A 72,089-nucleotide genomic window follows, 5' to 3' on the forward strand; every position below is an offset into this window, starting at 1 on the left:
TTCTAAACGTGAGCTTCTGGTAGAATGGGAACCCATAACCTGGCCTAATGTGCTACCTTCTGGGCATCATGAAATTGGACCTAATCCCGACATGGGCATTTATGATTATGACCCACTGTGCCTAGAAAGACAGAATGAGAGACACACTACTATTAGTAGGTACATGGACAGAGCTGTGCAAGAGTACTACAGGTAAAGCAAACCACATTTACAGGGCTTTCTACTCCTGTACGAGGGGATACATCTACAGCCACTCCTCCAAGTCCCTCTGAGCTGTCAGCCAACTCCTATCTATAACCTAGCTGTTATCCCAAAGCAGCCACTAACCACCCATCGAGTGTTCGTTATGCAAACCTAAGAACACCCAAGAACCTTCCCCAACCATCTCATCTTCATTCACGATGTAGGCTGTCCCTCAGGATGTTCCCATTTGCCACCTTTCCTCTTTGAGCTATGACCTAACTGAGTATGCTCAGGAGGGAGTGCATCAGTCTCCAACATGCCTTCCCTTTATTATTACATGAAGGCTTCCCAAATAAAGTGCCCACTGTTTCTTTGTTGGGGAGCATGTCCAGTGTGAGAACAATATATAACCTTTGTTCTCCTGTACATGGTAATAAAAATGCTTTACTCTTTTATGCCTCAGCTGTGGTCTTGCAGCTTGGCACTCACCAAGATGTGAAGCCACTGTCTTTGTCACAGGAATACCAACTTTCTGTATTTAGTCATTAGGCAGGAGCTCTATTGTCAGCAATCTAAGCAAAGCCCTGGCTAAGTTTATTTTCAAGTTCCAAACCACACCTACACAGATGCTTCTTAAACCAAGAAACCTGGATATTGGAAAAACAGGCTACAGACTGGCTCTGGGTATATGCACAGCTGTGCTAGGGATCTGTGTGTGGACACTGGATACCAGAAAACCCAGTTAAGATGTGATACTTGCACAGATGTGCAAGATGTTTTTGACCACTGGCTTAGGTCACTACCATGGGGGTATGTGCCCTTCTGACTGCCTGTATCACTTAAGGAGTATGCATCCATGGCTGTAGTCTTTCCTCTTGTTTTGGCATAGCAGCCCAATGGCTCAGTTCTCAGGGGGGAAGATGAGCAATAATACCTCTTTCTAAGACTCAGGACTATGGAAAGAAGGTGCAGACAGAGCTGGAAAGTGGGAAACTGGGTCCAGGCCTCATAACCTGTCTTTAGAGACCCTGGCTCAGAGGAGGCAAGGATGTAAGCATCAACACATGGAATGTCAAACCACCAGGAAGTGAGAGAGCTGTTACCATGTCCTCCAGGTAATGGGCATGCTCCTATACTCAAGTAGCCTCCTGGAGGGATGGTTCGTTCTCCCACCTCTGGCACTTGCTAGCTCTGACAAAACACAATCAGGACTGGTGAGTCAGAACAGCTACCCACGTCACCCACCACTCTGTAAGCTTAGTTAGTCATTCTTTGGGCTGTCGGTACCATCACAATTTGAAGACAATGTTTACATGAATTCATATACATATAGCAGCACACAGAGACTTGTAAACACTAAACCTCTTTACAGCAAGAGCTCAGTATGCCTTTACAGGATCTGAATGCTGTCCATTTACAAATCTTTAAAAGGCAATTTTGGTTTCCTTTAATAAAATCTAGCCACCATCGCCGGGCAGTGGTGGCTCACGCCTTTAATCCCAGCACTCGGGAGGCAGAGCCAGGTAGATCTCTGGAGTTTGAGGCTAGCCTGGGCTACCAAGTGAGTTCCAAGACAGGCACCAAAGCTACACAGAGAAACCCTGTCTCAAAAAACAAAAACAAAAACAAAACAAACAAAATCTAGCCACCATCATACCTTAAATGGCAGGGGCCATTATCCTGGGCTGGTCTCTAATCCCAGTTCCTATATAACAAACTACAATCTGCCTTGGTACAGAAACAAATCAAAACCAAAACCCTCAATTTGGAAGCGGGAATGTTCTAACTAGTAGCCAGATTTTAGTGTAGATGGGCTTCACTGAGTCACAGGCCACACTGTTCAGACCATGTCAACTTAGGCAAATGCCTCATGTAACCAACCAATCAAAAGTTATTTCTTCCCTATTTCCCTTCTCAGTACTCAAGGGCGCTGCCCTCTCTGTAGTCAAGATCGGAACACTTCCTATTTAGAACACACCCAGACTTGCAAATTTTTCTTTTTGACACTGAAAGAGCATCACAGGGACCCTGGACCCATCACCCCAGAACCACCTTCCCCCAGTCGCAGGTAGGGAGGACCTGCCTCTTTTCACTGGCCTATCTCACTGCTTCTTTTTTTTACTTGCCGGACTGTCTAAAACTTCAATCTTGCCTCTGCCACCTTCTGCATTCGGAAGCTTTATGGTGTCTATGGTGACTTCAGAGGGGATGCAGTCTTCATCTTCAGACTCTGAGCTGTCCTCAGAGCCGTCCTGTGAGCTCTCTTCTGAGCTGTCCTCTTCTTTTGAATCTGACCGGTTCATCTCAAATAAGGCCACATCCTGTAAGAAGTGTCAGGTTGAGAAATCTACTTCAGGGCAGTTCTGTAACATGTTGTAGTAAAGCAACAGCTAGTGCCGGGCGGTGGTGGCGCACACCCTAATCCCAGCACTCAGGAGGCAGAGGCAGGCTGATCTCTGTGAGTTCGAGGCCAGCCTGGTCTACAGAGCGAGATCCAGGCCAGGCACCAAAACTGCACAGAGAAACCCTGTCTCAAGAAACCAGAAAAGATAAAGGAGTACAGCTGGCCCCAGGGAAGGCTCGGCGGGTCGAGGTGCTTGTCCACAGGACCCCAGTTCAGTTCCCAGCACCCATGACCAACCAAGTGGCTCCTAACACCTCAACTCCAGCTTCAGGAAATCTAACGTTCTTCTGGTTCTGCTGGCCCCCACGGGCACCCACCCACATAGGTGCCGGACACACTGACGTGCACACAAAAAATAGTAATTCTTAAATAAAAGCAGCAGAGGAAGCTATCAATATCCATTATAAATTCTAGAGCGCAGATTGGGCTGTGTGCTTAATTATAAATGGCACGTCCATGTTCTCAGGTGCCAGAATACATCGTAAGAGAAGTTTGAAAGATTGATTTTACTTATGCCTTTAAAAATGCTTTCCCTGGGCAGGAGAGATGACTCAGCAGTTAAGTTTACTGGCTGCTCTTTCAGAGGACCTGGGTTCAATTCCTAGCAACCACACAGTGGCTCAAATCTGCCTGTAACTCCAGAGGATATGACACCCTCACACAGACATACATGCAGGTGAAACACCAACACACATGAAAGTAAAAAACAAAAGGAGGCTCCTCTTGCCTAGTACACAGCCAACAGCATTCTCTCAAAAATGGACTACAGCAGTGGTTCTCAACCTTCCTAATGCTGTGACCCTTTAACACAGTTCTTCATGCTGTAGTGACCCCCAGACAGGAAACTATTTTCACTGCTACTTCATAAATGGAATTTTGCTGTTACAATCATAATGTAGTATCTGTGTTTTCCAATAGGCAGGTCGAGACCCACAGGTTGAGAACCACTGGCCTGGAGTCAGGCACGACACTGGACACTTCAGACTTAAGTGACACATCTACAATCCCAACCTGTAACCCCAGCAGTGGGGATAAGCAGGACTGACAATGAGGCCAACCTGGGCCACAGGTAAGGGCTGCCCCCCAACCCACTCCCTCAAAAACACTCCACAACTCTTGCCTTAATGGGATTTACATTTCTGAGCAAGGGCCAGCAAATTATAACCAGCAGGCTAAATCCTGCCTGCTACCTAATTTTGTTCAGCTCTTCAACTAAGAATGGTTTCTATACTTTCAAAGTGACAAAAAGAGGGAAAAAGTATTGAATAGAAAATGAAATTGTAGCATGCCACGAGCTTCTGCCACCAGACGGAGCCTCACGCACAACTTCCCACCATGAAAAAAATGGTCCCCTTGAACTCTGAGCCAAATATATAGCCCTTCCCTTAAAAAAGGGTTAGTGGCCGTCACTGTACAAAGCCCTGCTTCTTTGTTAACGTCAACAGCTGTGCTCAGCACTGAACAGCAAGTAACACAGTAATGTGACTGTGCAAGTAACAGGGTAACATGACTGTGCAACTCCCAAGTACATTCCACCATCTTGCCTGTGTGAAGGTGTTCACAAACTTTAAAATAACATTTTATTTTAGAACAAAATTACGAAGTATCACTCTTTCCCGTTTTGGTGACAAGCACACTAACTCCATCCCATGAAACAGAAATAGGGCACAGTTACCATCTGTATGATGTTTCTGGATGTCCCATCAATATTCTCAATATTGAAGCAATCAGCTGGAGCAGCCGCCATTTCCTTTCATAGCTTTTCATTTGCCTGGGCCATCTGTGGGAGGAAGGCCTGAACCTGGTCTAACACTGTGGAGCACAAACACAGCATGCAGACGTGTTAGTAAATCCCAGACTCCACAACTCCCAGTCGAACACTTCAGAGCAGAGCAACAATAAATCCACCCACTTTTTTAATAATTTATTTTTATTTTATTTGCACTGGTGTTTTGCCTCCAGATACGTCTATGTGAGGGTGTCAGATCTTGGAGTTACAGACAGTTGTGAGCTGCCATGTGGGTGCTGGGAAATGAACCTTGGTCCTCTGGAAGAGCAGTCAGTGCTCTTAACCACTGAGCCATCTCTCCAGCCCAATCCATCAACTCTTAACATCCGTTTGCTTCTCAACTACCTTAGGTGGTGGGGGGGGGGGTAAGGGGAGATTGCTGGGGATTGAACCAGGGCCTTACTTTTGCTAGGCCAGGGGCTCTGCCAATCAGTTATACTCTCAGTCTCTATTTGAAACTCCCAAAGCAAAAAGATCACACAATTCAGCAATTATTACTCAAATGTTTTGTGTTTCTCTTCCATCCTGAAAAGTATAAAATTCTACAAGGCTGGCATTCAACAAGGTGACTGGGAAAAAAAAGGCAGAATGACCTAATGGTCTTTACAGTAAGGCTGTCAAGGTTACTAATGGGGTCCCACTTCTACTTTTTACTATTTCAGTTACCTGGAAGGTGTGTCACCTGCCCAACATCTACCCACCTTCACCTGCAAGTGTCAACACCAGCCATCTTCTTTTTGGAAACAGGCTTGCTATGTAGCCCAGGCTAATTCACAACTGGCTTCCAACTTCCCATCATCCTGCACAGACCGTGCCCTGCCCTTCCTTTTGAGCTTGGGTCATTACTGTCTCTCTTATCCTGAACAAGCCTATGTATTCTGTAGTCTTGCCCACCAGAATCTGCCTTGTGGCTTAAGCTAACAGGGTGTTCTAGCCAAGCCAGGAAGTGGTCAACTTGGGAGCGAAAGAGAAAAAAACCAAGTAAGTGATGAATGTGGGTCTGGAACGTCTCATAAAGCAGCCAACTCTCCACAGCTGTGGAATAGCCATCTTTAGATCACTCCAACACCAAGAAAGCAGAGCTGAGAGACAGGCCGCAGGTGAGGACTGCAGGCATCTGGATCCAGATGAACTTGCAGTTTCTGACTGGGTTCTGTCATCCCAAAAATGAGCCAAGTTTTCCTGGTTTTCTCTTTAGGCAATCTGAGCTTTCACTCAATTTGCAATTCAGAATTCTATTTAATGCATCCAATTTCACCACCATCCTGGCTAGTTTAGTCAACTCCACGCCAGCTAGTCATCTGAGAGGAGGGACCCTCAACTGAGAAAATGCCTCTGCAAGACCTGGCTGCAGGACATTTTCTCAGTGAGTGATCAGTGGGGGAGGGCCCAGCCCATGTGGATGGTGCCATCCTGGGTTCTGTAAGAAAGCAGGATGAGCAAGCCAGTAAACAACACCCCTCCGGGCCTCTGTATCAGCTCCTGCCTCCAGGTTCCTGCCCTGACTTCCCTCAGCAATGAACAGTAATACGGAAGTGTAAGCCAAATAAACCTTTCCTCCCCAAGTTGCTGTGGTCATGGTGTTCTACCACAGCAACAGAAACCCTAACTAGAACAGAAACTGGTACCACAATAGTGAGGTATTGCTGTGACAGACCACACCATGCATTTTTAGGATTGTGGAAAAACTTTGGAACTCTGGGCTGTTAAAACCATTAAGTATTCAAAGTTTGGCGACCTGTTCTGTGGGAGTCTGGAAGAACGCTGAGAGAGCAATGCAGATGATGGAGGACTGGCTTGAAAAGTTTCAGAGGTCAATTTAAAAGTCCTTTAACAGAGTCTCTGCCCCCAACACCATAGGGGTTATAGTGTGGCCACATGAAGTGGGTTCTAAGGGTTTGAATTCTGTTCGTGTTTTCTTAACAAGCACTCTTAGCCTGAGCAGTCTCCTAGAGTAAATAAAGGCCAGGTGTGGTGGCACACACCAGTGTAGGCAGAAACAGGAGTATCTGTGTGTTAGAGGCTAGCATGATCTATACAGAATGTCCTAGACCAGCCAGGGATAAGCACGGGGAGACTGTCCAGGAGCAGAGAAAAAAAGAGTAACTAAAGCTAGGCATGGCAGCAGTAACTGTAATCCTAGAATTGGGAGAGGTGGGAAAATCTGGAGTCAGGATCACTCTCAGATAAACAGTGAAGTTTGAGACCAACCTAGACTATGTGAGACCCTGCCTCTAAAACAAACAGATAAATACATAAATAGCTAGGCCTTTTAGTGAAAGCACATACATCACAGCTACTTGGTACAAGGCAAGATCTCAACTTTGTGGCCTGCCTGGGCTACAGGGGGAGTTTGGGGCCAGCCTAAGCAACTTAAGAGAGACTCTGTCTCAAAACAGAAAAATTCTCCTGGACAATGGCTGCACACTCCTTTAATCCCAACACTTGGGAGGCAGAGGCAGGCAGGTCTCTGTGAGTTTGAGACCAGCCTGGTCTACAGAAGTTCCAGATCAGCCAAAGCTACACAGAGAAACTTAGTCTTGAAAAACAAAAGAAATACAGAAATGGCTGGGAATACAGCTCAGCACGAGAATGCGTGCATAGCCTGGCAAAAGTTCTAAGTTCAAGTTGTAACACTAACACCAAAAAACAAGGCACATTACTGCATCGAGCACTGGGAAGGCAGAGACAGAAAGATCTTGACTGGACTTCTGAAAATAAAGGGGAAGGGCCTTTACACAGACACTGATGACTTTATGAAGGCTATTTCGACAGTCTCAACGAGGAGCACATTTATCAGCGTGCAATTCAGCAATATTATCGTGTGATTAATGAAGGGGGCTGGCTCTGTTAGTTTGTATTGTTAACAAGATTTACCATATAAAGCTGTGAGGGGTACAACTGATGCTTGCAATCCCACAACTCAAGAGGCTGAGGCAGCAGGGTCACAATGAGTTCAAGGCCAGCCTGAGCTACATAGTGAGTTCTAGTTTAGCCTTTAGAAGACATGAACTAACATGTGTTCACCCTAGACAGGGCTCTAACAACAGACTAAAGCAAAGATTCCCCCCAAAAAGCAACGTAGTGAGCCAGTGAGTTTACTGGGCTTACTCAGAGCAACAAGAGTGACAACTCATAAAAGCTGCCTCCCTGCAGCTCCCTGCAGGAGTCACAAGCAGCTAGGCTTCACTAACTATTACTGTGGATGTAATCCTTAGGGAAGGGGTCTTGGGATTCCTGCAAATTTACTTCCAGAAGCTTGTTTACTGTCTATATCCTTTTTTTTTCTTTTGTTTTTTTCAAGACAGGGTTTCTTTGAGTAGCCCTGGTTGGCCTAGAAGTCTATCTGTAGTCCAGGCTGCCCTCAAACTCAAGAGATCTGCCTGCCTCTATCCCCTAAGTGCTGAGGTTAAAGGCGTGCACCACCATTGCCCAGTTTCCTTTGTTATCTTAAAAGTCTCTTTACACTATTTAAGGAAATGTTTTAATTTAGGAGGGAATGCTTCAATTCTGAGGCCACTTCTATGCTACATAGACTTGTACAACAGTTAACCAATAGTGGTGTTCTCCATAACCAAACTTAATATTCCAAAACGTGAACAATAAATGCTTTTTTCAAACACGTGAAGTCTTGATAACTGCCCAAGCTGATCTCCAACATGTTGCAATTCTCCAGCCTCAGCCTTCCAACTGCAGATGTGGGACATCTCACTCAGCCAGCAACATTATTTTCGGTTTAAAGAAAAAAAAATGTATTCTGAAAAAAGTGCAGGCAGGGGATCAAGACGAAAAATCCTATTTCTTCAGACAATGACTTACACAATATTAGACTTGCTGTATTTGACTCTACAGTTTGATATAAGCCATGAAGACAGACTATTCCATCAAATAAAGGACTAATTAGCCGAAATTGGAGGAGCGCCCCCTAGAGTGGAAAGGTAGTACTTACAAGGGCTCCTCTGCATCCTAACTGTTTGAAGAGCAGAAGTCTTCTTGGAATGAGGCTTAGAGCTGATGAGCAATTGGTCCCAGATACCTGAAAACACACACACAATTTACATCATAAATACACTGCAACTCAGTGCTGGGATGACCCTCAGCCCTGCAGAACAGTGAGAGGGGGACATCAGCAACAGCTCCTGTGACTGTCTTCAGTCTGGACCATTCGATACCTTGAGGGAGAAGGAGCAAACACTCTTCTACAACATTTTGATTCTTCATGTACAACCATCTCCCCTCCTCTGTTCAGTCCGTCTCACTCATCTCCATCACTCATCTGTAACAAATGTACATCTGATTCCACCTTCTAGATTAATAATAGTAAGCCGGGGCGGTGGTGGCTCACGCCTTTAATCCCAGCACTCAGGGAGGCAGAGCCAGGCGGATCTCTGCAAGTCCGAAGCCAGCCTGGACTACAGAGTGAGTTCCAGGAAAGGTGCAAAGCTACACAGAGAAACCCTGGAGGGGGGGGGATATAATAAATAATAGTAGTAATACTAATAAGCTGGCACTGTGGAGCAGATCTTTAATTCTGGCACTCAGAAGACAGGCAGGTGGGTCTCTGAGCTCCAGGCCAGCCAGGGCCACATAGTAAATAAAATGTCTCACAGCAGCTGCTCTTGCAGAACACCAGGGTTTGATTCCCAGCACCCACATGGTGGCTCATATTCGTCTGTAACTCCAGTTCCAAAGGATCAGACACTGTGGGACTTCTTCAGGCACCAGGCATTAAATAAATAAAAAGTTTAAATAATAAAGTTAACAGAACGTGGACCTGCAATGATAGTCTCACAGAGTTTAAAGTCAGAAATGGCAAGAGGTGATGACACGTGCCTTTAATAGGCAGAGGCAGGCGATTTCTGAGCTCAACGACAGCCTGGTTTACAGAACAAGTTCCAGAACAGCTAGGACTACACGGAAAAATCCTGTCTCAAAAAAAAAGTCAGAAATTGGGCCAACAAAGAGGGCTCAACGGACTCAGGGGCTTGCCTCCCAAACCTGAAGACCTTAGTTCCACCCACTAACCACATGGACTGAGAGAACAGCTTCCCCTCTACATACCTGTGATCACAAAATAGAACCAAAAAGTTACAAGCTATGCAGAACTGGGCAAACTGAACCACACTGAGCACGTTTCTTCTTTTACAGAACATACTTGTCTGCGAGAAAGCGTCAATCTAAACAAAAACACCCCTGGAGAATTTTGTGCTTGCTCGCACCTGTCCCGCTTACCCAGAGAGCTTTGGAACAGGACACTGACAACTCAAGCCTTTGCCCACTCTTCTTTTCACACACAGAAAATCTCTTCACTTTCTAAATCAAAAAGCCTGTCACTCCCAATGCAGAGATGACCCAAGAGCCTCCGAACTCTCCTGAAAGCCTAGCGGTTTGATTAGTGTCAAGTTCGGAGGAAAGCCAGAGCTTGGAGTCAATATCCAGCTTTGCTGCTTTCCTGCCAGTGTCCAGTTATCTGTGTAACACCATGCCGGTTTCATCATAGAACGGGGTCATCAGGATACCTCCGCAGGCATCGGGGATGCGGTGAGGCCTGAGTTTGTAAATTCCTGACACTGCCACTACACAAGCTTTAGCAATCGGTATTGGAACTCCTTCAGATACACTGGATTCTTAAATCATGTCCACGATACTTAGTAAGCAGGCCCAAGAACTTTTATGCATTCTATTCATTGAAATTCTATGGGCAGTCTCACCTGTTTGAATCAAAATGTGGAAACAGAGGACCAGAGAAAGCAACTTTCACAAAAGCCCCACTGAGTAAGGATTTCAACCTACAAATTTTCTTTTTGTTTTCGAGACAGGGTGTCACTGTATTATATAACTCTGGCTGTCCTGGCCTCGAACTCAGGAGATCCGCCTGCCTCTTTCTCCCACGCTTTTCTCTTCTGTATCACACTATCTGAAATGCTGAGTGGATTGCCCGCACACAAGTCTCCTTCCACCAAGGTGACACTAAGGAAGTGAGTGCCTAAGGCAAAAATTATTAAAAATCGTATTCATCTGTTACCTACCATCCCGGGCGGGCCAGTCTCGGTCCTCCCTGTAGAGTTCCCTAAGAACTGCCCCGCCTCAGGCAGGCACAGTCATATCCTCGACCCCCGCGTCCAAGCTTCGCGGTATTCCCCACCACCACCAATGTGCTCGACCCTGCAGCATCCCCGGTCCCCCACAGCTTCCCGGGCTCCTCAGCTTCCCGCCCCGCCCCCCCACCGAAGCCACCTGAGCTCTGCAGCGTCCCCGGTACCCCAGCCAGGTTCCGGGCCCCCCCCCCCGCAGCGTCCCAGGCTCTGCGAGCCCCCGGTCCCCCCGCAGAGTCCTTGGCTCTGCTAGCTCCCAGTTCCCCCCCGCAACGTCGCCGGTGCCCCCCCGCAGCATCCTGGGCTCAGCCAGTCCCTGGTCCCCCCGCAGCGTCCTGGGCTCTGCTAGTCCCCGGTCCCCCCACAGCTTCCTAGGCCCGGCTAGTCCCCGGTCCACCCGCAGCGTCCTGGGCTCTGCTAGTCCCCGGTCTCCCCGCAGCGTCCTGGGCTCTGCCAGTCCCCGGTCCACCCGCAGCGTCCTGGGCTTGCTAGTCCCCGGTCCCCCCGCAGCGTCCCCGGTCTCCCCCGCAGCGTCCTGGGCTCTGCCAGTCCCCGGTCTCCCCGCAGCGTCCTGGGCTCTGCTAGTCCCCGGTCCCCCCCTCAGCATCCCGGGCTCTGCTAGCCCCCGGCTCCCCCGCAGCGTCCTGGGCTCTGCCAGTCCCCGGTCCCCCCGCAGCGTCCTGGGCTCTGCCAGTCCCCGGTCCCCCCGCAGCGTCCTGGGCTCTGCCAGTCCCCGGTCCCCCCGCAGCATCCTGGGCCCGGCTAGTCCCCGGTCCCCCCGCAGCGTCCTGGGCTCTGCCAGTCCCCGGTCCCCCCGCAGCGTCCTGGGCTCTGCCCGTCCCCGGTCCCCCCGCAGCGTCCTGGGCTCTGCCAGTCCCCAGTCCCCCCCCCGCAGCATCCTGGGCTCTGCTAGTCCCCGGTCCCCCCGCAGCGTCCTGGGCCCGGCTAGTCCCCGGTCCCCCCGCAGCGTCCTGGGCTCTGCCAGTCCCCGGTCCCCCCGCAGCGTCCTGGGCTCTGCTAGCCCCCGGCTCCCCCGCAGTGTCCTCGTCTCTGCTAGCCCCCGGCTCCCCCGCAGCGTCCTGGGCTCTGCTAGTCCCCGGTCCCCCCGCAGCGTCCCGGCCCCGCCAGCCCAGCCCTGTCTCCGCCGCCGCTCACCTCTCGAACCCTCGCTCCCCACGGTCAGCAGCTCCCTGGACACCGTGACCTGCGAGCAGTCTCCAGAAGACAACGAAGCTGTGGGGCTGGACACGCGTTCGCCGTGGAGCTCCATGCTTGCAAGACAGCACGAGAGACGTGAACCTGGATGGACGGAGGCGCCGGGGCGGGGGGGCGGGGCCAAGGCGGCAATTGGCGGAAACTCGGGGGTGGGCGGCGACAATGGGGGGGACAGGGCGGAAGCTCGTGCAGGAGGCGGGGCTGGAGCCTCGGGCAGGCGGGGCCGGAAGCGGGGGTGGGGGGAGCACACAGCGTGGGCGGAGCGCTGCGGAAGCACGCGTGGGGGCCTGTTCCTCCCCCGCCGGGGATCTCCCTTGTTATTGTTATTGTTGGAAAAGCGTCAACAGGGCTTGGTTTGGTAAAACAAATTCAAGCCGATGAACGCAGTGTGAGGCCTTTGTTATTTTATTTTTGTTGTTGTCTGCGGAGATTTCTGTGGTCTTGAGTTGTGGCAATCCTGCTTCAGTCCCTCAAATGGCCAGGATTATAGGTGGGAGCCACCATACCCAGCTGCTCTATGCTGTTCTTAAGAAAAAAAAAATTATTTTATCATACTGGCCCAGGTGGGCGTCAAACTAACCATTTTCCTGCTTCAGTGTGTACTTATATCTACCGGCACCCACCACCATGCTTGATTTAAATTATTTGTTAAATGAAGCTTCACAGAGTTACTCAGATTGGGCTGGTAGTCAAGGTTGGGCAGCCTCCTAAATAGTTTGCTTCACAGACCTGGACTACCAGACCCTGTTAAATTTACTATTGAATTGTAAACACAAAATTCAGCATTATGAGTACTGTTTACATTGCTATGCAACAAGCCTTCCAAACATTTTTCATCTAAAATCCTAAAAGATTGTCCCAGGTGGTAGTTAAATGGTAAAGTGTGTAAGGGGGGGGGAGGACCTGAGTTTGGTCTCCAGCACCAAAACAAACAATTTTTTTTTTTTTTGGTTTTTCGTGACAGAGTTTCTCTGTGTAGCTTTGCGCCTTTCCTGGAACTCGCTTTGGAGACCAGGCTGGCCTCGAACTCACAGAGATCCGCCTGGCTCTGCCTCCCGAGTGCTGGGATTAAAGGCGTGTGCCACCACTGCCCGGCCAAACAATTTTTTAAAAAGCTGAAACTAGACCCATTGAACAGCAAACCTGATTCCTCCTTTTTTCCTGACCCTGGTACCCAGGTTCTGCCTTCTCTTTCCATATAAACAGAATCATAAACCACTTGTTTTTGTGACTTTTATTTCACTGAAAATAAAACCTTCAAGGTTTACTGGAAAGGATTCTTTCTATTTTGATGTTGAATAATATGTCATTGAATTATGTACCACATATTCTTTGTGGGGAAAGGGATTTGTTTGGGAGGACAGGATCTCAATATATATATATATATATATATATATATATCCCAGACTATAATGTTGAACTCCAGGTTATCCTCAAACAATCCCAAAGTGTTGAGATTACAGACAGACGGGCTTTGTACCAGGGCTAGTTCAACAGCACATTTTTTTTTAATCTTAGATATTTGAGTTCCACCTCGTGCCTGCTGTGAACAAGGAGCTGCAGTGAATATGTAAAAGTTACTTCAATCGTAATAGCACACTCCTTTAATTCCAGCACTCAGAAGGCTGAGAGGCAGGTGAGTCTTTGTGAGTTCAAGGCCAGCCTGGTCCACATAGCAAGAGCTAAACCAACTGGAGCTGCAGGGTAAATCTGTGTCTCAAAAAACTGTGTGTTGGGGATGGGGGTTGGGCCCATGGCATGGGTGTAGAAGCCAGGACAACTTGAGAGAATCAGTTCTTTCCTTCCACTTTGTTGATCCTACAAATCAAAAAACTATAGACACCTTTACCTGCTGAGCTATCAACCAGCCCAAATAACACAATTAAAGTATGATCAAAGGGCTTGAATATGCCGAGCAGTGGTGGCACACACCTTTAATCTCAGCACTCAGGAGGCACAGCCAGGTGGATCTCTATGAGTTCGAGGCCAGCCTGGTCTACAGAGCAAGACCCAGGACGGGCACCAAAACTACATGGAGAAACCCTGTCTCGGGAGGAATAAAAAGGCTTGAATATATATTTCTTTTCTTCTCAAAAGTGGGAAAATTTTCGTTGTTCATTTCTTGCATCCTATTTTGGATGACATCTTTAGCCTGAAATTATTTGTCATAGTCCTTCCTCACGACAAAACTGCAACCAATCACTTGAACATTTGTCTTGGGCCACATCTGAGCTCCCACACACCATACACAGACACACACAAGTACAGGAATGCCCCCAAACTGGCTGAGGGACTAGAGACATGCCCTTGTCTCCTCTTTTTTTTTTTTTTTGGTTTTTCGAGACAGGGTTTCTCTGTGTAGCTTTGCGCCTTTCCTGGGACTCACTTGGTAGCCCAGGCTGGCCTCGAACTCACAGAGATCCGCCTGGCTCTGCCTCCCGAGTGCTGGGATTAAAGGCGTGCGCCACCACCGCCCGGCTCCTTGTCTCCTCTTTAAAGAGTTAATCCACTGGGGTAGGTGAGGACTTGGCTAGCAGACACCACTAGGAAGACTGGTTCATCTTAAGGTATTTTGCTTTTCCTGTCCAGAATTCCCACCCCCTAACATGTCTCCACTAGCTGAGCTGCCTTGTGGTGCCCCCAAGCCAGCCTGCCTTTCTGAGGCCTATTTCTTTTTTTTTTTTTTTCAGATGCTGACCAGAGGATTTGCAAAGCTTCCCTCCAGGGCATGTGGCTCCGTGCCACTGTGTGACTGACCTCCGTGAGGCCTTATCTCAGGCAACATGGGGTTTGTTCCTTCTCTTCTCCATTTTCCTTCTCCTTTCAAGCTTGGGAGTTCACCTGGAGTTTTCCTTTTAAACCTAATAAATTGTCCCCCAGCTTCTGTTGGTGTCCATTCTTAAATGATTTTACCAACAAAACTAAGAACCCTGAGGAAGGTCCCCGATTTCTCAGATATTCTGTAACAGCTCTGCTGGGATTCCCAAGGTTTCAGGAACATTCCTTTCCTGTCCTTTAATTCTTTAATTGGCAGAAAAGACTGTTCCTGTGACTCTGGACTGATCAAGACAACACAGCAGACGTGAGCTGGAGCGGGGCACATACAAGAGTTGAGCTGTGGGAGAGGACCGGCTGAAGGAGAGGACCAGCTGACACGCTTGTTTTCCCGGTTGGCAAACTGTGTACAGCTTGTACTGTTTCCTTTCCTCATCCTACAGCTGCAATCTCTTTTGATCTATTTCCTGTTGAGAATGTTTTGCAAGTTTACACATGATGATTACAAGCAGGTATAGGCCCTCCCAGTTACAGGCCCTATCCAGGACAGAGAGGTCTCCATTATCAGAAAATAAATACCTTCACGTGGTCATCATATCTGCTACTCCCTTTGAAATGGCCCAAACAGAACACTACACAGTGGATATGAACTTCAGATTTATTTAGCCAAGAACTTGGAAGGGATAAGGCCAGAGATGGCTTATGGAGACCTGCTGTGGGCAGTTACATCTTTGTACCTCTTTGCTTGCAGGAATTCAGCAGAGTACAGAGCACCTGCTAAGTCTCTATTCTTCCATTCTTCTTCTTCTTGTTTTGCTATAATTACTTTTATAGATAAATTGTAAAAGCAATGATTGTATACCTACTATGCAGATTCCAAATGGGTGCATTTTCCCTCTTTTTTCTTTTTGATGGGGGTGCACTAGGAATTCAACCCAGGAATTTTTTTTGAGACAGTGTCTCATTGTGTTGCCCTGGCTAGCCTTGAACTCACTATGTAGTGTTGAGTATATTTTATCACACTGAGAACCCCAACATTGTATTATTTACTAGAAAAACCTGTTTCTAGTTTTGGTGTGGCTCAGCTCTAGAATACACCTTTAATCCAAGAGCTTTCTGCTTGAATATTGTAAACAGGCTTAAATAAAGTCAACCCATAGGTCAAGAGGCAGAGCAAGCAACCAGTTTGCAGGAAAAAAAAAACCATAGAGAATAAGAGAGAGTCGGGAGGACACATAGACCCACAGGAAGCAGAAGGAAAGGACATTCAGTTTGAAGTGTTTTGTTAGAGACGGCGTAGGAGAAAGGCCTTTTTTTCTGGGACATCAGCAGAGGAGGGTCATCTGGGTACCCACTCTGCCTCTGAGCTAGCAGATATTCACTCCAGTGTCTGGTTCCCAAGTCTTTTTGGTAAAATCGAACAATTGAGATTTAGTTAAACCACAGTGTAGACCAAGCTGGCCTTGAACTCACAGATATATACTAGCCTCTGCCTCCTGAATATTGGGCTTTAAAGGCCTGCTCCACCACACTTGGATTTTTTTTAAGATTTTATCTTTATGTGTATTAATGTTTTGCCTGCATGTAAGTGCACTCCATGTGTGCATGATGTCCTGGAGGCCAAAAGAGGGAGCCATATCTCCTGGAACTGGGGTTTACTTACAGTTGTGAGTTGTCATGTGGATACTGGGAATTGAACCTGGGTCCTCTGCAAGAATAGCTAGTGCTCTTACCTAGTGAGTTATCTTTCCAGTCCCATCTCTTTCTCTTCTTTGTTTGTTTGTTTTGTTTTGTTTTGTTTGTTTGTTTGTTTTTCTGGAAACAGGGATTCCCTCTGTAGCTCTGGCTGTCCTAGAACTTACTCTGTAGACCAGGTTGGTCTTGAACACAGAGATTCCCCTGCCTCTGCCTCCCAAGTGTGTGCCACCATTGTCCAGCTTCTTTATTGCTTTTTAAAATAAAACTTTTAGTTTAAAGATAGAGATTCCAGGCTAGCCTTAATTCATTATCTAGCCTAGGCAAGCCTTGTAATCCTCATGAATCAGTCTCCTGAGTTGCTGGGACATGGGCCTGTGTCACCAGGTCTGGCTTTTTTTTCCCCTTTTCCTGAGATAGGGTTTCTCTATATAGCCTTGGCTGTCCTGCTGTCCTGGAACTCAGTCTGTAGACCAGGCTGGCCTCAAACTCACAGAGATCTGCCTGCCTCTGCCTCCTGAGTGCTGGGATTGAAGGTGTGTGCCACCACCACCCAGCTCTGGCTTCTTTATTAGGATTTTTTGTAAGGTTTTATTTTTAATTACATGTATATGTGGGTGTACTATGTGGATGTGTGCACATCACTGTAGTGTCCCCAGAGGCAAGAAGAGAGTGTTGAGTCCCCTAGAGCTGGAGTTACAGGTGGTTGTGGGCGTTACACCATGTGGGTGCCAGGAAATGAACTCAGGTGCTCTGGAAAAGCAATATGCCTTGTGTCTTTAACTGCTGAGCCCCCTCTTCAGTCCCCATATTTCACATATTTTTGAAGATAAGCCAGAGGAGCTGGGCCTGGTGGCACAGGTTTGCAATGCCAGCTACCGAGAAGCAGGGTGATTACAGAAAGTCTGTGTCCTAGCAAAAACTCAACCAAGGCAGCTTAAAGCATGTAGTATGCAGTTAAATGCTTTTTTTAAAAACTAAATATCTTCATTTATATTATATGAATGTTTTGTCTGCAAGTATGTCTGTTTGTCATGTGTCCCTCAGAACAGGGCATCAGATTCTCTGGAACTGGAGTTAAGCAGCCGTGAGCCACTGTGTGAGTACTGGGAGTTGAACCTGTGTCCTCTGCGAGAGCAGCCAGTACTCTTAACCACTAAGCCGTCTCTCCAGCATCCTATGATTAAACTCGAAATTAAATAAATAACATCCAGCACAGTGGTGTAAGCCTGTAATCCAGAACACTTGAGGACTGAAGCTGAAGGATTTCAAGTTTGAGGCCAGCTGGAGCTACCTAGCTCTTTTTTTTTAAAATTAATGAATTATTCCACTAGGAGTAGAACCAGAATCCAAACCAAAATGTAAGTAAAAGCACCATCAACAGAAGAACTTCCAGATGAGTTCATTCATTCGTTTCAAGTGGATAATTATGGAAAATTCACTTAGGGTTGGCAACGTCAAGCAAATATGAGGTAATAACATACCTGACGGACTCTGAGAGGTGGAAAGCTTCATGAGTTGGTGGTTTGCATGCTGTTTAAGTATTATTCAATGGCTGCTGTGGAAACAAAGAGGCTCGATCTGTCTGGTGAGTGTAGATCAGGGCATCTTCCTAGTTAAAAAGAACAAGAAGCTTAAAGCCTGGAGGCAAGAACTCAGTGGTCAAGGTTGATAGAAACCTAATGAGTGCACAGGGCAGAGCACCTTCTAAAGACACTGGGGGCAGGGACATCTCAGACCATGATCCATGTGCTCATGGGAGAAAAGCCCAGTTAAGGGTCCATCACCAAGAGACTCAGCTGTCAAACAGAAACACCTCTGGTCATTCCGGATGTCCCGCCCCCACAGCAGTAGTTCTTTTTGCTTTTCCCTTGGTGTGTGTGCATCCATTTGTGTCTGTGTGTGAATGCAAGCATGGGTACGTCCCGACACATGGTAGATGTCAAAAGACAACCTTGGTGTTGGGTCTCACCTTCCAGCTTATTTGAGAAAAGGTCACTTGTTCACCTCTGCGGATGGATGAAGGACTAGCTGCACTGGGAGCTTCTGGGAGTTCACCTTTCTCATCTCTCATCTCGCAGCTTTGTGTGGGTTCTGGGGGAGTTGAACTCATGTTCTCAGGCTTGATAGCAACTGCTTTACCCCCACGCCATCTCTCTAGCCCCTTTCCTTCCTTTCTCAACCCCATTCCAAAAAATTTTCCCCTTGACTATTGATCCTTCCCATTTCAATCTATTATTATGTCCCCTTACATCATGTCCTGTATTGACTCCATAAACACCTCCAAACTTCAGAAGATGCTTCTGCTCTGTAAACTATGGCCCCTCAAATGTCCCCTGGCTTCATAGATTCAGGTGTTGTATCCTGTGTTAAACTGTCTGTCTTCTCTGATATCAAGGCATTGGTAAACTCGGAGTGTTTATCATTGCTTTTTGGGGGTACTGGGAAAAAAGCCCCCAAAAGCAAGTGTTCTGTTAGTGCTCTACACCTCAATTCCAAACTCTGGGGGTTATCTGTTTCATGGATGTGGAGTCTGAGAGTAAAGCCTCAACTTATCGTTCATGAAGTATGACTCAAAACAGCACCTCTACTGCAAGACTACTACTGTTGGACATGGCTGTCCCATGGCTCTCATGAACCCCCATATCCATCTACATGATAGAGATCCATTCTTCCAGTTGATCCTTTTGTCTCCTTTCCCACATTTCCATGAGCAAATCTTGCCTTTTACCTCTGCTTCCAAACAGGCATGTCCAGAGCCCAGCACCTTCTTACTGTTTCCAGTTTGACGCCCAGGGCTGGGCTGGGCCACCATACCCCTCACCTGGATTTATGAGGAACTGTCTTAGGGGTGGTCTGTCCTTGTTCTCCCCACAATCCCACTGAAACCAAACTTACAGTGGGCTGATACTCAGATCCTTTCAGGGGTTCTTTCTCTTCATTCTAGACACAGGATTGCACCCGTTTCTGTTTCTACCCCCAGCCCACCCCCATGCCATTTGTATGCCAGGCAATGATTGTACCCTCTCAGGTACATCCCAGCCTATTGATGTCTCCTGAATACAACACATTCATTTCTGTCTCAGGACATCTGTGTTTGCCGTGTTTCCCCTACATATCATAACTGCTTTCCTATTTCTTTCTGCTCAAGCTATGAAATTTTCTCTGATTTTATTATAATTGAGGAGGATGTTTACTCCAAATAAAACAAAGCCTCTCCTTCTATGGCCTCCCCATCCCCACTCTGAAACTCTTCTTTTGGGGGTAGAAAGGTGACAAGGTCTCTCTCTGTAGTCCTGGAACTCACTCTATAGTCCAGGCTGGTCTTGAACTTACAGAGATCTACTTGCCTCTGCCTCCTAAGTGCTGGGATTAAAGATGTCTGCCACCACACCTGGCCCAAAACTTTTAACTCTGCTTTCTTAGTAATTCTCACCATATGGCTAGATATACTTAAATTTTTTTTTTTGAGACAGGGTTTCTCTGTGTAGCTTTGGCCTTTCCTGGATCTCGCACTGTAGACCAGGCTGGCCCGAACTCACAAAGATCCACCTACCTCTGCCTCCCAATTGCTGGGATTAAAGGCGTGCACCACCACCGCCCGGCAAAATTTTCATTATATATATTGTGTGTGGATGTGTGCAGATGTGTGTGGATGTGTGTGTATGTGTGTGGATGTGTGTGGATGTGTGTGCATGTGTGTCCATGTGTGTGGATGTGTGTGCATGTGTGTGGATGTGTGTGCATGTGTGTGCATGTGTGTGCATGTGTGTGCATGTGTGTGCATGTGTGTGCATGTGCCACAGAACATATGTGGAGTCAGAGGACGACTTGCAGGATGTTTGTTCTCTCTTTCTACCAAGTGTGTCCTGGGGACTGAACTCAGGTTGTTGGGCTGGGTGACAAGTACCTTTACTGGCCATCCCACAGGTAAATATTTTGTAATGTTTGAACACGAATCCTGTGAGATAGACACTCATTTATTTTTCCATGAATGAAACCAGAGCTGTAGTCCCACAGCAGAGGATGGGGATTCACATTTAATTAAGTATTTAATAAGTATTTGTAGATGGATGAATGATGACATGTCTGTAGCTAGAGTTTTCTTGCCTGGCCCATGGTCAAGGCAAATCTCTCTCACCTGCCAGTCCCACAGCCTCAGACCCAATCAAGTAAACACAAAGACTTATATTGGTTACAAACTGTATGGCCGTGGCAGGCTTCTTACTAACTGTTCTTACAGCTTAAATTAATCCATTTCCTTTAATCTATACTTTGCCACATGGCTCGTGGCTTACCGGCATCTTCACAAGCTGTTTCTCATCCTGGTGGCTGGCAGTGTCTCTCTGACCCAGCCTTCCACTTCCCAGCTTTATTCTCCTCCTTGTCTCGCCTACACTTCCTGCCTAGCCAATGGCCAATCAGTGTTTTATTTATCGACTAATTAGCAACACATTTGCCATATAGAACATCCCACAGCACATGTGTTTGGCACACAGGAGTCTTGTAAAACCTACTTGTGTGAATACTGTTAGGTCCCAAACCTGGACAAATGGCTGAGGTGCCCATTAGCATATCAAAGCAGATGCTAGCCACCAGCTTCTCCCAGCATCCCTTAGTCCCTACCTGTTACAGGGTATGGCTGGCATACTCTCCCTACCCTAAACTGCCTTTCCCCCAGCTGCCCTTTACTATATAATCCAGCCATTTGGGTTACTTGGCCCTTTTGTCTACCTTTTACCCTCTTGGCTCAGGCCACCATTGAGGTCAGCAGCTCCTTTCCCCTGTCTTCAAGAGGCCTAGCTCAGTCTAGCCATGTCCACTCTGGACTCTCCCAGATGTCCCTGCCTCTGACTATGCTGTCCCACATATCTATAATAAACTTCTCCTCCAACATACCTAGGAGCAGCCATGTCCTTCCTTTTTTATTTCTTCTTCTTCTTCTTCTCCTCCTCCTTCTTCTTCCTCTTTTTCTCATTCATCTGGTGCTGAAACCTGGGGGAATGTCATAAATGAGTTCCCTTCCAGGGAGCTCAGCCATTCTGAACCAAGCTGCAGATCTGACTCTCCTAGGGTATATATGGATCAATTGTTTCTGCTGGCTTCTGCCACCCATAAGATTGGATTCCAAATTCTAGAGCCTGATTCTTCAGCTACTGCTTCCTTCTGCTGTGGGATGTCTTTCTGCGTACTGTAAATATGTGTTACTCTCATTGGTTGATAAATAAAGCTGTTTGGCCAATGGCAAGGCAGAATAAGTTTAGGCGGTACATTCAAACTGAAGACAGAGATGAAGAAGGGTGGAGTTATGGCAGACACTTCGAGCCACCTAAAAAGCAAGATGTGAAAGAACTGGTAAGCCATGGGCCATGTGGCGATACATAGATTAATAGAAATGGGTTAATTTAAATGTAAGAGCTAGCTAGTAATAAGCCTGAGCCACTGGCCAAGCATTTATAAGTAATATAAGCCTCTGAGTGATTACTTAAAAGTGGCTGTGGGACTGGGTGGGACAGACAAAAGCCTCTGATTACATCCTTCCACCTTTTTTCTAACCATTTGCCTTTAGTCTACTCCTTGTAAGTGTCTCTCCGGACTCTGGCCTGTTGTGCCCTCCACATGGGCACCTCTACACTCTGTACATGTTTCTCCTCTGGCCTGCTGCACCCATGTGTACATCTCCCTTTTCTCCTGCTCTCTCCCCTCTCCTCTTCTGGATAAGTGTCACCCCTACCTGAATTTGTTTACTGTTACTACAGTGTCAGGAAGCTCCTCTTGCCCACACTGGGCTCCAATAACAAAGACAAGGCCTTTCCTCTATGATTTGGAACATTCTTCAATCTGACGAGTTTCCCATTCTGCTTGGAGATGCCCCATGGAAATTCTTGTCTCAATGACACTTTATCCACTTCATCTCTTCCCTAGGAAGCTGCAGTCCAGCTTTCAGAAGCCTGGGACCCTTTTCCTTCCTTCCTCCCACTCTACCTGATCTTTCTCTCTTGTGAGCCTTCCTGGGTCTATACATTGTGAGTTTCCTTATCTCTTCCTTCTAGAAACTGCAGCCCTAAACTTCTGTTCTCAGCTCCCTCCTAAAGTTTCCTCCAACCCCTGGGAGCTGCCTGCTCTGTCTGTTCCGTAATCCCTCCTGGCACCCACCCAAAACCCCCACTCCCCCCCCCCGCCCCAGCTTCTGCTCTCAGCACCCTGTTGGAGCTTATAGAAATTCCCTCCACTTACTTCCTCCACGCAGGTTTTATTACTACAGCTTGGCCTCTGTATAGGTCAATGGCCAAAAACTGGCACACTTGATTTCTGAATTCTCACAAATCGTAACAACTGCCACTGCACAAACAAATGATCCCAAATTTTTATATCTAAACTTGCTCTGCTCTACGTTTCCAAGTCTCTTATCTCTAAGGTTCTACTTCCTACTCTGTTTGTTTGTTTATTTGTTTGTTTGAGACAGGGTTTCTCTGCTGTCCTGTCACCCACTATGTAGACCAGATTAGCCTCACAGAGATTGCCTGCCTCTGCCTCCTGAGTGCTGGAACTAAAGGCAAGCACAACCACAACCCAACATCAAAAGATCTCTTAAGACTATGCTATAAACTCTATCTTAGGATTTGTAAGTTCTTTGGGGTCTGATTTAAAAATCTATAAAATCTGTCACAAAATTTGGATTTAAACTTATAACAAAAGGCTTATAATTAAAAAATCTGGCTGGGCAGTGGTGGTGCATGCCTGTAATCCCAGCACTCGGGAGGCAGAGGCAGGTGAATCTCTGTGAGTTCGAGGCTAGCCTGGACTACAGAGCTAGTCCAGGACAGGCTCTAAAGCTACAGAGAAACTCTGTCTCGAAAAACCAAAAAATAAATAAATAAATAAAATAAAAATCTATACATGAGTATATATGTGATTCAACTCTTGTTTAGAATATCCTGTGTATGTAACTTAGATTCTACTCTTGTTTAGGAAAATGCATGTTTTTAAATAGCAACCATGTGGTTCTCCTGCATCTTGGCTGATGACCTCATCAATATGGAAGCAACCATGTGACTGTCAGCCATCTTTACTAAGGTTAAAGAGTGAGGGGATCCCTGCAGGTGTCAGACAGGGAAGTGAACTGCTCAAAGAGATAAGAATGAAAACCCTGTGCAGATTGACTTCATCAACTTGGATCAGATTTCAGGAAGCCTAACACCAGATGGTTTATTGTAGGTATATTTAAACATAATATAATTTGGAAAAGGGTCTCCAGCTAACAAAATTCCCATAATTCCAATTCCAGGTGTACAATAAAGCTTAAGATGTGACTACACAGAAACTCTTTTTACAAAGTACATACGACATGAGGGTGGGTTTCTTAGTTAAAAGACCTAGAATCTAGTGTGGTCTCTGAGGATAGCATAGAGGTCATCCAGCCATAAAGAGTGTGTGACATCTCCCCTAAGGATGGATAATGGTCTAGGGAGGGAAGAGTCATAGGGAATAATCATTCTGGGGAATTTGGGTGGGGGCTGTCCCTTCAGATAGTAAAAAGATCACCAGGTCATTAACAACCTCCACTCTCAGCTTTCCGGATGGAATGGAGGTATTTGATTTTATCTCCTCCATTGAGGAGACACTCCTGCATGATTAACATTCTTGGTTCTCTTAGTGCTTCTCTATGAGTACAAGGCCTTTCTGCCCTCTACAAAAAAAAGTGCATGCCATGTGACGTCACCATCTTAAGATGGCAACATGGTATAAAGTAACAATTACAAAACTTCCCAGTTTTACTGAGCCCTCTGCTTATCATTGTCTCTCCCTTCAGACTAAGGAAAGAACAGACCTCTAAAATATTTTAGACCAGTATGGATTTTTGTATGATGATAAAATTTTAAAGCTATAAAGATCTACTCAGAATAACAAAAATTGGCTTAGAGATTTACACCTAACTACTTACATCTTTGCTAACTGTTCAACAACAGACTTCTACAATAGTTATATAAGTAACAGCATACGTTCGATAAATAAGATATATTTGGTAAATAAGATTTATACATTCCTAGGGTCTACTCAGGTTCACAGTAATGTTTGCCTAGCTTCTTTGTCTTTGTTCACTCTGTTAAGCTTTAGCTATTTGGATAAACTAAGTCATGTAGGAAACTATGATATTCTATAATAGTATACTGTAAAAGTCCCCAGTCTCTCTATGGGCTGTATTTATGGTTTAAATCTTCAACTCAAAATTTTAAGGCTCAAACTTACAGAGATAAGTCTGTAAATCTGTAATCTTATGAAAGCTACAAACTTACAAACTATTATGTAATTCATTTAGTAGCAAGCTTTATTTAGTTTTCTGTATGTGTTTTCAAGGTTAAGCCTAAACTCAGATATACTTAATAGATAGTGGTCCTCAAACTCTTCAGAGTGCTGCAGAATATGTTTTAAAATGTTAAAGAAAAAGCTTCCTATTATAGAGACACTTTCAGGGTGATTGTCCTACTCAGCCTGGTCAAAGGTCAGTCCCCCACATTCCTCCTCTACAGGAAAATCTCTCAGACCTGGGTCTGACCGTGGAAGGCCTGCTGCTGTGTGGTGGCTGAAGATTAAATGCTGTCCCATATCGGGGCTGAAGACCCAACACCACTGCCTAGCCATGGAGACAACAGGAGCCTAGAGCAACCTCCATAATGGGGAAGTTTCTGTCAATTTTTAATTGATACATTTTAATTATACCTCCTGCTATAATTTATTCTTCTCAGGTCTCTGATGATATTGACTGACTGTACTAGCAGCAGCAAGCAACCAGCCCCTCCCTCAAGGCTACACCTCCCTCAGGTGTAGTTATTACTAGAGTTATTACTAGGTCTCCAGCAGAGAAGGACAGTTTACCTTGCTAACAGACTCCTGAAAAGAAATAAACCCACAAAACAGGTTTCAAAGTAACTTTTTACTATTCCTTTATTTAAAGGAACTTGCTTTGCAATGACCGCTCTCAGTAACCAACTGCCTGTGTCTCATGGTAAATGGTTGGATGGGAAAAAAAGCTTAAAGTTCATACGAGTTGTAAGAAAGTGATTTAGCCGGGCGGTGGTGGCGCACGCCTTTAATCCCAGCACTCGGGAGGCAGAGCCAGGCGGATCTCTGTGAGTTCAAGGCCAGCCTGGGCTACAAAGTGAGTTCCAGGAAAGGCGCAAAACTACACAGAGAAACCCTGCCTTGAAAAACCGGAAAAAAAAAAAGAAAGTGATTTAGCCTGCAGTGGTAGTGCATGCCTTTAATCCCAGCACTCAGGAGGCAGTGGCAGGTGGATCTCTGAATTCCAGGTAAGAAATGCAAAAAAATAAAAACACGTTTCAGATTTCTTTCCCTCTCTATGCTATTGTTATATTAAGACTTAAACGTTTTAGAGATTTAACATTAATCAATGAAGCTCTGATGAGTTGTTGTCTAACTCTGATAAGCACTGGCTACTATTATCACAGTCACAAGCCCAAGATTTTAAATTTCCTTTGGTTGTCTTAGAAGTATATAGACTTAAAAGTGCTTCTCATTGTGCTAAAAACATCTCTGTCTAATCTATATATTCAGCCATCTGGAACGAGTGTTAATACTTTTTTTTTTTTTGGTTTTTCGAGACAGGGTTTCTCTGTGTAGCTTTGCGCCTTTCCTGGGATTCACTTGGTAGCCCAGGCTGGCCTTGAACTCACAGAGATCTGCCTGGCTCTGCCTCCCAAGTGCTCGGATTAAAGGCGTGCGCCACCACTGCCCAGCTGAGTGTTAATACTTTTAACCCAGAATCATTTTGGGGTCCCTGAGTTTCTCCTATAACTCAAAGGCATGATGAGTCTACTGCCTTTTCTACAATGTGGATTTTAGTACAGATTACAAACAGTGGTAATGTTAACATATCTAAAACTTTTATCTCTTTTTAAACTTCAAAAAGTTCGTGTGTTAATCCCACCAATGAAGAATAAGCCCACTACCACAGTTGAAAGCCAAATTTGAAGCAAGCTTTAATTAAATACTGGGCAGGTAGATAAGCTCTGGGCAAGTCCATACCCAGGTACCCAGAAAATGGCCCAGAATCAAGTAGGGCAAGGGCTTAAGAAGGAAAATCCGTAATTCATTGCACTTTCCATTAGGTCCAATCAGGGGCAAGTGTACATCCTGATGTATTTCTTTCCTATGTACTTCTCACCACATGTGATCAAGCTCATCCGGTGCAGATGGGTCAAACAAACTTGTTTAGGGGAGTGAAAACATGTGGCTTGTTATCTCCCATAAACAACAGCCGCCAGCATTTCAGGAACTATCTAACCTTGGGCAAGGGGCTTGCAAATCAGAGACATTTTCGTTCCATGGATCTCTAAGGCATGGTAATTAAAACTTAAAATGTAACTTTGGCTCTCAAATAAGCTTCAGGGAGTCAATGTGGATCCATCCCTCACAGTCAAACGGACTCTAGGTAAGTACTCTTGTCAATCAACAGACTCACCTACTGCCTATTCTTGAGGGTAGGATCTTTCCCTGGTCTTGGAACTCCCCTCTCCCAACTGCCAGGACCATAGGTCCAAAAGTTTCAAATGTACATGCAAGATAAAATATTTCCCCTAAACTCCTTAACTTTACCGTCTCTCCGTGGTCTACCTGTCCCAGTAGATTTCAAATCAACTGCCCACTGCTCCAGCAACTTGTCAGCCCCAGGTGTTCCCTTGGAATCTACCTCTCAGGTGGCTCCAAAGCATCTAGCTCCAGGCAGTCCAGCTTCTTAAACTGCTCAAACACTGCCTGCACTTACCTAGCCCCAGATAGTCCTGTAGAGCCTAGACAGTAAGCAAAACAACCTTTATTCCTCTCCCTCTCTCTCTTTCCATCCTTAGCCAAAACCCCGCCCCTTACCCTAAACTTCTCCAGCCCAGGGACTGTAAGTATAATCAAGCCATTTTGGTTACCTGGCCCTTTTGGTCTGTACTATACTCTCTTGGCTAGTCTCTTGACCCAGGCCATCCCTCTTCTTGGTCAGAGGTTCCTCTCCTCTCTCCCTTCTCTGCACATGGACCAGCTCAGTTTGGTGATGTTCACTCTGGACTCTCCTACATGTCCCTGCCTCTGGCTATGCTCATCATATCTAGGAGCAGTCATGTCTTTCCTTTTTTATTTCTTCCTCTTTTTTTTTCATTCAAATACCCAGGAATAGTAGTGATAATGGGGGCAGAAAGCTTGGGTCCTTTGCTGCATGGGCTGTGTGACATTTGAGTGATAGCACTCCCTAATGCTTTTGCTTTGGGGGTATTGTATACAGACTGTGGGATCACTCTCAGGTAGTTCACACTGGTTCTTTGTGTGTGTGCACATGTGTGCATGCGGAGGTCAGAGTACAGCCTCAGGTGACATATCTTGGGAACCTTCCACTTTTTGTATGAGTCAGAGTCTCACATTGGCTTGGGACTTTGCCAAGTAGGCTAAACCACCTGCCTATTGAGCTTTCAGTAATCTACCTATCTCTACCTCCCTCTCACTGGAATTAGAAGTGCATGCTACAGATGTCCAGCTTTCTTTTAAAGAAGGGGGAAAAAAAACAAAGATTTCCTTAATGTGATTCTATGTGTCTGAACGTTTTGTGAGCATGTATGTATGTGTACCATTGTGTGCACAGTGCTCAAGGAGGCTGCAACAGGGCATTAGATCCCCTGGAACTGGAGTTACAGTTGTGAGCTGCCATGTGGATGCTGGGAATCAAATCAGGACCTCTCCAAGAGGACCAAGTGCTCTTAACTACTGGGCCACCCCTCCAACTCCATGCCCAGCTTTTTACTTGGGTTCTGGGTATCCTGGCTCAGGTCCTGACATTTGTGAGGGAATCATTGGGCCAAGTGAGCTGTCCGTTTCCCTTGCTGCACACTGTAGTTCTAGACTGAGTGGGTATCAGAGCTATTCATAGACATCTCAGGGGGAAGCTCAAGAATCTGTCTTTGAATAAGCATTTACTCCTCAGCTCCCTTCTCAATTACAATGGCATCTTAATAGGGTGAACAAAATGGCTTCTTCCCAGTATCTGATCCCATGAGTCTCAGCGCTCCCTCAATTCTGCTCAGGCCTTCTCTAAAGTTTAGAAGTCATGACTTCACAGGTAAGTGCCAGTACCTGCCCTCTTAAAGGTTACTTTTACTCTGTCTCAGGCTGCATCTCTGTTCTGGGAGTTGAGCTCAGCAGATCACTCTCTAGTGTTTTGAAGATTTTTCAGTCCCAGGCTCATCATTCAAACACATATTCAACATTTTGACTTTAGTGACATTTAAACTCAGTCTACCCAAAGCAACTCAAATTGTCCCCTTCTGATTTCCTAGTGAACAAAAGTTCTCTGGAGAAGCTATCTCCACAGTAACATTCCTGCAGAAGGCTTGGCCTTGCTTGGCTAGAACCTTCTGATTCTGAAGACAAGCAACATTGTAAGTCAATTGAGATGTCTTAGGCCTTGTAATATCAATGATCTTAACTCCGTATCTCACCTAACATTCTTATTACTAAACTTTTCAGAGGCCAGCCATGGCGGTACTCATCTGTGATCCCAGTATCTGGGAGGCAGGAGGATTGCCATAAGTTTAAGGTCAGCCTAGTATATTGATACATAGAGAAACCCTATCTCAAAAAGACAAAACAAGGGCCTTAGGAGATGGCTCAGTAGGTAAGCGTGTTTGCTGTGGAAGCAAAAGGACCCATGTTCAAATCTTCAGTACCCATATGAAAGCCGGCCAGCTATGCCAGCATGTCCCTATGGTGGTCCAAGACTCTGAATCAACCCAAGCGACACAAGAGGTTACCAAAAAAGCAAGATTTAATGCAAGACAGCATAAAAGAAAGAGGGAAGAAAGAGGCCGATCAATCAGGATCACAAAACAACCTTGGAGCTGAACTGTGACCGAAGTGAGTTGAAGCAAGTATTTAAGCATAAAAATCATAGACATTTGTTGACAAGTTACAGTTCCAATTTTCACCAGTCGGAGTTCAAAGATTGGGGGCTTTCCTTAAGTGTTTCATCGTTGTCCATGGACATCCAGAACAAGCTTGTCAGTCCAACCAATCAGATTCATTTGTTCCTTCTGTTGTTAGGAACAGCCATGGTGTTTCTAGAGAACTAAAGATGCATAACAACTATTTCTATGGTTTCCGGAAGAGGTTGGTCAGCAATTGGAGAGTTTCCAGCTCCCCTGAGGCTTGGGAACCTGAACTTTATTTCACCCTACAGGTAAGATGGAGTCTGAAGTCAAAATGCCAGCACTTAGGACGGGTGCATTTGGTCTGTATCCAACATCCCAACACTTGGGCAGCAGAGAGGGCAGACTGATCTCAACAGCCTCCTGATTAGGTGTGCTAGTTCACTTTCTATTGCTGTGGGGGAAAAGTAGACAAAAACAGCTTGGGGAACTGTAGCTAGAGTTTTCCTGCCTGGCCCACGGTCAGGACAAATCTCTCTCACCCGCCAGTCCCACAGCCGCTCAAACCCGACCAAGTAAACACAGAGAATTATATTGGTTACAAACTGTATGGCCATGGCAGGCTTCTTGCTAACTGTTCTTACAGCTTAAATTAATCCATTTCCATAAATCTATACTTTGCCACATGGCTCGTGGCTTACCGGGATCTTCACATGCGGCTTGTCATGGTGACAGCTGGCAGTGTCTCTCCCTCAGCCTTCCACTTCCCAGAATTCTTCTCCTTGTCCTGCCTATACTTCCTGCCTAGCCAATGGCCAATCAGTGATTTATTTACTGACCAATCAGCAACACATTTGACATACAGACCATCCCACAGCAGGGAACTCAAGCAGGTCTGGTACCTAGGGACTGGACCTGAAGCAGAGGCCGTGGAAAAACCCTGCTTACTCAATTGTTCCCCAAGGTTTGCTCAGCTCGCTTTCTTACACAACCCAGGACCACATGCTTAGGGGTGGCACCTCACACAGTGGGCATGGCCCTCCAGCATCAATCAGTAATCAGGAAAATGCCCCCACAGCTCTGTCTAGAGGTAAATCTGGTGGAGACATGATAATTGAGGTCCTCTCTTCTCAGATGACCCTAGCCTGTGTCAAGCTGACATAATACCCAAAAACTAACAAGCATGCCAGATTAGCTGAAACAGCAAGCTTCAGGTTTGCTCAGAGAGCCTGCCTCAGAAAACAGGCTGTAAAGTCACACACACACACACACACACACACACACACACACACACACACACACGGGCGCGCGCACCCATGCACATACACAATGCATAACTATAAGAAAAGTTAAATCATGACATTCATAGGAAGATGAATGCAACTTGAAATCATTATGTTAACAAAACAAAACAGGACAAACCCTGCATGCTTTATCTCAAATGATATCTGTATGCCATTATGTATGTGTACATAGACGTGTCTGCATGTTTATACAAACTTCTCAGAATCTAGCTTAGCCGACTTCTAGCCTCCAGGACAGCTTGAGAATGCTCTGAGGTGACATCTGAAAGGGATTAGCTTGCTGTGCTGGAGCCCACCTCTCTGATGCTCCATATTTATTGGTAAATGTATTGTTTTGTGAATTTCTGTTCCCTGCTGACAACAGAAATTTATGCAACCCCTTCCAGGATGGAAGGTGTCACTTAAGGTAATGGCTCTGTGTTCTCTAGGCCACAGTGACTTGTATTTGGCTCTTGGTTGTCTGTCCAACTTTTCATTCATTGGGCTCAGAATGCCATTTCTTCCAAGAGAGCTCTTTTAGCCAACAGAAGACAGGCCCCTTGGTCTGGCACCCACCACCTCCATCATCGCTGCTGAACCTCAGCTCTGAGATACTCGCTTCACCTTCAAAGTCACCAACAGTTCGGCAAAAGGAGTTAGGAATGTGATTCCTGCTGCCTGCGTGAGCCAGGACCTATCCAGGAGGGGCTGCTTCTTTAGCAGAGTTCAGTGAGTTAGTTTCAGGATGAAAACTGAATTTCCATTTGAGTTCCAAGTTGAAGCTCAAAGAATTTTAAAAATCCACACCAGACTGTGGTATACAGAATGAAGCGTATGAGCAGAAAGCTGCCTTCCACAGCCAACTGATTGAGATGGGCAGTACTTGGAACCTCTAGCTTTCTCAGGAAAAATGGCAGAGGTTGACTTCCAATGGGTGTTTTTGTATGGTTGGTTTTGGTTTTTCGAGACAGAGTTTCATTGTGTAGCCCTGGCTGTCCTGGAAGTCACTCTGTAGACCGGGCTGGCCTGAAACTCACAGAGATCTGCCTGCCTCTGCCTCCCACATGCTGGGATTAAGGAGTGCACCACTGCTGCTCCCTATGTGTGTTTTTGAGTGGAAATTTTAAAGAGACTCCATGAGCCAGGGAGACACACTTACCTGTTAGACTTTCTGATCATTTTTGGAGCAGCTCATTACCTTCTAGTAAGATGTAGTTGTGGGTGGTTTGAATAAAAATGGCCCCTACAGGCCCATAGGGAGGTGTGGCCTTGTTGAAATAGGTGTGGCCTTGCTGGAGGAAGTGTGTCAGCTGGGGCAGGCTTTGAGGTCTCAGATGCTCAAGTCATGCCCATTGCGATCCGGATGTAGAAATATTACCTCTTTCTCCAGCACCATGTCTGCCTGCCTGCATGCTTCCCACCATGACAATAATGGACGAAACCTCTGAACTGTAAGCCAGCCCCATTTAAATGTTTTCCTTCCTAAGAGTTGCTGTGGTCATGGTGTCTCTTCACAGCAGCAGAATCCTAAGATAGTAGTTAAATCAAAACAGAGACATCTGGAAATGCCACGGAATCACTGACTTCACCATGTCCCAGGACAAAACTACAGCCATTTAGTTTAAGGGTTTTAATTGGCCTTATCTTCATTACCTTCTTTTTTTTTTCTGAGACAGGGTTTTTCTGTGTAGCTTTGCGCCTTTCCTGGAACTCACTTGGTAGCCCAGGCTGGACTTGAACTCACAGAGATCCACCTGGCTCTGCCTCCTGAGTGCTGGGATTAAAGGCATGCGCCACCACCGCCTGGCGGCGGCTTTATCTTCAGATTGTAAAACTAGGCCATACATACTTCATTTCTCAAAATACAGTGAGCATTCCAGTGAGGTAGGTGGAGGTTTCTTTCACAGACACAAAGGGGCTGAAGAAAGTGGAAAGAAGCATGTGATGGGCCGGGCGGTAGTGGCACACACCTTTAACGCCAGCACTCGGGAGGCAGAGCCAGGCGGATCTCTGTGAGTTCGAGGCCAGCCTGGTCTACAGAGCGAGCTCGATCCAAGACAGGCACCAAAGCTACACAGAGAAACCCTGTCTCAAAAAAAAAAAAAAAGAAAAAAAAAAGAAGCAGCAGCAGCACCACAGGAGCAGACTGGTCATTTGAAAGTTCCTCCCCTTGTGATATATGGAGAAACAACATCAGATTGCCTTTGTGCGTGTAAGGATTAAGGCAGAGGCCGCTTCATTGCCATGCCAACTCAAACAGCTGTTTCTGAGAAAGTGGAACAAACAGTTCCAGTTAGTGGTAAGTGAATCCTTTTTGGGGTTTAGCAAAGAACTCCAAATGACTTCCTGCAATTTCTATTCAGCAGCCATATTTTTCATAGTAATGCTTTCATTCCTAAAGGTATTTTAAAATCTTTTAAAGATTTTAAATTTTATTTTAAATGAGTATATATGTGTGTGTAGAGACTGGGTATGTGCTCCTGAGTGCAGACTCCTGTGGAAGCCAGAAGAGGGCTTTGGGTCCAGTGGAACTGGACTTTCAGATGTGTGCTGGGGGAGGGTTGTGGAGGTGGGTGCTGGGAACTGAATTTGTGTCCTCCCTCTACAAGAAGAGAACCTATTTTTAACTGCTAATCATCTTTCCATCCTCCCTCCCCCGACACCCCCACTTTAAAATCCTTTAGAAAATGTTCTAGGGCTGGGCACAGGGGTACATACTGTAATTCCAGAACAGGAGGGGTAAGAGTTTGAGGCCAGGTTGGAGAATGGTGGTCTCTGTCTTTAATCCCAGCATTGAGAGGCAGAGGCAGGCAGGACACTGTGAGTTCAAGGGCAGCGTGGTCGACAAATCAAGTGCCCAGCCAGCCAGACCTACACAGTGAGATTGTCTCAAAAAACAACAACAACAACAACAAAAAGAGTTTAAGGCCAGTCTTGGCTGCACAGACTCTGTCTTCTAGGGTTCAACAACAGCAAAAACCCACAAGAGAATGACTATTTTTTTTGTTGTTGTTTTAACACAAGGTTTCACTATGCAACCTTGGCTTTCCTGGAACCTGCTCAATAGAGAAGGCTGGTCTCAAGGAGAACCACCTGCCTCTGGGATTAAAGGCGGGTGTCACCATACCCAGCCTGAAAGAGTGTGTGTGTGTGTGTGTGTGTGTGTGTGTGTGTGTGTGCGCGCGTGCGCGCGCGCGCGCGCACATGCGACTGCAGATGACCATTAATCATTCAGCAGCTCCCTTAAGGGTCAAAGTTAAATTCAAGGTTTGACTGTGACACAGAAGAAGAAAAACAAGGATAAACAGGGCAGTGTCTACCTCAAAAGCCGCTAAATCAATGCTGTCCCAGTCCGGTGAAAGCTTTGGTTTGAGGCCATAGAGTAGCCTCAGGTTAAAACCGAGCAGCTTTCCCCTGGAGTCGGTGCCCTAGGGCTCACACCTTTGTGGGGTGGGGTGAGGTGGCAGGAGCCCCACCAGCTGAGTCGCACATAATAGGTGCCTAACAAACAGTCATCGAAGCAGCTCCCGGTTTTCCTTGGCAGATTCTGGCTCAAGCCTACCTCGACTACCAAACTCGAGCGTGGGCAAACTGAAAGGTTCGGCTGGGCAGCGCCCGCCCGCCTGTGCACTTGGCTCTGACCCTGCCAGGTGCTAGGAGGGCGTGACGCGCTGCCCGCACGTCTCCTCCCCGTCCTTTGGCCTCCGAGAAGCGCGCAACGACTCCCACGTCCTCGGCTGAATTCCGGTCCGTAAGGAACACGAAGCCGGACCCCGGCGAGGCCCGGGGCCGACGGAGCGGTGAGCCGAGGATGCACGGGCTGGGTGGCGGCCCGGAGGATGCGCAGGGCAGCCTGAGCTAACGCTGCCAGCGGGAGCCCGAGCCGGCAGGCAGGCGAGCCGCTTGCTGGGGCGCGGCCGCGGATCCAGGTAGCCGCCGGGCGGCCACATCAGCGGCGTTCGGCGGCTCCGTCGTGGCTAGGTGTGTCGGAGGGCGCTGGAGTCGCGGCCGGCGGGATCTGAGACCGCCCCGACTCTGCCCAGCCCTGCCCGCCGCTGCCCTCGGGCTCTGCGTCCCACTTGCTCGGGAGGCCACGGTAACCAGGAGCGCACACTGAGGGATGGAGGAAGGTGAGCTCGGATGCAGATGCTGGGAGGCGGGCGGCGCTCACCCCCGGAGCCCGCTTCGGGGCTCAGCAGCCTCGCCACCCTGTTCTTGGCTATATATGAGTGTAAAATATGTCTCAATTTAAGAAGCCTCAGTGTCCATTTATGGCGAGAGCTGGCATGTTCGGATGTGTTACATATTATATTCTTAGGTATGTTACACCTATGCCCTCTTTTTGTAAATGGACATTTGATCCACTGATACATCAGGTGGCGAACGTGCTACTTATCCCTCCAAAATGTGGCTTTTCGTACATTCATCTAGTTTTGCAACTGTCACCACTATCCAGCTCTTTTTCTCCGTAATCTCTAAAAGAAACCCCGTACCTGTTAGTTGCTACCCATTCCCTCACTATGCCAACCCATTGACAACCACTAATCTTTCTGTTCCTATGCATTTGCCCTTAGTGGACACTAATGAAATCTAACAGTATTTGGGGGTTCCCCGCCTCCTCCATTTAAAGACAAGATTTTGGCTCTTCCCTTAGGGGAGCAGTTCTGCTGTATAGTTCAGGCTAATCTGAATTCGTGGTCCCCTTGCCTCAACTTCCCAAGTGGTGAGATCAAGGCTTTTGCCACACTCACCTAATGTGTGTGTGTGTGTGTGTGTGTGTGTGTCTGTCTGTCTGTCTGTCTGTCTGTTTTTTTTTCTGGCTTTCTTTACATAGCCTAATGTTTTCAAAGCTCATTCATGTTGCAACAAGTGTGTGTCTGTCTGTTCTGTACTTTTTTAAAGCTGAATGTCTATCTGGATGTGGTCACTATCACATCCATTCACTAGTTAATGAAGTTGTGTTGTTTTTCACCTTTTAGCCATTGGATATAATTAATGCTGCTACAACATTTGTGGATGTGTGCTTTCAGTGCCCCTGAACACAAACCTAAGCAGGGAATTGCTCAGTGCTTAACTTTTTTGAGAAACTTTTAGGCTTTAATCAAAGTTGTTGCTGAATTTTATCCTCCCACCAAACAGTGCATGAGGGTTGCGGTTTCCTTAAATCACCAATGCTTGTCAGTTTTCACTGTTTTTTAGCCACCCTAGTGGGTGTGACTTGGTATCTCTTTGTGATTTTAATTTGGATTTCAGACCAGGGATTAAAGCAGTCTTTCCCATGCTTATTGGCCAAGTGTGTGTCTGTTCTGGAGGGACGGCTAATGAGATCCTTTGCCCCTGTTTTTGCTCTTTTTTGTTGTTTTTGTTGTGGTTGCGTATAGGAAAAAATTTTAGATTTTGGATCGATGCAGGTCATACTTGGGTAAAAATTGACTAAGTGCCGTTTGAGTCTTTCAGAACACCCTTTACCTGGTAATTCTTGGGCATTGTTGTCCTTTCTTATTTTTAGATTTTTTGCTTTCTTGAGAAAAGCCACAGGAGGTCAGGAACTGGGTCCTGATGAGACTTACGTTACTGTTTTCCTATATCCTGTGTTAGCTTGAAAAGTCCAACTTATCATTAACTACAAGTAATTTATGGTGAATGTTGAACAAATTACTCGAACAAAATTTCATGTGCGTCTGTCTCAGTAAAGTGAAAGGTCTTTCTCCCCACTTCAGTTTGTGTAGTTTGATTGCAGTTCTGATATGTGTGGACGCAAGATATATTGTTTGCTTTTTGAAGTAAAATCTCTCACGCTAGCCCTGGCTGGCCTGGAATTCACTGTGCAGATCAGGCTGGCCTTGAACTTGCCGCAGTCCTCCTGCCTCTGCTTCCCAAGTGCCGGGATTGCAGGTGCGCACCGGCACACTCAGTGACATCATTTTGCTGGCGCTGAGGTTAAAAGCCACCTGGAAATGAATGAATGCTGCTGTGCTTTCTGTATGGTTGACTGCGGAGTGTGTACAAATCCAGCCTCAGTCTTTCTTTCAAAAATTACTAGAAGGGATGACATTTCTCTGAACTCGAGTTCAAGATCAAGTTCTTGACCTCATTGTTGCTAAAGAAAAAATAGTTAATGAAACTTGCTGAATGGTGAAGAATAACTGTATTCAAGACCATTGTAGCAATATAAGGGCCGTGACAATGGGCTTGGCACTGGGGAGACAGATTGGGTTTAACCCTGAGTGAGCTGTGGTTAGCAGGAATTTATAGGTGAAGAGCAGGGGCAGGGGCCGTGGATAGAGATGTATAAGAGGAAGCATTCCCAGTGAGGGAAAGTCTGAGTAAGTCATCTTAGGATGATGATTCCTGCTGAAGACAAGCCTGGGCTCTGGGACACTTTGGTGAAGGATGAGGACCTACCTCCATCACATACCTGGGGAGGACATTCTAATTAAACTGGCTCGGCAAGGCTCTTTGCTAAAGATGAAATTTGTAAGATGTATGGAAGACTCAGGAAACTGAATAGTTTGGTCATGCAAGCAATCTGTTATTGTTGAAACATATGCTATACAATTTCAGGCGCTTCCTAGAAAAGGAGGTTAAAGATTTCTCAGGAGACATAATGGAGAGCAAGGGGTGAAAAGGATGGGAGAGACGGCCTAATCCTGCTCTTCATCTGTAACTTACAAAGCAAGTAATCTTTAACTGTGCTTATGCCTCACAGCCTTTATTAGAAATCAGCTGACAACATCACTATGTAACCTCAGTGTGCTTTTGCTTTGATTTACCTGTGAGCTTAACACTGAAAGTGTAAATATCGATCTGTTATTGATTGTCCCCCGCATGCCCAATAGATGCTTCCCCTCCACTCCCTGCAGTCTTAATACCACTTGTTGAGAACAGTTCCTTGTAAACTGGGCATGGTGGTACATGCCTGTGATTTCAGCACTGGATCTCTTGTGAGTTTATGGTGAGCCAGGGCTGCCTCCTGAAACCCTGTTACAAACAAAGAAAATGACCCCCCAGCAAAAGTGTCTACAAGTAGATGGCCGTGCAAACTGACATGTTTGGGGGAATCGATCCCTGGTTGTTTTTTGTTTTTGAGGCAGGGTCTCTCTTATGTAGCTCTCACTGTCCTGGAACTCCCTATGTAGACCAGGGCTCCTAGAACTCACTTTGTTGACCAGGCTGGTCTTGAACTCCCAGAGAGAGATTCACCTGCCTTTGTCTTCCTAGTGCTGGGATTAAATGTACCACCTCAATTCCTCAATCCCTGGGAAATGATGGTCTGAGTTGGCTTGCCTGATTTATGTAGTGGACTTCTAGGGACCCCCTCAGCTCTGTGAAATTACTGTAGTTAAGTTTATTTACCTTTAAAATGCATAGAAATGAACATTGATAATCTCTGTGGACATGTATAATGTATGTATATGTGTATATAGATATACATATGGGAGTGGCTAGAACTGTCTAACTCTATTTTGATTTTTAAATTTTTTGTTTGTTTGTTTGTTTGTTTTGCTTTTTAGAGACAGGGTTTCTCTGTGTAACAGTTCTAGCTGTCCTGGAACTGGCTTTGTAGACTAGGCTGGCCTCAAACTCATTGATATCCATCTGCCTCTGCTTCCCAAGTGCTGGGTGGGATTAAAGGTGTGCGCCACCACTGCCCCACGATTTTTAAATTATTTTTATGCATGTATGTTTGCATCACATGCATGCCTGCCGCCTGTAGCAATGGAAACCCTAGTGGTTGTGAGCTGCCATGAGGGCCCTCGGGAAGAGTCGTTAACCACTGAGCCATCTCTCCAGCCCCATCTATTTTAATTTTAATGTGGGTGGAATTAGTCATATTCCTTACTTCATGATCAGCTACTAAGGACATAGGAACTTTGTGTTAAGGAAGAACAGGACAGATAAGTATTGAAGACTGTTTTAGCCAGGCTTGGGAAGCAGAGGCAGGAGGATCGCTCTGAATTTGAGGTCAGCCTGGCCTATATAGTGAGTTCAAGGATAGCCAGGGCTGTGTAGAGAGACCCTGTCTCAAAAATGAAACAAAAAATAACTAAGAAAATTAAAATTACAGAAAGCACATTCTAGAGTTTTGGACAAAACTTGATATATTTCAGAAAGTGTGGTTCAGATGATGAAGAGGAAAGCAGGAACAAGAAGTAATTGGAAGGTAAGGCTATAGTAAGGACAGAGATTTTGCTCCAAAAAGATATCTGAGTAGGAAAAGTGGGAAAACCTTCTTTACTTAATTTAGTTCTCACTCTTTTTTCCCAAGTTCTGGTCGTTATTTGCCACTCTTTTTAATATGTATTCTCAAGGACTTACTTTTGACTGAACTCAGAGTTAGAAGTGGAAGCTCCCAGTGAGGATAGCCTACATCTCTTAGCAATCTGTTCCTGGTGTTTATCTTAATTCATATTCCCCCCTCCTCTGTCTCTCTCTGTCTCTCTGTCTCTCTGTCTCTCTCTCTTTTTCTTTTTCCAATACAGGGTTTCTCTTTGTTGCCCTGGCTGTCCTGGAACTCCCTATGTAGACCAGGCTGGCCTCGAACTCAGAGAGATCCACCTGCCTCTGCCTCCCAAGTGCTGGGATTAAAGGCGTGCACCACCACTGCCTGGCTGTCCTTCATTATCTTGGCCATCATGAGTTTAGCATATCCTGCAGCCTCCTTGTTTTTCTTAGTGTGCTGTTTCTTCAGAGCAATGTCAGCGTTTGTGGTGCAGGATACCAGAAGTAACAGGACTCTGAATCTTCGGTGCTTTGGTCCTGGGCTTCTTCCCTTCTTTGTTTAAGGGCTCCCTGACAACATATTGGCAGGCATCATCTTCAGAGAGGCTGAAAAGCTTTCGGACCTTGCTGGCTCTTTCGAGCCCCAACTACCAAGGCGAGGACCAGGAGTATTCCTCCCCTCTTCTTGCAGTAACCAAGTTGAGAACACTTAGGTTGCATCCACAACACATCCTCGAACACACTGGTGCTTCCTCTTGGCAGTTCTCTTTGGTCTATAACAAGAGTGTCCCTCACTGAACAGCGGGCACACTCTACCATGGGCCAAGACACCTTGCTCCATGGGAAAACCTCGTTTGTCGTTCCTGCCACTGATTTGGACCACGTAACCCTAACACTCTTCACTCATCGCATCAGCAGCTACCTCTGTGGCCTTGTGCTTCTCTCATAAGATGTACAACATTTGCATTTCCTTTACCTCAGTGGGTTTCTAACAGCCCGTGGCTGGAAAGGAGACAGGCATCTTTATCTAGACATGACTGACTGCTTAGGAGATGCCACAAAAAAAGAGACTTCTTTTTGAGACAGCGTCTCACCATAACCCTTGCTGGCCTGGAACTTACTATGTAAACTGTGCTGAACTCAAACTCATAGGAATCCACTTGCCTCTGCCTCCTAGTGCCAGGACTGAAGGTATGTTTTGCTGCACCAGACCCAGTCCTTTGTCTTTCTCCATGATGGCCTCTCCTAAGGCCCAGCAGTAAGTCTAGGGTTACTGTTATTCATGTCGGGAGTTTTTCAACATACTAATTACCTCCCCCTCCAGAGCCTAGTAAAATTAAGATCAGGCCTGGGGGTACAATACCGTGACAGCATGTTTGCCCAGCTTGCAGGAACAGCTCTTCAGCAGCAGCAGAAGTTGAGATCAAGCAGAGTACGGTGGGGATGCCTGTAGTTCCAGCTGCTCTGGAGGCTGAGGCATAAGGTTGCCGAGTTTACCATCACATCTAAAGAGAACAATAGAGATTAGACTTAAAATACTGATAGAATATTCTAAGATTCACTTCTGGTAAAGCCAGACTGAAGAACTAAGCTTAAACCCACACTTGGTTTCTTTTCCTTTTTTGTTTTTTTATTTTTGGTGTATGTGTGCACGTGGTGTGAGCATATGCCTGTGCGGTTGTACGACAGGTGTCTTGCTCAGTTAGTCTTTGCCTGATATCCTTTAAGTGAGGGTCCCTCATTGAACCTAGGCATCTGCTGACAGGTAGCAAGCCCCAGCAATCATCCTGTCACCATCCTGGGGTGACAGGTACAGGTGTGGCCACATCTGGCTTTTTGTCATGGGTGCCGGGGATTCAAACTCAGGTCCTTGTGCTTGTATAACAAATGAGTCCTCTTGCTCAGTGAGCTATTTCCCCGGCTCTGAGTCAAATGTACTCACTCAGATGAAGTTGTAGTGCCTGAAAAACTCCAGGAAGGAAAACCCTGGGCTTTCCTGAGCTTAACTGATAGGCGTTGGGTGGAAAGGAGGTACAGGCAGGCTCATCAGACCTCTGTGAGTTTGAGGCCAGCAAGCTCTATATAGCAAGTTCTAGGCCAGACAGGGCTACGCTGAGACTCTGTCTCAGAAAGTAAATAAAACAGAAAACAAGAATATGTTGTATAGCTGGGCAGTGGTGGCGCACACCTTTAATCCCAGCACTCGGGAGCCAGAGGCAGGTGGCCTCTGTTCGAGGCCAGCCTGGTCTGCAAAGAGAGTTCTAGGACAGCTAAGACTGTTACAGAAACTTTGTCTCGAAAAAACAAAAACAAAAAAATGTTGTACATAGATACTGCTAGACCCTAAGGGTTAGGGTCTGTTATTGGGATTTAGTTAGCTGTCTTAAGGAATTTGGGTTTATCTTAGAGGAAATAAGATGCCATTGAGTCTAGTCAAGACCTGGTTGATGAGATTACTATCTTCTGAAGATCTCTTTAGGTTCTTTGTCTTTCTCAACTCACTCATGAACTTCAGATTTCTGGCTAGTGATACAGGTATTTCCAGAATCTCATTCCAATCCAAAGACTCTTCCCATTGTTTTTGTCAGTAAGACCTCCCATTTCATAAAGTTCCTTGTTTGCCTTCCTTTCTTGGCTCCAAGATGGAAAGGTCTGAGAGCAGATCCTGCTTCGGCCTTTTCACATCGCGTCTGTTAACCAGCATATTACCTAGTGCATAGTAGGGACTAAACACCTTTGTAACCAGCATAATACCTAGTGCGTAGTAGGGACTAAGTTCATGTTCACTGAATTAGTTAGAACTAATAGATTAATTTCATTTATTACCCTAGTATTTGAAATATACATTGTGCTCCTAGCGTGGTGGCTCATTTCTGTGATTCTAGCATGTGGAGAAATTGAGGCAGGAGGCTTGTCATGAGTTTGTGGGCAGCCTCAGAGAGAGACCTTATCGAAAAAGAAAACAAAACATAACAAAGGGGACAGGGTCTCTCAGCAGGTGCAGGCTCTTGCCACCAAGCCTGACAACCTGGGTGTGACCCCAGAACCCCTAGAGTGGCGCGAGAGAACCAACCCCTTGAAAGGAGTTCCCTGACTCATGACGTGATACACACACATTCACAGACTACATATATGTACACATATGCACACACACACAAATAAATGTCAAACTAACTACAACAATGGCACTGAAGTGTGGTGTCACACACTGTAGTTCTGGCACAGAACTCCGGGTTGGCCTTGTCTTCACAGGAAGTTCCAGGCTAGCCTGGACTACATACTAAGATGCTGTCTCAAAGAAACAAACATCTCAAAGAAACAGCAACAAAAGACAGAAGGGGAATATTTCCCAGGAGCAGGAACGGCTTTGAGGTTTCTAGTTATACTGCCTTTAACAAAATGGTTTTATTAGAATTTTTTCTCAGTTGAAATACTAGGGTGAAACTAAATTCACTTCATTAAAAGATAACCCAAAGTTTTCTCTTACCATAAAACAGTGGTAGGGAGGATGGGAAGGTGCTGGGGATGGCGAGCTCTCCAGCAGGCCCAGGCTTTGGAAGCAGGAAGATCAGGATTTCAAGGTCATGTCAACTACATAGTGGTTCCAGGCCAACCTGATACACCCCAAACCCTGTCTCAAAACAGCAGCCGCAACGGTGAACAATAGTTAAGGCAGTAAGTCTTGTTTTTCCTGAGAAGTCTAGAAGAACGGTTCAGGTTGCCCACAGGAACAGGCGCTCTTGAGTACTAACAAAGGCAGCTTTGTACAGATGCTGGGGACAAAGGGATAAGATGGTTAAAGTGTATCAATCACCAGTCCGGGGGAGAAGTTTTGCTCTTGGAAGTGGTAAAATTAGGACATCCATACGCCAGAAGAACTTAGGGGAAGAATTTGGATGATGTCAGTCATTTCTAGAGAACGTTTCCGCTGTCACCTTACTGTGACTTCACAGAATTCAACCGAGAAACCGAGCTGTAAAGGTAAGAGTCCTTTGGTGTATGGTTCTGATAACTCGGAAGAAGTTTTCAAAGTTTCGTGAGAAGTAGAGAGACCAGTTCAAACTCGTTATCTGTAGATTTTTGAGGTATTGAAACTTGGCTAGTTTTGTAGTAAGTTTATAGAGATATATTTTAGACTGGACCGTCAGAATCGAACTTTGTTAATATGCAAATAGCCTTATAATACTCACTGAACTAAACTGAAGCTGTTAACGTGTAGATTTGTAAAATGTACTTCTCTGCGCATGTGCACGCGTGTGCGTGTTTGTGTGTGTGTGTGTGTGTGTGTGTGTGTGTGTGTGCGCGCGCGTGCACGTGCCATGTGCGGGGTGTGTCCCACGGGCACAGGCGGAGGACTGAGGACACCTTGCAGGAGTGGGTTCTCACCTTACACCATGTGGGTCTTGGCAATCGAATTCAGGTCTTCAGGCCTGGTGGCAAGCGCCTTTATCCACTGAGCCATGGCACTGGCGCTGTGTAATTATACCTGAGGAACTCAGACGTTGGAAAGTATTATGCACAAACTTGCTCATTTCATTGCAGTGTAATTTAGTCAAGAGAGTCAGCTCTAGGGAAATGATTCATTAAAATGTGCCAGCCCTTTGAAGGGATTTCACCGGCTCCCTGGCTCTTCCCCCAGGGGTAAATGCTTTGAGCACTTAGATGCCTCTGTGCTTTCCTCCTGGCTAGGAATTCCAGGTCTTCTCTGGATGACCAGCTGATGTCTGGTCACTTGAGTGTGTGACTTTGACCTCGCTGTTCTCTGTGTGTGGCTTTCTGTCTGTCAGCCATTATATCCCCCATCTGTTTGTCTTTCTGTGTATGGCTTCCTGTCTGTCCACCATTGTATCCTCCTTCTCCTGTTTCTCCTCCCCACACCGCAATTTCTTTGAATCCTACTTGTCCTTTAAAGCTTTCAGTCTGGTGGGCACATTTGTCAAGTCCTGGGGAGTACATGAAATTTTGTATCAAGAGCTCATAGACAGGCACAGAACTGAGTAATTGGGTGCAGGGGGTAGGTGCTTCGTCTGTTTCACGTGACATGTAGAAACAAAACTGCTGTGGCATGCATATCTGAGGTGTCAGAAAACGTGTGTTCACTTACTTAGTAGAGCCAAGTGAGTTCACCTGTGAACCAGAGTGGACTCTTTGTACCCTTGGCCTATCTATGTGCTGGCTACAGGAACATCTGGAACACCACAGTAGCTTCCATGTGTCCTAATTCGAGCAGAATTAGGACAGCCTGGAGCATTATTAGGTGACGACCAAATTTACAATGTAATTGTCACTGCTCATGCATTCGTTATAATTTTCTTCATAGTTATACCAATAATAATTGGAGGTTTTGGTAACTGATTAGTCCCTTTAATAATTGGAGCCCCAGATATAGCATTCCCACGTATAAACAATATAAGTTTTTGATTATTACCACCATCATTCCTTCTACTACTAGCATCATCCATAGTAGAAGCAGGAGCTGGTACAGGTTGAACTGTATACCCCCCTTTAGCTGGTAATTTAGCACATGCTGGAGCATCAGTAGACCTTACAATTTTTTCTTTACATTTAGCCGGGGTCTCCTCAATTTTAGGAGCTATTAATTTTATTACAACTATTATCAATATAAAACCACCAGCTATAACACAATATCAAACACCACTATTTGTATGATCTGTCCTTATTACAGCTGTTCTATTACTACTTTCTCTTCCAGTTCTAGCTGCAGGAATTACAATATTACTAACTGACCGAAATTTAAATACAACATTCTTTGATCCTGCTGGAGGAGGAGACCCAATTCTATACCAACACCTATTCTGATTTTTTGGTCACCCTGAAGTTTATATTCTTATCTTACCAGGATTTGGAATTATTTCCCACATTGTAACTTACTACTCAGGTAAAAAAGAACCATTTGGCTATATAGGAATAGTATGAGCAATAATGTCAATTGGATTTTTAGGATTTATCGTATGAGCCCACCATATATTTACAGTAGGGTTAGATGTAGACACACAAGCCTACTTTACATCCGCCACTATAATTATTGCCATCCGAACAGGAGTAAAAGTATTTAGTTGACTAGCTACACTTCACGGAGGGAATATTAAATGATCACCAGCAATACTATGAGCTCTAGGCTTTATTTTCTTATTTACAGTAGGAGGATTAACAGGAATTGTATTATCAAACTCTTCTCTAGACATTGTTCTCCACGACACATACTATGTGGTAGCCCATTTTCATTACGTATTATCCATAGGAGCTGTATTTGCTATTATAACAGGATTTGTCCATTGATTCCCACTATTTACAGGTTATACTATTAATGATACATGAGCCAAAGCCCACTTTGCCATTTTATTTGTAGGAGTAAATTTAACTTTCTTTCCACAACATTTCCTAGGATTATCAGGCATGCCACGACGATACTCTGACAACCCAGATGCTTATACCACATGAAACACAGTATCTTCAATAGGATCATTTATTTCACTCACTGCTGTACTAGTGATAATTTTTATAATCTGAGAAGCTTTTGCTTCAAAACGAGAAGTCCTATCAGTAGAGTATTCATCAACAAATCTAGAATGATTACATGGCTGCCCACCACCATACCACACATTCGAAGAACCTACCTACGTAAAAGTAAAATAAGAAAGGAAGGATTCGAACCCCCTAAAACTGGTTTCAAGCCAATCCCATAACCTCTATGTCTTTCTCAATGAGATATTAGTAAAATAATTACATAACTTTGTCAAAGTTAAATTATAGAATAACATCTATATATCTTATATGGCTTATCCATTCCAACTAGGTTTACAAGATGCTACATCACCTATTTTAGAAGAATTAACAAACTTTCACGACCATACTTTAATAATTGTATTCTTAATTAGCTCCTTAGTATTATACATTATTACACTAATACTTACCACAAAATTAACTCACACAAGCACAATAGATGCACAAGAGGTAGAAACAATCTGAACTATCCTTCCAGCCGTTATTTTAATTCTAATTGCACTTCCATCCCTTCGAATTCTTTATATAATAGATGAATTTAACAATCCTGTTCTAACAGTAAAAACTATAGGCCATCAATGATACTGAAGCTATGAATACACAGATTATGAAGACCTATGTTTCGATTCGTATATAATTCCAACAAACGACTTGAAACCAGGTGAACTTCGATTATTAGAAGTAGATAACCGAGTTGTCTTACCAATAGAACTACCAATTCGTATACTAATTTCATCAGAAGACGTACTTCACTCATGAGCCGTCCCATCTTTAGGATTAAAAATAGATGCGATCCCAGGACGCCTTAATCAAGCCACAATCTCATCCAATCGACCAGGACTATTCTACGGTCAATGTTCTGAAATTTGCGGTTCAAACCATAGCTTTATACCTATTGTCCTTGAAATAGTACCACTAAAACATTTTGAGAACTGATCTGCATCAATAATCTAATTTCACTATGAAGCTTAAAGCGTTAACCTTTTAAGTTAAAGTCAGAAAATAATATTTTCCATAGTGAAATGCCACAACTAGATACATCCACATGTTTTATTACTATTCTATCATCCACAATTACCTTATTTGTACTTATACAATTAAAAATTTCAATAATTAACTTTCCACTAAATCCTTCAATTAAAACCACAAAATTAACAAAAACAGACAACCCATGAGAATCAAAATGAACGAAAATCTATTCGCCTCTTTTATTACCCCCACAATAATAGGACTTCCAATCGTCATATTTATCATTATATTACCATCAATCCTACTCTCTTCCTCTAAACGTCTAGTTACAAATCGCTACTTCTCATTTCTACATTGACTAACAAAACTCATTACAAAACAAATGATACTCATTCACACCCCAAAAGGACGTACATGATCACTAATATTAGTATCACTTATAATATTTATTGGATCAACAAACCTTCTAGGACTCCTACCACATACATTCACTCCTACAACACAACTATCAATAAATCTCGGAATAGCCATCCCTCTATGAGCAGGGGCCGTAACATTAGGATTCCGACACAAACTAAAATCCTCACTAGCCCATTTTTTACCTCAAGGAACTCCAATCTCTTTAATCCTCATGCTTATTATTATCGAAACAATCAGCCTATTTATCCAACCCATAGCTCTAGCAGTTCGACTCACAGCTAATATTACAGCTGGACACCTTCTTATTCATCTAATTGGTGGAGCAACATTAGTTCTTACAAGCATTAGCCCACCCACTGCATCCATTACCTTCATTATCCTGGCCCTCCTAACTATCTTAGAATTTGCAGTAGCCCTAATTCAAGCCTACGTTTTTACATTATTAGTTAGCCTATACTTACATGATAATACATAATGACCCACCAAACCCATGCCTACCACATAGTAAATCCAAGTCCATGACCACTATCAGGAGCATTCTCCGCCCTTCTAGTCACATCAGGCCAGCTTCCCATCCAATCATCCTCTTCTACTACAGAAGTTCACTGCTGAGAAGAGGAAGGTCATTGGGGATGGGGCAAACTCAGGCCATATGTTCACAGTTCAAATACTGGTCTATCATTTCTGAGACTCAGTTTATCATCAAGATTCTCTTATCATGAGGCTTGTATTGTGCCATCTGCAATAACTGGGGCTTAGGGAACAGAGCTGTTTGAAATTTGCCCTCCAGCCTGTCCCTTCACCAATATTAAACACAACTTGAAGTGGGATTGACCAGAAAGCAGAAAGCCATGAGGCTTTCCCTACCTCCTCTCATCATGGTAGTTGATGACTTCTGAGGCTGTCACTCACTGGATAGCAATGTAACAGTAGTTCATCCTGTCCCATTTTGGAAAGTGGAGTCCTGGGACAGGTGCTGACTCTGCCTCAGCTGTTGTCACCTTTTCTAACAAATGCTAGTGGAGATTAGTAGTACAAAATAATGGACATATCTCACTTTGAGCAAACCCCTTCCCAATCTCCCATTGTCCTTTGCCTTCATGCCTCTCTCCTTCCCTGAAAGTTTATCTCTCACAGCTGGTCTCAGATTTCCTGCAATACTTCTAGCTCAGACTCCTTAGTGTTGGGTTTCCTTTTTATTTATTTATTTATTTATTTATTTATTTATTTATTTATTTATTTTTACCATGGATGCTTTTTTCTTGCCCTAATATGACATTTAAGGATAGTGGGAAGGAGGCATCTTAGAGATCTGAGGAGTTAGTCAAGGTATCACAGTGTTTCATTCCTCTACCTTATGAGGATGGAAACATACACTTAAGAATTGTAGCATGCAAAAAGAAAGAAAACCAAACTGAATTAACATGTTTTTCTACTGGTTCTCAACCAATAAAATCTCAGATATAAAAGAAAAACTCTTGGGAATTTCTTCCTGTTATCTCTAGATGCAGCGTAAGCATTGTGCTATCCTCAAAGCCTAACAGGGTTTAGGGAGTGTGGCCTCAATAAAACCAGGTATCTAATCACAGACTTGAAATCCTTTTCCTGTCTGCAGCAGCAGAATCCGGAAGAAGAGAAGTTATACAGTTGCCCAGCAGAGATGCCTCTTTGCTGTCTCAGCCTGGAGGCCTGTGGTAACAGTTACAGTAGGAACATCCCACCTGGAAATCTTCCAGTGGACATCATTTTATCCTGGGAACCCACAATTTCCTGTTCTTCACCAAGTTCTGGATAGCCAGTAAGTGGTTTTAGTTTTACTTGATAGTGATGATTTACTATAATCTGAAAGTGCATTAGAAGAGGAAGGAGAAACTGAAAACTTACATGTGCTTGGTGTCAAATGTTATCTGAAGGGTTTAATATGTGACATAGATTGTAGATATCCATCTAAGAAAGATCCTGAAACATCTACATATTGTTAGCAACATCTTAGACAACATCAGTATTCTAGAAACATGGCAATTCCATGCACAAAATGCAGCATGATAAAGCATGCCCCACCCAAAAGTAATAGTGCCACTAGCCCATCATAAAGGATGAGGGCACCATCATTGTTGTGCCACAATACACACATGCTTTTTCACACACTATACTCACATATATGTGCCCACATTCATACATTTAGAAACATGTATTTGTCTACACATTTGCATGCACACACACACACACACACATATACACACACACACACACACACACACACTTGCAGACACATAGAAATATACATTAAATTAATTAGATGTACAATAATTTGGCATAACAAAATATAAAAAGAAACAAACAACCTCTGTGGTATTGGTAAGCATGTGTATGGTATGCATGTTGTACGCAGAGCTATGGGTATAGTTATGTGCATGTTTTTATAAGTACCTATATGGTATACATAATATGTACAACCATATCTAACTGCATATACATGTGTATATAAATATAAAGATAAACTGAAATCCCAACTCCCAGACACCCGCCAAGGAGGCAGCAGAACTTTCCGAGTGGCCAGCTTGCTGTGTTAGCTCTTTTCTACCTTCAACTCTGAGTACCTGTTATGTTTGTTGGAAAGGCATAACTTTTTAATTCACAACAGAGACACTGTTTTGCCTTATTAGAAAATATGTAAAATGTAACTTTCAAAAAATAGAAACATGAGAAATAACCTTTGCTTTCAGTATCTAGAAATGAATATCGAAACTTCCTTCAACACTTTTTTCTATAACTGTAATCATTTCAATATTTTAATATTAATCTCATTGTTTTAATTTTTTCTCACCTGAATAATGCAGTCTTCAATATATATAAGTCATGAGGTATCATTCTCCGTGATGGTATTGGCCACTACTGTCTCTATCTAAAACATCTTCTAGTTGCCTAGAAGTTGAGTTGTTAATTCCTTCATGGACTAGTTTATATTTCTGTGTAGACTTAGGAAACATTTATTACACTAGGCTTTGAAGATACAGAGGTAACTAGGGTGAGTAGCATGGGAAGGGGATGGCTTGGATGGGCTGACTGCATGTGTTGGGAAAGTTCTAGTTAAATGGGTGAAAATTCATGTCTGAATTAATAGGAGGCAAAAAGGCAGAACACAGGAGAAAGATATTTCTGACTCTGCATGCTACTACTCAGTGTAGAACAACAGATCAGCTCTTACCCACTGAATGACACATGGCTGTCCCAGATTTCTACTTAGCATGGTGAAATTATTGTCCTTGGCTTGCTCTACAGTGGTGTCTATAAAGATAATACAGGTCTAAAAGCATTTGTAACAAATACACCTAACTGTACACCCCTTACAAGGTATTCTGCATCAGAGCTGGTTTATACCAAAGTCCATGCTCAAATTGTCATCCAGAAGTAGAATTCTTTCTTGAGTCCATTGTTCTCTGTGATTATGTTGGATACCTACTGTCTTAGTTAGGGTTTCATTGCTGTGAAGGGACACAATGACCACAGCAACAATTATAAAGGAAAACATTTAATCAGGTGGCTTACAGTTTGAGAGGTTTAGTTCATTATGATCATGGCAGGACATGGAGGCATGCAGACAGATATGGTGCTGGAGAAGGAGAAAAATGTGGAGATGAAGCTACATCTTAATCCACAGGCAGCAAAAAGTGCTCTGAGACACTAGGCATGGCATGAGCATAAGAGATCTCAACCCTCCCCCACTGTAACATAATCCTCCAACAAGGCCACACTCTCTCCAACAAAGCCACACCCCCTAATAGTGCCAATCCCTATGAGATTATTGGGGCTTATTGCATTCAAATTAACAAACCTCCAAGATATCCTTAGAAGGCATAATAAAACAGATTATGGTGGGGCTAATAGAAGATGTTTTTGAGAGGAGAGTACTTTTTTTAAAAAGAGGAGAGTCTTATCATTTGTTTCTACCCATCTTAGGTTCCTTTTTAGGGACTCCACAACAAAACAGAGATTACCAAAAGAAAAGCATATTCACCTACCTAGTGCAAACTTTCACAGCACAAGTCTTCCTAAGGTAGAAAAAAAACACCAAAATTGCTTAGACATGAGATGATTTTTTCAAGATTGTTTTCATCCAGAATTGTCATTCCATAGAATATCCTGTGCTTAAGAAGTAACCCTTAAATGTGCATATTTTCACATAATATTAAGTAAATATTCTAATTTACAATTGAAAGAGTCAGGTACTTTAGATGTACATTAATAGCAACATTTTGACTTCACTTAATCAGTATCAAATTAATTAAATGTAAAAGCATATAGTATTGTTGCTCAGCCATTGAGTAAACAAGGGAGTTGGGAGAAGACAAACACAGCATCATCAGCTGCCATCCATCCCCACCTCACTGTCATTTGCCCTGGGGTGCCTCTAACTCTGAATCCCGGATCCCCGTGCACCCAGCCAGGCACCATACTCATTTGGAGAGGTCCTTCTTAGACGCAACTTAATGAACTTCCAGCTATCAGGAAAAGGATGGAAAGAGGTATCTCTCACTGAAACTGTTTGATACGTATGAAAGTCTAAGAGCAACTGCTACCACTGTACATGCCTGCACTATCTTTGAACAGGTCTCATTCCCTGGTCTATGCCACCCCTAGTCAGGCTACCAAGCATGAAAGACAAGAACAAAGCCTTTGACACCAACATCTCACTTGTGCCTAAAGTCTCAATAGGAAGAGCAAGCAAACAGAATTAATCCATCCCCAGAAGTTCCCATGCCTCATCCAAATGGCAGCCACCACAAGCTTCACAGACTCCTGCCAAAAACTGTCCCAAGTGACAGCCAGCAGCCCCAGAACACTCCTTAGTTAAAAGTGGAGTAACATCCCAGGCGCAGGTCAGAGTGACCCATGGAGCACATGGAGATGGTGAAAAGGCATCAATCCTGCTGTGGAGATCATCTCAAGAGGAATTACTGACTCTGCAGGCTGCTAGAAACCAGAACAAGGCTACCAAAGAAAGGGAGTCTTCCAAACACTCATCTGGTCTCATATCAGGCCTGGGTCCCCAAATTCTACAACATGTAGGGACAGAGATGCACATGGCCCCAAAATTATGGGCCCTTACTCTAGATTTCATTATGGTCCTGATCCTTGGAGTGGGCTACAGCCTTCATGTTCACCAGAGTTCCTTCCCTACCACAAAATGATGCCTTTATGTATCTTCCATGTTTCCCAGTACCCTTACCCTTCTCACCTCGGGGACGTTTTCTGATACTCAACTCCTGGTGGGCCCAGTCATTTCACCCATGCAGCATGATATGAGCCGTGGACATGCACCATGGCTCAGGGCCAGCACTCTGTCTCTGAGAGCATGTAGTAGACCTGAGCTTTTGTTCTAGAGTTGATGGAAAGTGGAATGTTATGAAACGTGTGTCAAAATGAAAGCAATAGGAGTCAAGCAGATGAATGGCAAATAGTGAGGGCTTTTGGATCATGTCCTCTCTGTGTGCCTTCATCAGTCTTCAGATATGAGGCTGCACGTTTCCTCCATGGAGAGACATGTGGTGCTTCTGACCTGCTTCAGGAAATTGTCAGGAAATCCTTTCTAGGTTTTATGAGCAGTTTCAGGGGAAGATCTGAGTCCTTCCTCACGTTCATTCATCCACTCAAATACCTACCCTATGTCAAGCCCCATGTTTTGATATAGCTTATTCTGAATGCCAACAAGTATGAAATAAAACAAAAGTCTGGGTATAATTAATGACTGTGCTCATATTTGATCCTGAAGTGTAACTTTTATATAAATTTAAAGATGCATCTCAGTATATCATGTTCTGTGCATGTCATTTTGCATCAACTTTTCAGTGATTCTTGTTTTAAAAGTATCTAGAGATTGAAATGTACAAGGTACTTCATCTAAGTGGAATGTTTTCACTGAGTCTTTGAGACATTAGTATTCTAAAACATGCAGTAACCACAAAGGCTATTTAAGTTCTGGAGTACCTTGGAAATTTTGATCCTTGTAAGAATGTTATATTCGGATAAGTATGTGATGATTGCTGTAACTGGTTAAATGCTGAAACCTGAACTGTCCACAGTAGTCTCAGAGCACTTATGACTAATAGCCTTAGACCTGAGAAGTGCACGGGGCACATAGGACAGACTCTCAAAGGCACAATGCCAAGAAGGAACATGGCATTTCAATGACTCACCCTGAAACCTTCCTTGGTGCTTTTTCACTGGTTATTTCCAGTGAATTCACTTACCTGTATGGCAGAGTAACTTCACTTTTGCTTTTTTCCCATGAATTACTCTGGACAAGCAGTTTCTTCAAGCTAGACACACAGCAACCCTCATCCCATCAAGAATTCTTACCCCTAAGGTGAGCTTTTATTAAGAGTATCAATCATTTGAAACAAAATTCTGCACAAATTTTCCAATGGACTTTAATATTAAAATATTCTCTAAGTTTCAGAACCACTTAGAATATCCTCTAAGGCAGAAAGCCACGAGTTGACCATGAAAAGTACCAGGGAAGGGCCAATGAGATGCCTAGTTGGGTGGGATGAAAGAGCTTACTCCTCCAAATTTGTTCATTGACCTCCATATAAACAGAATGTCAAATTGGCATGGTGTGTATTGTATGTTCATTCTCTCTCTATCATATGTATGTATGTATGTATGTATGTATGTATGTATGTATGTATGTATATGTTTCCCCCTCTCAAAATAAGTAAATGGATATATGTTATTATTTTAAATTCCGATCAGTAGATTTCCATACCCTATTCATATGAAATAATTAATTTTTAAAATAATGAAAGAAATCGATGCAGCTCACAACTGTTTGTAACTCCAGTTCCAGAGGATTTGACACCCTCACACAGGCATACATGATGGCAAAACACCAATGCATTTAAATTAGTGAATAAACAATTAAATTTTTGTAAGTGATAGTGGGGTCAGGAGCCCCACAAGCATGCCACAGAACTAAATAACCTAGGCTCATAGTAACTCAGAGCCTGAACCACCAACCAGGGAACATGCATGGGACTGACCTAGGCCCTCTGCATATATTTTCAATTGTATAACTTGGTCTTCTTGTAAGACTCCTAACAGTGGGAGCAGGGCTTGTCTCTATTGCCTGCTTTGGGGACCCATTCCTCCTACTGAGTTGCTATATCCAGCCTTAATAGAAGAAGTCATGCCTAGTCCCACCACAGCTTGATATGACATGGCAGGCAGATATCTGTAGGAGGCCTGCACATTTCTGAAGAGAAGAAAGAGAAAGAGGAATGGATGTGGATCAGGAAGAGTGGAGGTGGGCGGATGGTTGAGAGGAGAGGATGGAGGTGAAATTTTGGTTAGGATGTAAAAATAAAAATAAACAAATAAATAAAATCATTCATTCTAAAATAAGGGAGAATATTGATGTTTATCATATTTAAATTTGAGATTTAATAAATGTTTAATAAATGTCCCTCAAGGGACATTGCCACTTATTGTAACTTTTTATTGTGTTTGTAGTTGTACAGGGATAGTTAAATCATGCTAGGCATAATTTTGAGCTGGTCTAATACATAATGTGTTTGTTTTGTACTTGGAATAATCTTATCATGTTTAGGCATTATTATGACCTGGTTATTGTTTTACATTTAGAAATTAATCATGATATAAAAAGATATAATTGTGTGTCAAGTTGACATGGGGTGAAGTTGTGATAGATATTATTAGTTGTCAATTTTATTACATCTGGAATTAACTAAGACCCGAAAATGGAGGGGCACACCTATGAGGTATTTTTGCTTAATTTGAAGAGAGAAAATCCACATAGAATCCAGTTCTTTGTGGTTCGAAGACATTATCTGCATGTTAATGAGGAAAGAAACACCTTTAACTCAGACGTTTTGAGCCCCAAAACCTCATCTGTAACCTGAGCCAGGCCTTGTGCTGGAAGCCCATATACAGAAATGGAGGAAGGGAGCTTTTGCTCTTTAGCTGCTTGCTCTCACCTTGCTAGTAAGTCCATTCCTTCACTGGCATTGGAGCCATCTTCTTTGGGATTCCAGACTGATGGGCTGAGACATCAAGCATTGTGGACTGAGCAACTACTGGATTCCTGGACTTTGCCATTATAGCCAGCCAATGTTCAATTAGCTGGACCACAGCCTCTAAGTCATTCTAAAAAATAGGCTTTTGTATGTATAGAAATGCATTCTATAAGTTGTTACCCCATAGAACCCTGACCAAGAGTAGTTTGGGCCTCACAACAGCATTATCTCAGTTATGAATTGCACAGAATCACTGGGCAAGAAAGTAAAATAACACAAGTCTAAAATTTCTCAAAAGGAACACACAGTAATCTAATTAAATGAGTAATTATATGAGATGGACAGATTCTAGCTTAAGTGAGGAATGAAAAGCCAGATGTCTTAGCTTCTGGGGGCCAAGACCTGGCAACACACACACACACACACACACACACACACACACACACACACACACACACACACACTAAGATCAGAAGACAGTAGGTACCTTTTGCTCTTGATAGTGATAGTTCTAGCCTGGAGGCACACGGAATTACTTCCTTTACACATTAAATCTCTGCCTCACTCTCAGTCTCAGAACTCAGATCTATCCCAGAGGAGCTTCACCAGAGTAAATCAGTCATCTTGAAGAACTTTCTCGATATAATCGAGATCTGCTGTGGTAGCAGAGCACCTTCAACCACTTCTCTCCTTTTATAGTTTTGCCCAGAATCACTCTGCACTAGAGACATGTGGCCCTGATGAAAACTCTATCCACTCCCTCTAGTCATGAGGTTCCTCCCAACATTGCTTATCTGGACCATCAAGAGGGATTCCTCATCCTACATCTACCCCCCTGGAGGGTCTTCTCAATTCTGCATTTCATCAGACAGGCTTAATAGGTGTTGTCAACCTAGAAGAGATCTAGGAAATCTGTTCCGTTCTGACAGTCAGTGAGACTGGGGCAGGATCCTGAACCTATGAGAGCCCTGAATGGATGTGTGGCAGCCTAAGACAATTAGCATGCCTGTCCCTACAGTTTTCAATAAACTTCTGTCTTTGTTTGGGAGTGATCCAATCCACCTAATACAGCACAAGTGGCTGGGAGGATAAAGGTCAATTGCAGGGACTGTGGAGATGTCTCATCCATTAAGAGCATTTATTGCTGTCTCAGAAGACCCACAGGACAGCTAACAAACCTCTTTAACTTAGATTCCAGGTGGACTCTGCCCTCACCTGGCCTCTGTAGGAATTGCATGTATGTGGTGGTAAAACACCCCTAAGTATAAAGAAAACACCACAAAATATCCCAGCATGTCTTGCAGGAAATTATCTCTACTGATCTGTTATCACTCGTGATATATTTCAAGAAAACCAGAGGCATATTGCTTTTCATTTCCTGATTTCTTTTATACAATTTTAATGAACATTCTTATTTCCTGAGAGGCCTGGAGCAATAGTTTTGTTTCCCTTAATTTGGTCTACAAGATGATTTTGTGAACAAGTGTGTACAGTGTACCACATTTAACTGGTAGCTAAATATATGACCTCAAAGATACAATATGTCTAGTTTTTCTCTTATGTAGTTGTTATCCATGGAGTAGGCTATGCCATCCACATCCAAGGTGCCATCCCCCTGTGTAGTCCTGAGACCCATGACTGGGAAATCCTTGTGCAGCCCGAGCTTCCTAGAACTTACTGAGATACATCCAAGCCTGTGAGTTCTGGGTTTACAGGAGTGTGAAACCTCACCTGACTAAAGAAGAGTCTCAGAGTGAAAAGTTTGAAATTTATTTTATTCATAAAATACATTCATTTTACTCAATGGGGCCTTTAAAACAGTATCATTATATACAGTGTATAGCCTTAGCAAACTATTAAAGCAATGACAAGATAAAAGTAATAAGAAAAGTTAACAAAACCTTAAATGAAAATGAAGAAAACCAAAAACCAAAGCATAAATATCCCAAGATATAAAACAAAAATATTAAGGAATTTACAGTTTCCTTTGTAATTTCATTATGGAAGAGCAAAAGCGGTGAGGAACTGGCTTATTCTCCTTAGTGAATTATCTTCAGCTACACTTGCCCATGACATGGTGTCAGCTTCAGCACTGCAGTAGAGAGATTCTTGTGCTTTTGGTGTGTTCTGTCTAGATGGCAGTGTGACGTTAACACAGTCTTGCTTGTCAGATTTCCCATCACATATGGAGTCAGGGTTCTTAATAATTTGTCTTGTGTTCTCTGTATTTTAGACTTATTTCTGACACAAAATTTTCTCCAGTGATAGTGAGCCCACTGATATGGATCAGATTGAGGCTGGATCCCCTGATGGTACGTTGATATTTGCCTCACTAGTGAGTTCAAAGCTGAAAAGAGGTGGCATTTTCTGAGGAGGCCTTGAACCTGGAGTGTAGAATGTCATGCCTTCAAGGTGTTCCTGGCTTCATCCAGCCTTCTCAGTCTTCTTAACAGGTGCTGTCAGGTAAAATCAGTAAAGAAAGTATGATTTAGAAACAGTTTTGCTGTGCCATTGGCATGAAAAATCAGGGCCTATCCATCCCTAGTAAACAAAAGTTAAGGAAGGAAACACACTCCATGATCCCTAGCTGCTGGGGATGGGTCTCAATGGTAACCTACTTGCCTGGGACATAGTGTTTCTGCTTCAGCAGCTCCATCTGTAGGAGGCTCTCATCCTGGGCTGTGGAGTTCCTGCTGGAGGTTTTCAAACTTAGGGGAGGAAGATAGATGGGACACAAGCCTGGTGGGGACCTGCCATGTCAGCTTTTGAGCCCCCACCAGATCTACTCAGCTAGACAATCGAGCATTACCTTTCAGCTGAGTTCATTCCCTGCTTCCCCAAGGGAAAAGGGTCAGAAAGCTACTGGGCAGGATTTTTTCTCAACTTTTAAAAACTGATAGAAGTTGATCTGGAAAATACACACTGTGATGGATTAGAAAAAACAGCATGTTTCTCCAACAGTCCAAAGACATCATTTTGGAGAAATATCAGTATGACAAGGTCTGAGGCACAGGTCAGGGAGGATGTACCTGGTCTTGATTAGATACCAGGTGAATGTGAACCTCCTGGAAAACTCTATGCCTGCCCTCTAGTGGAGCCTACACAGCAATGCAGAGAAGGCTCTGATGATTCCTACAGCTCAGACCCCTGCATGGGATTAACTTGTCAACTCCTACTCTGTTTGTGACCAGAGTAAATCTTCTCATGAGAAACTGATAAACAGTGAAGAGAGCCAGCAATCAGCTGTAGGCTGCTGTATGCAAATCTGCCAAAGTGTAGACAATTATCTCTAAACATCACGTTCATGACGGAAAATAAAGTTGCAGGAGGACACACTTTCCTTCAAAATTGATGATCCCCCTCTAGGTTTCTGGCTACCATGTGAATATTTGTGAGGAGATCTAATCTAAGAGATGAGATACTCAGAGGATACTAGAGGTCTCAGAATGGAAGAAGAGGACACAATCCCCATAAGACCAAGGAGAAAGCATATTGCTTCCAGGACAGAATTTCCTGTTGACTGAGCCAGTAAAGACACTCTGAGGTGTTCTTTCCCTGGCTGTGGCTGGGAGCTTTGCCAGTTGAACAGAAACTCAAAGAGGACAGAGATCCAGGTATAGCGGACCCACTTGGATCCACCTGCTTCTGGAATCCTGGGTTCCTACCTCATCTGGGACACAGTGAAATGATGCTGCAGCTTTACTGCCAAGTCCCTTTGCTGGGTGAGCAGCTCCTTCTGCTTCCTCAGGGACTGAAGATTTTCCTTAAGTCTTTGATGTTCCTGTTCGTTAGAACATTGTGTTTTTAGGAGAGGATTGTGTGCACCCCTTTAAATACACACATGTGCAAGCACACACACACACATGCATGCACACACGCACACACTCTTGAACACACACATGTGCATGGATGCACACATACAAACACACTACATTGCATCCATGTTTAGTTTCCCAGATAACACTATTGTAAGAAGAGATCATCTGGGATAGTATGGAGAAGAAAGTTACATTTTATTAACCCATACCCACTTTACCCATATTCCAGCCCAGAGGCATTTCCATTCTAGAATCAATGGTCCACCTAGAGTCTGTATTTCAACTTTCTGTATAACTGTACATAGCTTCTCACAGGCCTGCACCATTTTACACTACTACCAATATCGGAGAGTTCTCATTTCTGCCAACCCTCCATCAGGACAAATTTTAACTCAGTATGAAGAAGTTTGAAATAAAAGCAGGTTCTGAATGCTACAGACACAACATGGAGTGGGTGCTTTAGAGTATGGTGAGTCTAAGGGGTGCACTGGGACAGCCTCTCCTCACACCTCAGCATAGCTGTGGGACTTCTGCTGGGCTGAGATGCAGCCACAAGCACCTCTGCAGTGCAGAATTTCTCAGGGAATAAAGTCCAGGCCAAGCTCCAAGGACAAGGTTAGCTGAACCAAGGTTAGGCAAAGGTGAAAGGAAAATGTCAGCAGACGATGAGGAGAAGAACAAAACAGGATGCAGGGAAGTCATCAGTGGTCAGCCACCATTCACCCAGAGCAGAGAAGGACACAAACCCTCAGGCACCCTTTCCTGCCTCTCAGTAGCCTCTTTCTCACCTTCATGTACCCCATTACTTTGCTTTTCACCAAAGGATATCTTTGCAGATAAATAATTCTGCCTCTACAAAGACCTGAAAAAATTTTGCCTTGCATCAATTTTCTGTCTTTTGTTGTTGTTAGTTTATGGACATGCCGAATGATGAGCAGCTCCGTCAGTTCTTTGACTGATGCAAAGTGGTACTAACCAGGTTAGGCACAGTACTTTCACATTGATGTCTGTCTCCATCATTCTTAAAGATGTTCCATTGTTCCATGAGTGAGTGAACATACACATACAGGCTCAAACACATATTCCCATACCCACATAGATACACATAAGACAGCACATAGACACACACACACACACACACACACACACACACACACACACACACAACCTTTCTTGAACCCAGAAGAGCAAGGCAGAAGACTAGAATGTTACAGCACCTTTTCTACTCTAGGGAGAGGTAGTGTGTCCTCCCTGTTGTCTACAAGACTCAGACTCATCCAGGCTCTTCTGCCCTGGCCTGAACTTATTTCCCCTTCTAGGGAACTTTTTATCGCCAGACTCACTGATTGTACAGAAAAGTAACAACCTCTGCACAACTGAGTTTAACCACACAAGACCAAGTGCCCATGGATGATGGCTGGACATGAAGCCTTCCGACAGATGCAATTTGACCCATCATAGACTCCTCACTAAACCTACCCAGACTCCTCCACAGAAGACAGTGATAGACCAGAGAATGGAGGTCACCCATTGTCATTACTTTACCCAATAACTTTTGACCAGATTTCAGTGCATATTATATGAAAACAGTCCCAAGGAAGTCACTAGGAGGCTACTTAGGTCACCTAGAGCACTTTTCTGAAATGCGCACTCTATACAACTATGAGGAGGAATCTGTCCTAAGACACAGTCATATACATGACAGAGTGAGCATCAAAATATCAGGTTCCATATTGTGTAGCCAGTAAGACAAACTAGAAATATCCTGGGATGTTACCTCTATGCTGTGAAAGAAAAGTCTATGTTGATTTTTCAAATAGCTCCATAGTTTGATTTTTGCTATTTTTTACGAAATGCATTAATTTCAAAGTAATAAAAATGTATAAAAATTAAGAGAAACCTACAAGTCAGTTCTTTTTCTGACCAAATGAATCATTTAGCAATGAGATGAGACAGAAAAAGACATGAAGCTCTACTGTGAGGAGACAGGAGATCCAAAGATCTGTGGCTATCCGGCTTAGCCAGAAGAGAAAATTTCAGGTTCAGTGAGAGACCCAGGCTAAAGGGATTAAGGGAGAAAGCAACAGAGGTCACTTGATGTGGCCTTCCAACAAACTCACTAATGTGTGCACCCTCAAGCATGCATACAACACACACACACACACACACACACACACACACACACACACACACACACACACACCTCAAATCATAAGTGGACAGAACACAATGAGGAGGACATCAACTGATTGAGGATGACATTACCAGTTGAATTTAGACTCCTCACACTAGCTGTTTCAAGTGAGACCCACAAATCTGCTTTCCATCATTTTGAGACTAAACATGCCTGGGAAAGCATGTTATGCTTCTGCAGGCTATGTTGATGAAGATGGAGAACTAATTCTCTTAAAATCTCAAATCTAGCCGGGCGGTGGTGGTGTACGCCTTTAATCCCAGCACTCGGGAGGCAGAGCCAGGCGGATCTCTGTGAGTCCGAGGCCAGCCTGGTCTCCAAAGAGAGTTCCAGGAAAGGCGCAAAGCTACACAGAGAAACCCTGTCTCGAAAAACCAAAAAAAAAAAAATCTCAAATCTGCCACCCTGACGCCCACCTGTCATAAGCCCTTGCCACATCCCTGGTCATCCAGTGAGCTTCTGAGTGTAAGATCCAGGATGGGAGAACTGGCCAATGCTAGTCACAGGAAACAGTACTGAGAAACTGTTACTTAAGTTCCTGTCAGTGTGAACCAAGAGGTTGACCAGGTAAAGAGAACACCATGGCAGTCGGGGAACAAGAGGGTAAAATGCCATATGACACCCAAAAAGATGTCCACAAGACACAGTCATTTGGCTTTTGTAGGGCACGTTCCTCCTTCCATACTGTTTCTGCCTCTGATCTCATATGACCTGTGCAAAGCAAGTGAGACCCAGAACCCTTGACCTCACTCACTCAGATCTCTGTGCTACTCCCTAAGTGGCTCCCATCATAGCACTGCTCTTTCCGTACTAACATATTGGTGAGTGACATGTGATTTACCCATCTCCCTTGATGGACTGCAGCTTCTAGCAGAGCAGTAGGGTTTGCTTGCCAGTGATGCAGTGCCTTCCAAGATGCTAACTCCCCAGAATGACTTGTGAATGATCACAGAAATGAACTATTGGATGGGATGGGTCAGGTGGATAAGTGAGTAGATGGTTACATGGGTGTGAGTGTATGTGTGTGTATGGTTAGACAAGTGGGCAGTTTGGCCCTGCTGCTTCAACCTACCTGCTGCTGCTTTGTCCAGAGATCATAGATCTTCCCATGGGCCTTCTCACAGAGCCTCCTCGCCTCCTCGCAGGACTCTTGTAGTAAAATCTGCTCCCCCTGCAGCTTTCTGTTGTCCTCTTTCAACATGTTCACTTTTTCCTTTAGCTGAGTCCATTCCCTCAGGAGCTGACTGTAGACGGTGCTGAAATATCACCAAAAATGATGAGCTCCACCTCCATCTGCCACTCCTGCCTCCTAATACCATCCTTCCTGCAAGGTCCCATGTCCCCAACCGCAGATCCCTGGGATAAACCCACATTAGCCATGCCAGCATGACTCAGGTGCAGACTAAAGCCAGAGAATAGCCAAATTACAGAAAGATTCAAACTACTTCTGAATACCCTGACAGCAAAAGGGATCCATGTAACTCCGAAAACCTGATCTCCTACCTCTCCACCACACACCCTGATGTTTACCTGTTCACAGTATTGAGAAAACATGAGCAGGTAGAGGGAAACCATGCCCTGAGGAGGGACAGAAGACCCAATGTAAATACATTCCATGTTTCCCATAGAAACCAGCTCTGTAAGCTCCTGCCAGAGCCACAGAAAACATTCATGGTGCAAACCATGTTTTCTCTCTAGAAGCTCCAGAAGTTGACAGGAAAATGTTGGGAGGGGCTCTCAGACTATTCACTCTTAGGAGAACTCAGTTTCGGAGGCACAAGTCCAAGAGCTATAAGGCAGGCTGCTTGCTAAGAGGTAAACAGACTAGAACCTCAATTCAACTTTGTTCTAAGGTGAGGAAGGGGAGAAGCTGCTGTGGAATGTCTTTCTGTATGCTGTGAATATGTATTGCTCCCATTGGTTAATAAATAAGCTGCTTTGGGCTATGGCAAAGCAGGATGGAGCCAGGCAGAAAAATCCAGGAGAGTCAGAGAAGCAAGTCAGAGGTGGAGGAGATGCCAGCTGCCACCCAAGGAGAAACATGCCAGCAGCCTGGCCATGCAGCAACCATGTGGCAAACATAGATTAATAGAAATGGGTTAATTTAAGATGATAGAGCTAGCTAGCAAGAAACTTAAGCCATTGGCCATACAGTTTGTAAGTAATATAAGCCTCTGTGTGTGTCTTTGGGACCATTTGGCTTCAGGAGGTGAGTGGGACAGATTCCTCCTGACAGCTGGGTCAGGCAGAACTGGAGAAACTTCAGACTACCAGAAGCAGTCCTTACGAATTTCTGGGGTCCCATCTAAATTAGGCACTCACCAGTAGAAGTGGGTATTCTCACTCAGCTCCTTGCACTTGTATGAGGCCTCACAGATCTCATTGGGGAATTTCTTCACATCTGACATCTCCTTCTCATGCTGTGTTTTCAGCATCTGAAGCTCAGATATCAGCCTGTGGTAGGGCATGGCCCCAGGAGCAAAGAACCCCATGAACACAGGCCTCAGGGATCACATGAATTAAGGTTCTGTTTGTACTACCCTAGCCCACTGGATGTCACACCCTGAATCCTATGTACTGGACCTCCTGATGTGCATTGGACTTGCCTCATTGCCCCACGGCCAGGAAAGGCTGGGTGTCAATAGGGAAGGAGACAGGGCTACATGAGCTCCCTCAGTAGACCTATAGCGGCAGACTAGCTGTCTGAGAGGGTGTGAGGAGTCTGTGCCACAGATCCAGGTCTATCTGAAATCTGTGATGACATTCCCACTGTCATGAGAACAGAGATTCTTTCTCCTTACAAGGATATCCAGAACTCATAATCAGTGGTGCCATGAAGGAGGCACTACATGAGGATGGCTTTATAAACTCCCAAGGGGATTCCAATGAGGGACCAGGGTGAGCACAAAGGCTGAGAGCAGTGATGCTCAATGTGGGGCTCCCTGGCCTCGGCACGTACATCACCAGAAATCTTTGAGACATGTGAATATTCAGGCCTACTATCAAGCTCTGACTCTCTGGATCAGGAAGGACACACACACACACACACACACACACACACACACACACTGTAAGTGAGCCTCTCAGAGGCAGTACAGAACACACTCAGACACACAATCCTAAGCAAAAGGAGATTTATTAACCCAGCAGGGCAAGCATAGTTTGGGAGCCTGTCTCTTGATCAGGCGAAGGCAAACAGCAAGCAGCAGGCTTTTTTCAGCAGTGGGTTTTTAAGTAGAAAAGGTTAAGTCTGTGCTGGGTAAATTGTTGAGCTCTGAAGGGATAGGTTAGCCAGTGTAACCAAGTAATGAATTTCGATTATTGGACTTTGGTGTTTAGTTTCAAGAATGAGTCAGTGTCCACAAAAGGAAACAGACTTTGGGGACTAAATTTAGGAATGTAATCTAATGGTTTATCAAGGGAGAGGGAAGTGAAAAGAGCAAAACCTGCCACTGCCATGTTTGCAACGTTTGAGCCCCTTAGAGAGCAGTTCACACACATAATTCCACACACAGTTAGGATGTCAGAGAAATGCAGGTAAGTGGCCTTGTCTCATAGTATAAGGAACAAGACTAGAGAGGAGCAGGGATGAAATCTAGGCCTTGCAGATACACAGATGGACCGAGTAGGACCACAAGGCCTTTCAGGTTGTTCCCAGATCAAAAAGCAAAAATAAATACTGGAATATAAACACTCAACCCAGAGCACCAAGCATCTCCTAAAAGCCAATGTCAGTCAAGGCCTCTTGAAATGCATGTTGTGATCTTACACCCTACTGCCCCTCTGTACTTTGTGATTCAGGCCACAGGCTCTGCTTTTTTAATTTGGAGGAATCAGAACAGCCTGTGTCCTATCTCACTCCTACAGGTTTCAGTTCTGCCTCTCAGATGCACTCAGGACACAGTAGGGTTCAGACAGTCACCAGAGAACAGGGCATTATGAGTACCTGTTGTTCAACTCATTATTGTTATAAAGGGCCAGGAATTCAAGCAGTTCATTCCTCTCATTGGTCATCATCTGTAGCTGAAGGGTCAGTTTATCCACCTGGTTCAGCTGTTGCTCCTGCTCAATGAGGAAGAAGGGTGTGGATGATGCCTTCCTAAGTCCCTGTAGGTCCATAAATACAAGTGAATTTGTACAGATGAATGGCATAGAGCCAAGAGAGATCATGTGGAGTCCCAAGAGGAGTCCTGAGGAAGAGGAAATGCATGGAACCCAGCGAAGCCCCAAAATTCAGAGCAGCTATCTTTAAACTGGGGACCATAAGCCATGTGTCTGTCTCTAATCTGTGAGGATAGATATATGCCTCAGGCTCTACTGCAGCCCCACTGTCCCTGAAAGACATAAGCAAGGCCAGCCATGTTGGTTTGGAATTGTCAGCCAATACCTGATGTGATGCAAGAAAGTCCTGGACTGCCTGGTGCTTTGCATCTCCCAGCCCGATAACCTGTGTGCAGGACTAAAAGCAACTGAATATCTCAGACCTGGGTACATGGATGGAAAGTTTCACTCTCTGGTATTTATATCAGATATCCATGAAACCTACAGAAATCCACTGAGAATAAAATGTAGCAACATGCTACCCTGATACCTCATTAGTGGTTCTGTGCCTTCTTTGGCATTCTTTGACAACCAGAATGAACTGAAAAAGGTCCTAGCACAGCAGCTGCATCCTTGACCATTCCTGGCCCTCTGCCAACTACCCATCAGAAACCTCCACTTTGGATCTGTTCTTTAGGAACCCAGATAAGCAGCATAGGCCCATGGCTTCAGATGATCACAGCTACTGAACCCCGTTACTAGAAGGTCTAGTTCTGGCCTCAACTCCTCCCTAAAAAACCAGAGATCTCTCTTCCAGTCAGTATGCTCAGTCTTGCCAACATGTTGATTGGTGAACCCTATACGCACTTAATGAATGCCTCAAGGGCAGTTGGCATTGCCACAACACTGATGATTTCACAAAAGATGCCAAGGGCTCTCCAGGATACAACAGAATTTCTAGAGAAGGGACTGTTAGGGTCACTGCAAACAGCCTCCACCTATCTTATAACAAACTCTTCCCCAATTCACCAAAAGCCAAGCTGCCCTTTCCAGGAGCCTTCCCTGAGACACAGGGGAAGGCCTTCAGCACCTCCTCCTTCCCATCCAGAGATCTCTCTGATTCATTAGAATCTAGTTCATTCTAATTCAATAGTTCATCATGTATGGAGGGCAAGCCTCATTTTCCAAACTGTGCCCAGGAATGGCTCTTCTCATCCTGATGATCTCTAACTAACAAGATGAGAAATAAAGGATGCTAAGAAATTAGCTCAGTATAATGGGGAAGGAAGATCAGTTCCATGAGGTGAATAAGCTCATCAGAGAAGATCCATCGGGCAGTTACAATGTATGAGGATGGTGGAGGATTGTGTGGGTCCTGTCAGAGCAATGGTAAGTCATATAGGTAAAGATGAAACTTTTACCAAATGCTTCAGGGAATACATTCCATCAATCATGATGTTAGCAAAGTTGTTATCAACCATTAAAAGTGTGACTGAAAATACCTATGAACTGGGCATCCACAGGTGAGCCCTCTGACACCAAGAACAAATCCTTACAGGAAGAGTGATGTCCCAGTCCTGCATTCAAGGTAGAGGGAAGATGACTGGCTAGTGAGAGGCAGAAACTCAGAAACCTTAGTGGTCACTGACATGAAGCAATACTTGGTGGCTCCTGCCCTGCTAGTGGGTTGTTATTTAAATGTGAGAACCTGTAGCTCTGGCCAGGGGACTTTACTCTCCCTGTTATTATTAATGACACACACCAAAAGAAATCCAGTGTGAGTGAAGTGCATGGCTGGTACTGAAACCTCTTTAGTCCCTCTGGGCTTCCTTCCCACTCAGTGAAAGCAGAGGGCCCTCAACAGAACAGCTGCAGCCTTGCCCATCCCTGGCTCTCTGCCAAACTAACCTTGAAAAATCCTCAACTTTGTTCTGCTCTTGAAGAACTCAGAGGACCTGGATATGCCCATTGCTTCTCAGAAACTCTCACCCCCTTAGCCCCACTCCCAGAAGGATCAGCTGAAGCCTTCCTCCTTCAGGAAGCTCCCCATCCCTTTCCCAGGACTCACTGTGCTTTCCCCAGAACCATTTATTTCTTGATGTGTGACATGGAGACTGAAGGGCATCTTCCTTCTGCCTCCCTTTGGCCTCCCTGTGCTCTCCATCCTGTCTCCCAACAATCCTGTTCAGTTTAGTCAGCATGTCTGTAGGTGAAACACGAGACACTGCACAAATGCCCCAATGAGAGTTGGTGTTGCCACAACACTGGTGACATCACATGGAATGCCAGGGCTCTCCAGGATACAGTAGAGTGTCCATGTGCTGATGTCACATGGTATAGCTGTTACATCCCTGTCTCATACCTCACCCAAAAGTGACTTGAAACCAAGGTGCCATTTGCAGGAGCCTCTGGGTTCACAATGAAAGCCTTTAGGTAGATCCTCCTTCAAAAGCCAGAAATCTAGGCCTCTGCTTCATTAGAAACTTTATCTAAGTGAAATTGAAAGCTCATTTTGCATGTGCTGTCCAGGGTTGGATTTTCCCCTCCTCAAGATTAATAATCAATAATTTGAGAAAGAAAGGATGCTTAGAAATGAGGTCAGGATAATGGGGAGTAGTAGGGATGAGACCTCTGAAGTGAACATTCATCCAGGGAAGATCCTCAGAATTTCAGAGATTGGTGGGCTCAAAAAAAGTCACATGGTTATGAAGATTCCCCCAGTGTCAGTAAAGCTCACTCAAGCTATGAAGTTGTTAGTGGGATGGTATCTTAGTGTCATTTGATTTGCATTTCCCTGATGGCTGAGGATTTTGAGCAATTCCTTAAATGTCTTTTGGCCATTTAATATTTTTCTATTGTGAATTCTCTGTTTAGATCTGTACCCCATTTTTTAAGTTGGATTCTTTGGTGTTTTGATGTCTAGTTTCTTGAATCTTTATATATTTTGAGATCAGCCCTCTGTCAGATGTGTGTTTGGTGAAGATCTTTTCCTATTCTGTAGGGTGTCATTTTGTCTTGTTGACCCTTTCCTTTGCCTTACAGGAGCTTCTCAGTTGCAGGAAGTCCCATTTATTAGGTGTTGCTCTCAGTGTCTGTGCTAATTCTCTTCTATCAGGTTCAGTGTAACTGGATTTATGTTGAGGTCTTTGATCCATTTGGACTTGAGTTGTGTGCATGGTCATAGATAATGGATCAATTTGCATTCTTGTGTGTGTCAACATACAGTTATGCCAGTAGGCCAGCACTATTTGTCGAAGGCGCTTTCTTTTTTCATTGTATAATTTTAGCTTTTTGTCAAAAATCAGGTATTCGTATGTCTTTGGATTAAAGTCAGGGTCTTTGATTCAATTCCATTGATCTATGTGTCAATTTTTATGCCAATACCAAGTTGTTTTTATAATATAGCTCTATAGTAGACCATTTGGTTAGGGATGGTGATGCCAGACATTCCTTCATTGTACGTGATTGTTTTGGCTATTCTGGGTTTTGGTTTTCAATATGAAGTTGAAAATTGTTCTTTGAAAATCTGTGAAGACGTTTGTTGGGATTTCGATGGGGATTAAATTAAATCTGATGATTGCCTTTGGTAAGATCGCCATTTTTACTATGTTGATTCTACCTATCCAAGACCATATGAGAGCTTTCCATTTTCTGATACCTTCTTCAGTTTCTTTTTTAAAAACTTAAAGTTCTTGTCAGACAGGTTACTCCAATGTATTTTATGTTGTCTGTGGCTATTGTAAGGGTGGATGTTTCTCTGATTTCATTCTCAGCCCATTTATCATTTGTATATTGGAGGCCTACTGATTTTTTTGAGTTTGTTGATCTTGTATCCTCCCAAATTACTGAAGGTGTTTATCAGCTGAATGAGTTCCCTGGTAGAATTTTTGGGGTCACTTATGTATACTATCATATCATCTGAAAATAGTGAATGTTTGACTTATTCCTTTCTAATTTGTACCACCTTGATCTCCTTTTGTTATCTTATTGCTCTAGCTAGAACTTCAAGTCCAATGTTGATAGATATGGAGTGAACAGCCTTGTGTTATTCCTGATTTTAGTAGAATCCCTTTGAGTTTCTCTTCATTTAGTTTGATGTTGGCTGTAGGCTTGATGTATGTTGCCTTTATTATATTTAGGTATGTTCCTTGTAGCCCTGATCACTCCAAGACTTTTATCGTGAAGGAATGTTGAATTTTGTCAAAGACCTTTTCAGCATTTAATGAGATGATCATGTGGGTTTTTTTTCTTTTAGTTTATTTATATGGTGGATTCCATTTACAGACTTCCATATGTTGAACCACTGAAACAAAGGGATATAGAAAAGGTAGGACAAAGTGTAGATTATTGAGTCTACTCTGAAAAGAAAAAAGAGAGGATATAGATATGGTAATATAGAAAGTTAGATTTTTGAATCTACTTTTAGAACGGAACTACTAGTTTTAAATGTTTCACATTGGATTTGATTTTTGTATATTATATATAAATTATGCATATTGATACAAATTTGAGTTTGATTCTGTTAGAAAATACTGTACATATATTTCTAATCTTATTCAATGTATCATTCCTATACAGTTCATTTCACAATGCAATGCAATTTTCTAGTTCTTGAAATTTATGGCCAACTACTTAGGATAATAAAGAAATGCAGGTTAGTACTTATTCATTACAATGAAACATGTAGTCATATTAGGTTTGTTCTCAAGGTCAAGCAGAAATATATTTTAGATAGACAGGTCATCTTAAAGCACTTCAGAGATCTGCAGGATATGGCATTTAAGATGATAACATAGAGTTTTTTTCTTTTTTTATGACTGTGAGACATGTCTGCTCCTGGCAGCATCAATTTACTTCAAAGAAGATGATAGGCATTGAAGAAACTCAAGATAGTGTTTACTTTATTTGTGGCAAAAGTTAGCCACTGGGTAAGAAAGTGACCTTACATCAATTGCTGACAGTATGCTGTCCAAAATGGACAAGCATGACACAAAGGAAAGGACTGCTGCACCTTGCCAAGACAAAGTAGGAAGGCCCTTCAGAAAATCCTTCTTCCCAGATCAGTCTGACTGATATGCTAGGCCTGTAGGCCAAAGATGGATGTCCCAATGGTGCAGAGAAATCTTGAGTGATTGTGCAGGCAACCAGCTGTTTCTGTCATTTCTCACATGTTTTAGAAGTCGCTTAGTTGTACTTCCTGTTTACTCAGTCAATGTTATTTCCTTCTCAGGTCTCTGAAGGAGTTGAATATTAAATAGTTATAGTTTTCCTTGTTAAGAAATTCAGAAAAGAAACTCACTAAAAAGGTGTGAAGTGCATAAGTTTGAAGGACATCAAAAGATGTTTTTCGGTTGGTAATGCAAATTAGGATAGAAGGAGAATTAGACACAGTCCTTTGGATTTACAAAAATAGGATAGAAAATGGAGTATTTTTCTGATTTTGTCAAATGCAAATGGAAGACATGGTTGATGTATTTATTGCCTGTATATATTGTATATAGTTATTGTACTTATTATATTTATTGCCTGTATATATTTTATATAGTTATTGAACTTATTGTATATAGTTTTTCTTATATTAGTTATAACCATTTTTTACTTTAGACAAAAAAAGGGGAAATGTGGTGATATTTTATTTGTGCTCTAACAAAGCTTGCCTGAACATCAGAAGGAGGAGTTAGCTATTAGTTAACCATAGAGGTCTGGAGGTCTGTACAGACAGAAAAGAAGTGATAGAGCTGGGCAGATAGAGGGAGTGATAAGGTGGGATGAGAGAGGTGCTTACTCTTTTTTGGTGAAGGATTTCATAGGGTTAAAAACTATTGGCTTACTGCTCTGCCTCTCTGATTTTTCAGCTTTTGCCCCAATATCTGACTCTGGGTGATCACCTGTAGCTTCAGGTGACCATGTTCAGGACTCACTGTGAACATACCTATCTGTCCTGAACCAGACAGCTGGAAGAGGCAGTCTACTGGTGGAAGACAAAGCCTACTAAGCCTTTGTCTCAGTACAGAAAATAAAAAGGAATCCAGAAGTTGGCCATATTTATATTATTTATCCATTCCTTGTTATGTATCTGCCTCTCAGGGAAGATTGTGTAATTAATTTTCCCTCAAATTAATGAATTCTGAATGTGTCTGCATGACTTGTTTGCAGCTGAATGAGTCAGAGGGTCTGAATTCTTCAATTCTCCTTAGTTACCACCTGTTTAACCTGGGAGTGGAAGGGCCTTGTTAATCCTGAAAGTTTCAGCTTTCCCAACATTGGTTTAATTGCTGGGTATTATGAACTTCCTCTCTCTTTCCACAGAACTTTCTGAGACTTAAGGAAATAGTCCAACCCAGGTAAGAGCAAAACAGTTGGATACTCAATATCAAATGGTCAGTACTGGAAACATATATTCTAGCTATACACAATGATTGTTTTACATTTAGGAAATTTAAATATATGGATATACATACATGCACACACACACATATATATATATATCTTCATGCACATATATATGTATATGAACATAGCAACAATTAATGAAAATAGAGGACATAAATTAGAAACAGAGCAAGGAGGAGTATTGTGAGGGTTTGGAAGGGTGAAAAAGAAGAGAAAATAATGCAATTATAATCTCAAAAATAATAGAAAAGAATTTCATAAAAAGGAAAATTGTTACACAACATTTCACCTGTTCCTTAAAATGTTAGTTGTTTCTACAAGTTCACATTGTCCTGTGGAGCTCTGCAAAGGTACTAAAGGCAAACACCAGTCCTAAAGTCCCTGGTGAATCAACCATTTTATGTTTGACCTCTTCTGTAAGCACAGCCCAGTGCTCTACTATGCTCAGAGAATTGTCCATAAAGCACTGCTTCTCTCATATATATTTTATCAGGAAAACCCCATCCTTCCTTCATCATCTTCCAGTGTATGTGAGACCTCTGCTTGTGATAACCAAGCATCCACAAAGCTTCCTGTGAGCCAGTCCATCACGATATAATTTCTCTCAGATTTCATTAGATTACATAGCCTGTATTTCAAGGAGGTTTAAGTAAGTGCATGACCTGCTTTCCCACTTCTATGGCATTCAGATTGATCTCATCTGTTCTCATAGCCTATAATCCCATGAGCCAAGCTTTGACAGGAGGTTTCATTGATCTTTTGAAAGTCTTTAGTTGAAAGACAGAATACTTCCTGACTAAGACAGGCTCTTTTTGCAGGCCATTTTAAGACTCTCAAATGCAAGTTCTAGCAATGATTTTCCTTTTCTCTGTATAAAAGGTCGAAAATAAGTGGCATCTTCTATCACTTTTATTCCAAACGGAGAATTACATTCTAATTGTATACAAGTGTACTGAATTTTTGCCTAACGAATTTTAATGAATTCAGCAGTTTAATATAAGATCTTGATTTTTTATCTTCCATAAAATATCTGACTTATGATTAACTCTATTTTCTGGCTTTGTGTGCAACTTTCCATTTTCATTTAGAAAACTCTACAGATTTTACA

At 44.0% G+C, this 72,089-nt stretch overlaps 2 long non-coding RNA genes and 1 pseudogene across 3 annotated transcripts; all 3 read right to left on the reverse strand.

Moving 5' to 3' along the window:
- Window positions 1-1,915: 1,915 nt before the first annotated feature.
- On the reverse strand, window positions 1,916-11,741 carry LOC131901240 (NOP protein chaperone 1-like; annotated as a pseudogene).
- A 334-nt stretch (window positions 11,742-12,075) lies between these two features.
- On the reverse strand, window positions 12,076-17,978 carry LOC131901244 (uncharacterized). The gene is made up of 2 exons (XR_009376446.1): window positions 17,641-17,978; window positions 12,076-12,211 (listed from the first exon to the last, which is right to left on the reverse strand). It is a non-coding gene; the product is annotated as an uncharacterized LOC131901244 (long non-coding RNA).
- A 3,110-nt stretch (window positions 17,979-21,088) lies between these two features.
- On the reverse strand, window positions 21,089-42,476 carry LOC131901243 (uncharacterized). 2 transcript variants are annotated; one of them, XR_009376444.1, is made up of 3 exons: window positions 42,073-42,476; window positions 39,949-40,090; window positions 21,089-21,151 (listed from the first exon to the last, which is right to left on the reverse strand). It is a non-coding gene; the product is annotated as an uncharacterized LOC131901243 (long non-coding RNA). The 2 variants fall into 2 exon arrangements; XR_009376445.1 differs by lacking the exon at window positions 21,089-21,151 and adding an exon at window positions 38,447-39,155.
- Between the last annotated feature and the right edge of the window lie 29,613 nt (window positions 42,477-72,089).

This window comes from Peromyscus eremicus, unplaced genomic scaffold, assembly GCF_949786415.1.
Source record: "Peromyscus eremicus unplaced genomic scaffold, PerEre_H2_v1 PerEre#2#unplaced_60, whole genome shotgun sequence".
In the NCBI taxonomy this organism is placed as follows: Eukaryota; Metazoa; Chordata; class Mammalia; order Rodentia; family Cricetidae; genus Peromyscus; species Peromyscus eremicus.